The sequence below is a fragment of the Copadichromis virginalis genome, linkage group LG1 (assembly GCF_057382275.1).
Source record: "Copadichromis virginalis isolate Kocher_CV1m ecotype Utaka linkage group LG1, C_Virginalis_male_GT1.1, whole genome shotgun sequence".
NCBI lineage: Eukaryota > Metazoa > Chordata > Actinopteri > Cichliformes > Cichlidae > Copadichromis > Copadichromis virginalis.
In genome coordinates, this window is record NC_140618.1 from 32,552,961 (window position 1) to 32,625,049 (window position 72,089).

At 41.1% G+C, this 72,089-nt stretch overlaps 2 protein-coding genes across 3 annotated transcripts; one reads left to right on the plus strand and one right to left on the minus strand.

Moving 5' to 3' along the window:
• The first annotated feature begins 21,343 nt into the window (after window positions 1–21,343).
• Window positions 21,344–40,165, plus strand: lingo1b (leucine rich repeat and Ig domain containing 1b). Its single transcript, XM_085460141.1, has 2 exons — window positions 21,344–21,664; window positions 36,414–40,165. Exons 1-2 carry the CDS (start codon window positions 21,653–21,655, stop codon window positions 38,271–38,273), a joined length of 1,872 nt encoding a protein of 623 aa, XP_085316267.1. The 5' UTR covers window positions 21,344–21,652; the 3' UTR covers window positions 38,274–40,165.
• Window positions 40,166–44,137: 3,972 nt separating this feature from the next.
• Window positions 44,138–46,691, minus strand: LOC146719079 (uncharacterized). Of its 2 annotated transcripts, XM_085460152.1 has the most exons (5): window positions 46,496–46,691; window positions 46,014–46,079; window positions 45,724–45,891; window positions 45,392–45,487; window positions 44,138–44,943 (listed from the first exon to the last, which is right to left on the minus strand). In XM_085460152.1, the coding sequence occupies exons 2-5, from the start codon at window positions 46,023–46,025 to the stop codon at window positions 44,629–44,631; spliced, it is 591 nt and encodes a 196-aa protein (XP_085316278.1). In that variant the 5' UTR covers window positions 46,026–46,079; window positions 46,496–46,691; the 3' UTR covers window positions 44,138–44,628. The 2 variants fall into 2 exon arrangements, with proteins under 2 accessions (XP_085316278.1, XP_085316288.1); XM_085460162.1 differs by lacking the exon at window positions 46,014–46,079.
• Between the last annotated feature and the right edge of the window lie 25,398 nt (window positions 46,692–72,089).

A 72,089-nucleotide genomic window follows, 5' to 3' on the forward strand; every position in this document is an offset into this window, starting at 1 on the left:
ATGTTTTTGTCACTTTTTATGAAATCAAACTCAAAGTAAGTTCAGTACTTCCACGCGTTAAACACTGTGCGCTCATACTCTCACTCGTTATATTATCCGTTGTTGATCTGCACACAGCTGTTGCCAACGTCGCACTCGCTTACAGTTTTTCTCCATTGGTTTGGCTCATTTCTTGAAACAGAAATTACATTCTCAAAACTCTAAGATCATTTGGCAAAACACTCTTACAGCTTAGCACAACACTATAGCTCACCTGCAAAAGCTCATATCTCTTCCAAAACTGTTCACTCAGGCTTCAATCTAAATCCCTTTCGCATTTAAACAGTCAGTGTCTCCAAAATGGCAAAGATCCTTCTCAATAGCTTTGGCTCATTTCTGGACACAGATCGGACATTCCCATCATTCGTGATGCTTTTGTCAAAATAAACCTGGATGGTTGATCACAACAACATGATCCACCTGCAAAAGCTCATATCTCTCCTAAAACAGTTCACTCGTGTCAAAACGACATTTCTTTCTAATCTGAATAGTCAGTGCCCCCAAAATGCATCGTCCCCTTGGCATTGTGTGAGTGCTGCCATACAAAATGTTTAGATGTTTTGTCACTATGGCAGAGGACCAACAATATACAACAGAAAAGAGTAGCCTCCAAGGTTTGACATCACAGATTGCACTCACACTACCAAGGAAATTATAACCATTTTTTATTCACAGGCAAAGAAAGTTTCATACATATGTAAAAAAACCTGGGACATCCACTGTGGCCAGGTGGCCAATAATATTATGGCCACGTCTTCGGCCCTTGACCAGGTTGAAGCCAGCTTCATCCACGAACACCAGGATGTGAGGGGTCTCATGTCCTTCCAATGACATTATTCTCTAAAATAGAGTAAAGACCATAAAATCAGTCATACAGAAGAGTCATATACTACAGTTAGACAATTACATGTTCTCCCCCACAGGTTCAATATACTACAGGCCACTACTCCAGTGGTTCTAAACTAGTGATAGGCCTATTTGATAGAAAGGGGAGTGGGAAATACTGATGACTTACTGAGATGTTACAGTAAAACCTACAGTATTAGATAGATTTGATTGGGAGACAATAAAATAAGGATTGTAATGAGAATTGTATCATACAGTAAACTGCAGTTTTCTGTTGAAATTGTTGAAGTCAGATGAAGCAAATACTGATTCTGAAATCAGGTAAAGGAGGTATTGAAACCAAATAAGTGAACTGCTGCTTACTGTGATTACAGGTAAGGTTATAATGAGAGACAACCAGTAACTGACTTACATTTACATACTGGTAGTGCAGCTCCTTCACTCTGTCAGAGTTCCTCTCATATGGTACCCTGTAGATTTGTTTCATTGTCATCTGATGCTTCTTCAAAACCCGGTTTATTGTGGAGATGCTTAATGTGTTTATATTCTGGAATATATGATTGTCCTGAAGGATGGCATCGCGGATCTGTCTCAATGTGATGGCATTATTTGCGGCCTCTTCCCCCTATTCCTCCACCACGCATTCTCAGTCCTCCTCTTCTTCTTCTTCTTCCTCCTCTTCCTTGAGGAGGAACTTCCCCTTGTCCGTTTGCTTGGCCTTGTCTATCCATGTTCAGAGATCTGACTGGCTCTGGTCAAGCTCTATATATATGTGTTTGGCAGCACACAATCATGGAACACACCTGTGTGTGACACTACCCCTTCGTTAGTCTAGTTTCACCTGACTGTCAACGACTGTCATCAATTTATCAAATATTCAAAGAAATTCATATATGGTATTCATGGTATTATGTTCTTGACCAATTTTGACAATTGAACAGACAGTTGTGCGAGTACTTATACAATGAAATCATGCTGACATGTTTTGGAGGGAATGATCATTAGACTGAGAATCAACTAATCAGTTTAGATCTACAAGATCTATTCATTTGGAAAATGTGCTAAATGTGGGCTAACTGTAGGCTACGTGTACTTAATCATTTGCAAAGATGCACTGAGACAATTGAGACATGTACTAAGGCATTTGCCATTTGATAAAATGAATGAGAAATGCCATTCTGTTATGAACATTTGCCAAGAGGTTTGGAGGTTTGTCCATGTTATTTTGAGAATGTAATTTCTGTTTCAAGAAATGAGCCAAACCAATGGAGAAAAACTGTAAATCATTGTCATGGGACACTCTCGCAAAAAAAATCACGGTTTTAGTAACGCAGTAACACAGCGTGCTTAGGGGAAAGTAACAGTAATCTAATTACCTTTTTTTACTTTACTCGTTACTTAAAAAAGGTAATCGGATTACAGTAACGCCCATCTCTGCTTATAAATAACCAATAGAAACACAGGAAATGGGAGCCTCAGCGAAAACAAACAAGAGAGTAAGGAGACCATGAAAAGCCACTCACTTAGATGCAGGTTTCCTCTAGTACTTTAATTTAGAAAACTAACTACTAGAAACAAATAACGGAAACATAGTGCACGTTCTGATGGAGGTGAGGGAGGAAGACACAGAGACTAAGTTGCCTATTCCCAGCCTCCATGCTCTGCCTTCCCTGGGTTTATATTTAATTCAGTTAATTTCACTTTTATTTGTATGGCACCAAATCAACAAAACAAAAGGTAAGTCCAACATTAAGAAACAAAACAGAGAATCTGAAAACAATAAAATGAATTAGTGCCTGACCAGTGTCAGGCGCTTTTAGATAGTTTAGATCAGCTAAATTCTAATCTGACCTTTCTGTTGTTACCTTGCTGTAATTACATCCACAAAGGTGCCTCTTGAGTGCAGACCTTGCCAGTGATACTCATACAGTATCATGTCAAGACTATCAATAGTGTTCTTGACATTCAATGAATAGGTGACCTCGCTGAATGCCAAGTAATACAGGTTTTTAATAGTGGCAATTTGCAGTTTTTGACGATATTATTTCATCTAGCTATCTATTTATTTTTGAATAGCATTTTCCACACACAAATGATATGCTATTGCTGATGTCACAGGCAACAAAAGCTAAATGGTAAATGGGCTGGTTCTACTCCGCGAGACCAATGCAAAGCTTGAGGTCACAGATTGCTCTGAATGTTCACATAATAGGCAAACAATGAAAGGATTATTTTTTAAAGATCATGCTCACCATATGGTGCTAGTGCTGTTCATGGCTTCCTATCTTTTACAAGCAAGTGAAGCAGTGAAGTCTCTGTTAAAGTCCCTGTGTTTGGATACTTCAGATGTAAAGGCAAAGGAGACCATGTTACAGTGGGGCAAAAAAGTATTTAGGCAACCACCTATTGTGCAAGTTCTCCCACTTAAAAAGATGAGAGAGGCCTATAATTTTCATCATAGATATGCCTCAGTGATGAGGGACAGAATGAGAAGAAAAACGTCCAGAAAATGACATTGTCTGATTTTTAAAGAATTTATTTGCAAATTATGGTGGAAAATAAGTATTTGGTAACCTACAAACAAGCAAGATTTCTGGCTCTACTGTTTGAACTCATCACTATAAAAGACACCTGTCCACAACCTCAACCAAGCTGGGAAGACTGAATCTGCAATAGGTAAGCACCTTGGTGTGAAGAAATCAAGGTGGGAGAAATTATTAGAAAATGGAAGACATACAAGACCACTGATAATCTCCCTCAAATTCAGGCTCTATGCAAGATCTCACCCTGTGGGGTCAAAATGATCACAAGAACGGTGAGCAAAAACCCCAGAACAACATGGAGGGGCCTAGTGAATGACCTGCAGAGAGCTGGGACCAAAGTAACAAAGGCTGCCATTAGTAACACACTACGCCGCCAGGGACTCAAGTCCTGCAGTGCTAGACGTGTCCTCCTGCTTAAGCCAGTACATGTCCAGGCCCATCTCAAGTTTGCTAGAGAGCATTTGGATGATCCAGAAGAATATTGGGAGAATATCATATGATCAGATGAAAACAAAATAGAACTTTTTGATAAAAACTCTTCTTGTCGTGTTTGGAGGGGAAAGAATGCCATAAAACATCATGCTTTGGGGCTGTTTTTCTGCAAAGGGACCAGGATGACCGATCCGTGGAAAGGAAAGAATGAATGGGGCCATGTATCGTGAGATTTTGAGTGAAAACCTTCCATCAGCAAGGGCATTGAAGATTAAACGTGGCTGGGTCTTTCAGCATGACAATGGAGTGACACATCAGTGTCCAATGTATTGGTTTATGTGCAAGTATACCATCAACACTGACACAAATACAAGAAAAGACCCTTTGAATAGCACACTATGCGTGAAGGGGTTAAAAATCAGACAGTTTGATTTTCTGGATTTTGTTTTTTCTCTTTTTGTCTCTCATAGTTGAGGTATACCTATAATGAAAGGCCTCTCTCATCTTTTTAAGTGGGAAAACTTGCACAGTTGGTGGCTGACTAAATACTTTTTTGCCCCACTGTATGTGGATGCAGGTTGAGTGAAGAGTTTATTCTGTTTTAGTTGGTGGTGGCAGATTAGTGGACATGAAGACTGGAGTAGTGTCAGAGGGAGGCAGAAATGCAAATAGGAAGGACCCTGCTGATTGGCAGACTCAAACTCTGAACCTTCCTGCTATGAAAGAATGGGTCCTGACCACTGCACCACTGGGCCTCCCAGTTTAAAGAGCCTGAGGAATTTAATTGGAGATGGCTTTTAGGTATGTAGACTGTTTGCCAAGTAAGTGAAGATGGTAGCTGTGTCATACAAAACTACTATTTCTTCAAAAGAAGAAAAAGAAGTCCTTACATAGATGGCAGAGCTCCTTAAGTCAGTTTAGGATTACATGAAAACAGAAACAATAGAAGACAAAAGCTATGGCAGTTTTTCCAAGTTGTTTTAAGACTACCTAACAAAACGTGACCGCATACCAAGCAGAATTGCATATTAATTTGATACTTGTACTTGCTGTTTCTGGACACTATGCAAAGGTTTCAGAAATAAAAAAGTTTAAAAAGTTCATTGCTAAGTTTGAAAGATTACCACATTTCCTTAAGAGCTAACAAAAGTCATTTAACACAGCAGCACAAAATGGACATTTTATTGTGTACACCAGCGGTCCCCAACCCCCGGGCCTCGGTCCGTGAGTCGTTTGGTACCGGGCCGCGAGAGTTGAGGCTCAGGTGTGAAATGTATGGTTTTCAGGGTTTTTATCGGTTTTCAGCGTTATTTTGCTATCGCTTTTATCGTTAACTCGGTTTTCCTGGGTCTTTTTACGTGTGTTATGAATAACTCTTCTTATTTTCGGTACCGATACTAGTTTTATTTTGTTGTATTTATCCACGACACCTTAAAGGCCGGTCCGTGAAAATATTGTCGGGCATAAACCGGTCTGTGGCGCAAAAAAGGTTGGAGACCGCTGGTGTACACCAGCTCATGAAAACAAATATCTAATCATCCAATTGCATGGCAGCAACTTAGTGCATTAAGGCAGCGGTCCCCAACCTTTTTTGCGCCACGGACCGGTTTATGCCCGACAATATTTTCACGGACCGGCCTTTAAGGTGTCGCGGATAAATACAACAAAATAAAACTAGTACCGGTACCGAAAAAAAGAAGATTTATTCATAACACACGTGAAAAGACCCAGGAAAACCGAGTTAACGATAAAAACAATAAAAACGATAAAAACGATAACAAAATAACGCTGAAAACCGATAAAAACCTTGAAAACTATACATTTCACACCTGAGCCTCAACTCTCCCGGCCCGGTACCAAACGACTCACGGACTGGTACCGGTCCGAGGCCCGGGGGTTGGGGACCGCTGCATTAAGGCATGAAGGCATGGACTTACTTGCTGAAGGTCAGTTTAGAAGAAAGGTGATTTAAGTGACTTTGAATGTGGCATGTTTTTTGTGCCCGGTGGGCTGGTCTAAGTATTTCAGACACTGCTGATCTACTGGGATTTTCCCACATGGCCATTTCTAGGGCTTGCAGAGAATGGTCTGAAAAAAAAAGAAGAAAATATTCAGGGAGCGACAGTTTGCGGGAAAAAAAATGCCCTGTTGATGCCAGAGGCCAGAGGAGAATGGCCAGACTGCTTCAAGCTGATAGGAAGGATTAGAGTTCACACGGGCTCACCAAAATTGGACAATAAAACGTCATCTGATCTTATAAGACTCGACCTCTGCTGCGATATTCAGATGGTAGGGTCAGAATTTGGCATAAACAACATGAAAGCATGGATCCATCCTGCCATGTGTCAGCTGTTAAGGCTGGTGCTGGGCGTGTCATAGTGTGGGGATATCTTCATATCACACTGAGTGAGTATTGTTTCTGACATATATGAGTGGACAGCATTTATTTTTACGTTGTGACTAGTAATCTTTTTGTTTTTTACAACCTCTGTAATGAAGTGTTGTGATTCACCAGTTTGTAGAAATTTATAGAACATGAAGACATGAAAATATGGAACAACAAGGTAAACTTTCATAGCCCATCTTTGGGGGGAGTTGTACTATGACAACAGTAGCTAATGTTACCCAGCAGCCTAGTTTGTGCAGATGGATACTCTGAGCACAGCAGTTTTCTTTTCCTAAAGCTTTATGAAGTCTCCTTCATATCTTGACCTTGATGCTTTCCACTGATGTCAAAGAAAATGATTAGAAAAAGAAATAACAAAGTTGTTGGGGGGAGTTTTTTAGTGACTTTTTGACTGTAACCTTACACCACCTAAGTTAGCTTGTTGATTCACTCAGCATTCAAATGGTTTCCCGGCTCAGAGCGTAGGGGCACCTTCAAACCTGAAAACAATGAGCAGCATTTTTCTCTGTTTTCTGAATTGAAACAGTGTACACCAGTGTGCAACAGTATGCAGTTAGCTTAGAAGCAGGCTTTCACTTCTTTGGCAAGCTTTTCAGCAGTGTCATCCAATCCCCAGTAATGTGTACATAAATCTTGCAATATAGACCTGGATAACTCCTGGAAAAGAAGAAGACTTTAAAATAAATGGATATGAATTCCTTCATGTAGACAGGATCAACAAGAAAGGAGGTGGGGTGGCACTTTACATTGATAAAAACCTAAAGTACAAAAGAATGGGAAGAATGACAACTGTTATTGATGGAGTGATGGAATGTTTATCAGTGGAAATAATTATAGAAAAAAGGAAAAACCTAATTGTCAGTTGTATATATAGAACACCAGGATCTAAGATTGAGATATTTAAGGATAATATGGAGGACTTATTTACAAATATAAATCAGAAAAGAATGTTTATTTGTGGGGACTTTAATATTGACTTATTGAATCCAAATCATAATAAGAGTACAGAAGAATTTATTGATTCCATGTACAGCATAGGTTTATTTCCACTGATAACAAGACCGACCAGAATAACATCTCATTGTGCAACTCTATTAGATAATATATTTACAAATATAATAGAAGGAAAGATAAAAAGTGGGCTGTTAATCAATGATATAAGTGACCATTTACCAGTCTTTGCATCGTATAATTGCCATTATAAAGTGAACAACGATGGACATAAGATTATTTACAAAAGAATAAGAACAGAGAAGACCTTAAATTGTCTTAGAAACGAACTTTTAAAGCAAGATTGGAATATTGTATATGAACAAACAGAAGTTAATAAAGCTTACGAAGGATTTTTAAGAACATTTAACACATTACTTGATAAAAACTGCCCAGTAATTGAAATCAATAGGAAACACAACTATGCAGGAAGACCATGGATGACAAAAGGACTACAAAATGCCAGCAAAAAAAAGAATACCTTATATCGAGAATTCATAAAAAAGAGAACAATAGAAACTGAAATGAAGTATAAAACTTACAAAAATAAATTAACTAATATAATGAGATCCTGTAAAAGAGAGTATTACATTAAAAGGTTAGAACACAATAAAGATAACACAAGAGATATATGGAATGTATTAAACAAAATAATCAAAAATGAATCAAGGAATAATGATTACCCTGGGTACTTTATAGAAGGGACAAGAAGTATTAATAACATGGAGGAGATAGTAAATGGCTTTAATGAATTCTTCGTAAACATAGGGCCAAAACTGGCAGAAGAAATAAAGGTTGATGGAATAGAAAGGGACACTGGTGAAAATATTGAAAGGAATAGTAGCTCAATGTTTTTAAGAGCAGTGGAAGAGAAAGAGATTTATGACATGGTTAGAGGACTTAAGAACAAAACCAGTACAGACTGGAATGATATTGATATGGTAACGGTAAAGACAGTTATTGATGGTATCGTAAAACCATTAAAATATATATTCAACTTGTCGTTTCAAAAAGGAGTTTTTCCACAAAAAATGAAAGTTGCTAAAGTTATTCCCATTTACAAAACCGGTGAAAGACATAATTTTACAAACTATAGACCAGTGTCAATACTCTCCCAGTTCTCTAAGATACTGGAAAAACTCTTCATAAAAAGATTTGACAGTTTTGTGGAAAAATATGAATTAATGACAGATAGTCAGTATGGGTTCAGAAACAACAGATCAACAGCTTTGGCACTGATAGATTTAATGGAAAAGATAACGGAATGTATGGATAATAAGAGGTATGCGCTCGGAGTTTTCTTAGATCTAAAGAAGGCGTTTGATACTGTTAATCATGAAATTCTATTAAAAAAACTGGAAAAGTACGGGTTTAGGGGAGTGGTTTTGGAATGGTTAAAAAGCTATGTAGGGAATAGGCAACAATATGTACAAATAAATGAATATAAATCTAATTTGATGGATATAGCTTGTGGAGTACCTCAAGGTTCAGTACTGGGTCCAAAAATGTTTATTATGTACTTAAATGATATCTGCAGAGTATCGGAGATTTTAAAGTTTGTAATATTTGCAGATGACACAAATATACTGTGTGCAGGTGGGGAATTGCCACAGGTTTTGGAAATGATCACACAGGAATTAACGATATTAAAGAAGTGGTTTGATATAAATAAATTATCATTGAATCTCGATAAAACCAAATTTATGTTGTTTGGAAACCAAAAGAAAAACATCGAAGTAGAAATATGTGTTGACAATGTATATTTAGAAAGAGTAAATGAAATAAAATTTCTTGGGGTGATCATTGACCACAAGCTCTGTTGGAAGCCACACATTACTTATGTTCGGGGGAAATTGGCACGGGGCATTGCCGTCCTGGGAAAAGCAAAGCCTCAGAAAGCACTGCACATTTTATACTGTGCTTTACTACTGCCATATATGAGCTACTGTGTAGAGGTCTGGGGAAACACATACAAAAGTAACACACAAACAATAACTATAATACAGAAAAGGGCCATTAGATTAATAAATAATGTAGGGTACAGGGACCATACAAATGCACTCTTTGTCAAAATGCAAGCTATTAAATTCCAAGACTTGGTGAAGCTTAAAACAGCGCAAATAATGTATAAAGTCAGAAATAAATTGCTTCCCAAAGAAATCTGTAAATTGTTCATAGAAAGAGAAGGTGGGTATAACTTAAGAGGGAAATGGAATTTAAAAATACAAAGTGCTAGAACAACTTTAAGAACTATGTCAATCTCAATTGCAGGAGTTAAATTATGGAACAGTCTAACAGAAGAAATAAAAGACAGTCAAAACATAAAACAGTTTAAAGTAAAATATAAAAACCTAATTTTAAATAAGTATAAGAATGAAGAAAACGGGGTTAACCCAGGACGGTAATGTTGCTGGTAATGGTGTTGCGGTTCTTTTTTGGTTGTTTTTTTGTTTTTTTGTTTTGTTTTGGTTTGTTGTTTTTCCATAACTTGTGTATCTGCAAATATACACATTCTGTATTTTTCATATGAAAGAAACTATACTGTGGTGGGGCTTGCTAATTTCTTGTTTTTGATTTATGTATGTTATGTTTTGTTTTACTTCATATGTTTATATGTTTCATATGTTGTTTGTTTAATTTAAGACAAAAAAAATTTAAATGAATGAGAGGTAAAACTTGAGGGGGTAGGGACAAATAAGTAAATACTTCAGCCTACTCCTTTTCAAACAAATAATGGAATGATATTTTGTAATGATTGTGAAGGCACATGTTTGAAATGTTTGAAATAAAAATGAACTGAACTGAACTGAACTGAATATTTAAACGGCAGCGTGCACAGTGAATCAGCTGGCATCTGGGCAACACATGGCTAACATGACACAGTGTTCAATGCACCATGAACATACACATGCACAAAATACACGTAGTATGCAATTTCAATTGTCCTCACCTGCTTGATGAAACTAGATATAATGAAATTAATTAATAATTGCCCTTTGGGGATAAATAAAGTGTTTTTTAAATAATAATATATTGTATAGCAGTTTTCGAGACCCTCAAAGCACTTTACAATTCCACTATTCATTCACTCACTGGTGGAGGCAAGCAACAGTTGTAGCCACAGCTGACGTGGGGCAGACTGACAGAAGCGAGGCTGCCATATCGCACCATCGGCCCCTCTGGCCATCACGAGTAGGCGGTAGGTGAAGTGTTTTGCCCAAGGACACAATCACCAAGACAGACAGAGCTGGGGATCAAACCGGCAACCTTCCGGTTACAAGATGAGCTTCCCAACCCCCTGAACCACGGTCGCCCACGCGTATGAATTTGAAGTGTGAATATTACATTAACTGCTCCATAGTTATTTCATGTGTTATCACAAAGCAACTGCTGTTGACATTGTTGATTTTGGACATGATTTGGAGCGTATTCGAAGGAAAACAACTAGATGGTAGCCAAGATGCTTTGAGAACTGATACTGCACACTTAAAGATGTTTAGATTAAGGCCTCAGTTCCCCTGCAAAAATTCCTAACCTTACCTGTAAAAATGACAAACTGAGCATTTACCATACAGAAGGTGGCATTCCCAATCACCAATGTATTTCTGTTGATCTTTCCACAGTTTATCTAATCACAAAAAAACACTGTGCCGCTGCAGCACCTCATCTCCTCTATCTCGCGTAGACACCGACACATAGCTTCACACACTACAAACATCTCATCATCTGACTCTGTGTGAGAAGATAAAACAGCATCCGCTCTCTGGAGAGTCCCATGTCAGCGCAACAAATTTGTATGCACAGCAAACAGTGAAGAAGACTGTGCCAAATCAATACAAATTATGTGTTTAATAATGTTTCTGTGAGCAAAACACATTAAAATAAATATACACGCTCATTAACATGTTAAAATCAGCTATTGCTTTTAAGCCGTGTTATTTATTCAGTATACAATGAATGCCTGAGTGAATGTGAGTGTCAATGGTTGTCTGTCCCTGTGTGTTAGCCCTGCGACAGACTGGCGACCTGTCCAGGGTGTACCCCGCCTCTCGCCCTATGACAGCTGGGATAGGCTCCAGCGCCCCCCGCGACCCTGAAAAGGATAAGCGGAAGCGAATGGATGGATATATATATATTTTGTCAAGTTTCTACTAATATATCTGCCCTCTCCTGGACAGTGACCTCACACATTGTACCTGAAGTCCTCTAAGGTCCTTCTCCCAGTTTTGGGGTTAAATTCCATAATGTTCCTTTTAGTTTTGTCTCTCATATAAAGATATTATTTTTTCACATCTGTTCCTGTTGTTCCTTCACTCTACAGAGGTACTTCTTCCCTCAGGGCACTGGCATTATCACATCTATCTGACGTGCCCTTTTCTTATCCTTGTCAACAACTGTTAGCTGGTTAGCCAGCTGCTTGTCTTGAGGTCCCACAGGATCTTAATTCTCCTGCTGAACTACTTTCAATGGTGTCTTCCATTGGGACTTAGGGAGTTCTAACCCATATTCCACACAGATGTTCCTGTACGCTATCCCAGCAACTCAGTTATGCTTGTCAGTATATGTTGTCCCAGCTTGCATCTTGCATTTAAACATAGAACCCACTTGAAAAAATAGAAAAAATAGTGAACTGAGAGCATAATTTTACTAGAGAAAACTAATACTAGAGAAATACGCTGAAGCTGTACATTTTCTTTCATGTTAAGCAAGGTCACAGGAAATGGTGCATGACTGTCAAGCATGGATGGAAGACTCAGTTCACTGCTTACACAGTTGCAGACACACAATCACGCCTGTGCTCACTGGCATTCTCTCTAATTCCAAGGACAGGTGCTCTTCTTTCTTCGTACTGCCTCGCTGTAGAAAATGAAAAACAAAAAAAAACAAATCTTCAGCAGATATGTCATGCTCATGCAGCACACACATAGGCTGTTCTTAGACATGATCCCACTGTAGTCAGCACCATGCCAGAGGAATTTGGCCTGTTTTTGCTGTTCTGAGGGTTATTCACTGAACAAAAGTGCACGTGTCCTGGCATACATTTCTTAGCTGTTATTATATCAGCAGCTTTTGTTTTTGTCTCCGGCTGTGCAGCTGGTATGATTGTTTCAAATGATAGGACTAACAATGACAAAGTCATTGCTGGATAAAATGTGTGAGTAACGCCCTCTGAATATCTTGTTATTAATGCGTATGCTAAGTACTTTCAGCGTTGTATTCATGTAAATACAAACAATAATGAATGGTGGACAGTAAGGGTCTCGGTTTTAGGTTGGAGACAGCTGCAGATAAACGGACTTATTCATAGAAACAAGCATCTACATGCACAAGAAAACATAAATGAGACACAAAATTAGAAAAAGCTGTTCTGTAATTGTCATTACTGCTGTGATCCACAATGTGGTGCTCTTTCATAAGGTGAAGCAGCTCATTACTTCTCTCAGTAGGATCCCCTTGATTTATAAAGGCACTGGCATTGTAATTTTTAAATATATACTCAGTTGTTTTCACAGCTAATGTTAGTTGAAAACAATTTTCTCAGCTAATCATACCTGAAAAAGAAACCCTGCTTATCTCCCATGATTATGGATATTACTTGTGTACACAAACCATTCATGCCCATCATATTAACATATTAAGAGCAATATGTTTTGGGATGTGGGTCGTTATATATGTCGTTATATAAAAAGACAAATGTCTTTTGGTTTTCATTTTAGTCCTTGTAGATGACTCATTGATTGTACCACTAACTTAATGAGAGGCTGCTATAAATTAAATCAAGCTGTGGCCTGTGTGATTTACAGTACCTTGTTTAGTGAGTCACTGTGGATTTTGCTATGATAATGGTTTGCACTTTATCATAATGATTTGATAAACCATAAAGAAAAAGCAGAAGGATAATGGGAAATATTGTTCCTGTGGGAAGATTCACATCAGCTGTGTTACTTGGATGCTTTAACCTGGACGCTCTCTGCCGTGATGCTTTCACAATCCCCACCCAGCTATTTATTCTGATCATTAGTCCTCAGTATATATGTTCCCCGATCAAAAATGCAAGCTAATGATAAATTTACTCTCATGGCCTTTGTGGCAACGCTGTGACAACCCTCATCAAACAGAAATGTGTCACATCCACTGAGTTCAAAATGCATCCATCTATGCAGACAAACTGTCAGAGCTAAAAAATGTTCTGCTGATCTTATAAAGACAACAGAATGTTTAATGCGCGCAAACCTTAAGTGATAAAGCGGACTCTTTATTGATTGTCACTTTGTATTTGACTGTCTTGAGAAACGCTTAATTGAACACTGGGAAACATTAGCCTCCTTACTTCATGCATATGTGACTGCCAATCATCCGTCTTCCTTTTATAGTGGTGCATCGTTGCCATTCTTCACACATTCTTAGTCACCATCTGTCAAAAAATGAATAATTGAGCATAATATCTTCTGCTGTTTAACATTTGCTTTACTTGTAGACTGACATTCCTTCGAGGGGTTGTCCTTGTGGTTTTTTTTTATCTGTGCTTTGATACTATTAATGAACCACAATGAGAGGAGCTGCACTGGTGTTGTAAGCAGGTCAGATTTGTGTTCTGCAATGAGCGTTTATGCACTGATTGAACAGTTAGTCCTACTCCTACTCTGCAGCTCTGCACTCATATGTTGGCACATGTCTGTTAACGACATTTTATTCACCAGCATTTACTTAGCAACCTGACTTGTTCTGCTGGGAAAATGTGACTTTCAAATGTATGTCCACTAGCATCATCGCTATCAGCTGCTGATTTCAGCATGTCACTATTCCAGTTTTGTAGAAAATAAACATGAATGTGATGATGAGGAATAACCTAAAACAACAAGATTCTCACAAAAAGTGTCAGGTTTCCTCTTCTGTAATTTCTTATGGCATGTGTTTAAAGATAACGGTGACTTTAATTCCAAGAATTAAAAGTAGGTAAGTAAGTAAATAAAGGTAAGTAATTATTAAAAGTAATTAAAGACATGTAATTAATCCATATTCTAAACTGCCCTTTAAAAGAATATTGGTATCACTTTAAAAATAAGTGTTTTGCCACATCTAACTTATGCTGAAAGATTTTGTTGATGACTAAAAAGCTCTGCATTACAAAACTGACATGATTGATGTGGTAATGGTGCAGAGCTGCTTATTTACACACCATCAAACATGAAACAAGAGTAGCATTCATTCTCAGTCATGCACCTGACCACTTAGCAAGTGCTGGCACCGTGTCCACTCGCTTCTAACGTTTTCTGTAGGGTAAGAATGATAGACGTTTACGTCAGCAGGATAAAATATCACCTCGCTAACGATACAGTCAATTAGCTTATCAAAGGTTAATAATGAGTTAAGAATTACCCCAGATTTTTTTTGGCAAACGGTTGAAGGCTTTTAATGGTCACGATGATGAGGATGGGGAAGCTAAATATGCCAAACTCTGACTGGCTCTCATTAAAGCTTGGGAGAAAGTCTTTGATGTTTTCAGACTCAGTCACTTCAGTCAATATTAGAAGTAAATATCCCTCCTGCTGTTTCTATTGGATGCTTCTTGTATATTAATTTGTGCGCGCACACACACACACACACACACACACACACACACACACACACACACACACACACACACACAGATATATATATATATATATATATATATATATATATATATAGAACAGCACCACCAAGGCTGGAGACGGAGCAATACTGGAAGAGCATATGGGAGAAGGATGCAACCCATAACGGCAATGCTCAGTGGCTAGAGGATCTGAGGGCTGACCACAGCGACCTCCCTGAACAGGGTCCAGTAACCATCACAGTGGCAGATATCCAAGAAAGGGTCTCCAGTATGAAGAGTTGGACAGCACCAGGGCCCGACATGGTTCACGCCTACTGGCTGAAGAAGCTGACTGCACTCCACGAGCGTCTGGCAGCACAAATGAACCAGCTGCTAGTTAACGAGAGACACCCGGAATGGCTAACTGAAGGCCGGACGGTCCTGATCCCCAAGGACCCCAAGAAGGGACCGGTCCCCTCCAACTACCGACCAATAACCTGCCTCAGTACTACATGGAAGCTCCTGTCAGGCATCATATCGGCTAAGATGAACAGGCACATGGGTCAATACATGAGCGGGACACAGAAAGGAATTGGCAAGAATACCAGAGGCGCAAAACACCAGCTACTGGTAGACAGAACAATCAGCCGAGACTGCAAGACCAGACTGACCAACCTGTGCACTGCCTGGATTGATTACAAGAAGGCCTATGACTCAATGCCCCACAGCTGGATACTGGAATGCCTAGAATTGTACAAGATCAATGGGACCCTAAGAGCCTTCATCAGGAACTCAATGGGGATGTGGCATACAACACTAGAGGCCAACTCCAAGCCCATAGCACAAGTCACCATCAAGTGCGGGATCTACCAAGGAGATGCTCTGTCCACACTGCTGTTCTGCATAGGCCTGAACCCCCTCAGTGAGATCATTAACAAGACTGGCTACGGATACCGACTACAGAACGGAGCAGTTGTCAGCCACCTCCTGTACATGGATGACATCAAGCTGTATGCCAAGAGTGAACGAGACATCGATTCACTGATCCACACTACCAGGCTATACAGCAATGACATTGGAATGTCGTTCGGACTGGAGAAGTGTAGTCGGATGGTAACAAAGAGAGGGAAGGTAGTCAGAACTGAGGGGATTGAACTACCAGAAGGCAACATTGCAGACATAGAGGACAGTTACAAGTACTTGGGGATCCCACAGGCGAATGGGAACCATGAAGAGGCCGCTAGAAAAGCTGCAACCACCAAGTACCTGCAGAGGGTCAGGCAAGTCCTGAGGAGTCAGCTGAATGGTAAGAACAAGATCCGGGCCATCAACACGTACGCCCTGCCCGTGATCAGGTACCCTGCTGGGGTAATAGGCTGGCCAAAGGAGGAGATAGAAGCCACTGACATAAAGACAAGAAAGCTCCTTACCATGCATGGAGGGTTTCACCCCAAGTCCAGCACCCTGAGGCTGTACGCTAAGCGGAAGGAAGGGGGCCGGGGACTGGTGAGTGTCAGCACCACAGTCCAGGATGAGACAACGAACATCCAAGAATACATTAGGAAGATGGCCCCAACTGACCGAGTGCTCAGTGAATACCTCAGGCAGCAGAAACCCAAGAAAGAGGAGGGAGACGAGGAACCATCATGGAAGGACAGGCCCCTGCACGGTATGTACCACCGGCAGATAGAGGAGGTGGCTGATATCCAGAAATCCTACCAGTGGCTGGACAAAGCTGGACTGAAAGACAGCACAGAGGCACTAATCATGGCAGCACAAGAACAAGCTCTGAGCACAAGATCCATAGAGGCTGGGGTCTATCACACCAGGCAAGACCCCAGGTGCAGGCTGTGTAAAGATGCCCCAGAGACAATCCAGCACATAACAGCAGGGTGCAAGATGCTAGCAGGCAAGGCATACATGGAACGCCATAACCAAGTGGCCGGCATAGTGTACAGGAACATCTGTGCCGAGTATAACCTGGAAGTCCCGAGGTCAAAATGGGAGATGCCCCCAAGGGTGGTGGAGAATGACCGAGCTAAGATCCTGTGGGACTTCCAGATACAGACGGACAAAATGGTGGTGGCTAACCAACCGGACATAGTGGTGGTAGACAAACAGAAGAAGATGGCCGTAGTGATCGATGTAGCGGTTCCGAATGACAGCAATATCAGGAAGAAGGAACACGAGAAGCTGGAGAAATACCAAGGGCTCAGAGAAGAGCTCGAGAGGATGTGGAGGGTGAAGGTAACGGTGGTCCCCGTGGTAATCGGAGCACTAGGTGCGGTGACTCCCAAGCTAGGCGAGTGGCTCCAGCAGATCCCAGGAACAACATCGGAGATCTCTGTCCAGAAGAGCGCAGTCCTGGGAACAGCTAAGATACTGCGCAGGACCCTCAAGCTCCCAGGCCTCTGGTAGAGGACCCGAGCTTGAAGGATAAACCGCCCGCAGGGGCGTGCTGGGTGTTTTTTTTTTTATAAACACAGCTTTAAAGCTGCAAACAGAGGATGCCTGTTTCTTCTCTCAGGCCTCACATTTAACTTCTTGTTCACTGAGGCTCAGCGTTTAACTCATGGCCTACCGCTTTCTAATCATCATGACTGAACATGACATAAATGAGTCAGTGTGACTCTTAAGGCGTTCAGGCCTCCACATATGCGGCGCTGATTGCTAGCAGCAGAAGTCTCTTCACAGCTGACCACTCACGCTCTCTGAATAACTTGGTCCCTCGTTAGGATGTGATAGTTTTCCAGCAGAGGGAAACTTAGGGGCAAACTGCTGCATGCATTTGGAGACCTCGTTACGTAGGTCTAAAAATGCATCCGCACAGTCGTCATGATTTGGCATTAAATCCTCACTAATAAGTCTAATTGGAGAAAACTACCCTCAAACACTTTTAACACCAACCGACAGTTATTTTTTATTGCATTATGTCGTTGACTGGAGATGTAATAAAAATGTAGACTAAGTTATGTCACATTGACCTATTTCCAGTGATTGCTATAAATTTATAAACTACTTCAGCTCTTACAGGATGAAATTGGAAAAAAGAAATCCCCTCCTTCTTCATGTTGAAATGTGTTAACAAGATATTCCTCTTTTATGGCTGCTAAAAAAAGAGACTTTGTGATATTAATATCAATGCAAATAGCAGCCCGGATTCCCAAAATGTTCCGCCACCTAAGTGTTGATGCAATGAAACTTAGCTACTCCTCTTAAATGAAACATTAACAATAATCCCAGATTTTTTTAAGGCTTTGTGGTATGGCTCAAGAGGAGGCAGTTAACTTGTAATTGGATGAGAAGTAGAAAGAGCCTTCCAGGTTGTATTTTCACCGTGTTTTGTAGATTTACCCATTCAACCGATCATGCATGTGTAATGTACTGACAAGTACTCGTCTTCACACGTAGCATAGTGTTACAAACAAATTGACAACAAATTGCTGCAGATGTGTGGAACTAGTTTTAAATGCAACTCAAGAATAATGTCTCTCATAAGTATTTTATTAACAAACTGACAATAGTCTCTCTAAGAGCATGTTTATGCAAATATAGTAGCATGAAAGCACAGATTTCATAGTTTTATTCAGTGATTCCCTTATTTGCAAAAACACATTATATCATTTTCTTATTGCCGCTGTAGCTTTTATGGTAAAGTCAACTATTTAACATGCTCATGCATAAACCCCAGAGCCCACAAAGCCTTGGTGCATGTGTTTACAAGCTTACAGCACAGCGGTTTTGTGTTTCTACGCAGTATTCACACAGTTTGTGAATTAAATATGCAGGGTTAAAAAGCATCAGCTCATCACTTTGCAACAAGCCCTCAGAGACAGAGTCCTGCACTACTGTTGGTATTTTGGCCAAAATGTGAACTGTAGATCATCTAACACCTAGAAGAACACCTAAAGAAAAGAAGGTCAGTGACACTCATTACAAAAGTGAAAATCGCAAAACAGTGTGGGAAAGAAAATCCCGATCATCACACCGGTTTAAAAGCTAATCTTTGGACTCACTGCTCGCTGAAGGGTTATCCTAAAACAGCATCTGTCCAATCGGCAACCAAAGGCATAGCAGACCTGTACTTACACACATAGCAAACGGTGCTTCTTGTAGAAACAGCTTGAAAGGTGGTCTTTTTTCAGGTTTACCAAAAATAAAAGCACCAGAACAAAAGTGTACTATGGCAACACTGGTTGGTCCTCATAGTGCAGAAAAAGCTGTTTCTTTAGTAACACTGAAAGTGAAAGAATACTGTTCACAAGGTATCCAGGCTTCCAAGCTGCTGTTATGTTCATGGATGTTGACTTTTTGCCAGGAACCTGCAGCTTTGGCCTCAGTCTTTTAGCACAGCATTGTGCATACAGACATCCAACCATGTCAACACCCCAATTTTACTGGGTTAACAAATTCAGTTAGCTAAAGACCCTATTAAATTAAACAGCTAGCCGACTGTAGCAAATCAAGTCTACCATCAAGGCACTAAACATCCTGACAGTTATTGTCCTCCATTTGAAATAAAGAACCTATTTTTTTCTCTGCAAAAATATTAGTTTCAACTGTGCAATCTGCCACAGTTATCACTGTTAACTTAAGGTAACTTAAGGTAAAGCTTGAAAGATGTAGCAGTATTAAGGGTGGGGTTTAAGCAAATGGCCACTGGTTTATCCCTACCCTCCTTAGGGAACCGGCCAGTCTGCCAGGCAACACCACAGACAGACACTAATGCAACTGCAAGCTAAAGGAAAGCAATGGCAACATTTTTTCCTATGAAATTAATGTGCTGCCAACAGACGGTACTACAGCCAAGTAGCTTATACAGTAACTTTGTGTCCTGCACCCCTTTAGAAGGATATTGCATTTATACAGATATTAATTTGTGTAGCAGAATCCTCCACACACACATCTCTCTCTCTCTGTGTATATATATATATATATATATATATATATATATACACACACACACAATTATTTTATTGTCTCAGGAACACTACTGTCTCTCACTAATTATAGACTGTGAGCAACACAGTTCTTCTGCTAGGAGACAAGAATTCATAGCAGCATTGAATAGAAATGCAGATGTCATCAATCAGCTGTCCAATCTTTTTTTAAGTGGCCATAGTGGATGTCACACTGATCAAACTATAAAAAAAAATGAAATTCATTCACCCTCCCTCCATGTCTGGTGGCTCTTATCCCAGATGTCATCCAAATTTCTTCAGCACCACCTTTCATTTGGTTTTATTTCTTATGTGGGACATAAGTCATTTCTTTTAGATTAGCTGCTAGTTGGCAAAATGAGCCATAAATTTATTTTATGTTGTATTGGTGCGGAGTGCGTCGCCTTTTCCAACTGTCTAAATAATTCTCTCTCCCTTCCGTATGCTTTATTGTACGGCCGAGATGTACCACCGTTGGCTGTCTACAGCTCCGTGTACTGCTGTTTGTCTAACAGATTTAAAGCAAAAGGGAGGTTGAGGCTCTGTTTTGAATCCACCGGCTGGCTAGGGTGGTGTCCTTGTGTGTGCGTGGGCTCTCTTGGGTAATTTGCCTGCTTCCCACAGTCCAAAAACATGTTAGGGTTAACTGGTTGTTCTAAATCGGCCATAGGTGTGAATGTGAGTGCGAATCTCTGTGTTAGCACTTGCGACCTGTTCAGGATGTACAGTGACAGCTAGGATGGGCTCCAGCCTGACCCGAACAGAAAATTCAAGTATTTGAATGGAAACTATATCCTTTTCATACAGAATCAATGTATACAATAAATCATAAGTCTCCTTTTCTAACACTTACAGCATTTGTCACACGGTTCATTCAGTAGGAGCCCTTCATGTCCACCACCACTCCACTAAATCCTGAGCCTTCTAATCTCCCGTAAACACTCCCTGACTGTGGAGCCTCCTTGGCACTGCCAGCATGTGTGTGCCAGCTCCATATACCCATTAGCACCGTTAAGCCGCTGCTTCTTACCCCCAACTCTAAGTGCTCACAGCAAAGGTGAGTTTGTCTGATGATTACCTCACTTTGCATTGTGGGTGGCAATAATCCTCGACTTTGGCAAGGAATCCTGAAAACAGAAACTTATCCATCCCTATCCTCAAAAGTCTTAAGTTGCCTGTCATTACAGGAGAGATTTGCATATACTGCTAAAAATGAACTCCTATGTCCCTGTATTTTCCCCCTCCTCCCCTTCATAACCAAAGCCTTCCTTTCCCCCCTTATTTTCATCCATATTTTTAAATATATATATTAACACTTCTCCCTCTCCAGCCTCCTCTTCTGTCACTACTACTCTGAATTTCTGCCTCTCACGCACCACCCTGTAATTCAGTTAACCAGATCATTCCGATCGTTCCATAAATAGGAAAAGTACGGTAAACAAAAATCAAAAGGAGATGCTGCCAGTGCGATCAGAGAACATTTCTCTCCATTTCTTTTCAACTCCCCTCGCTGCCTGTGCTCTGAGCCTCTCATTCTCCCAGAGCACTGCAGCTCCTCCTTCCACCTCTCTCATCAGCTGCCCCTCCCTCTTCCTCTCTGTCTCTGCTAGGTGCAGCATGTATGTGAGCGTGTGTGAGCCAGCAGAGCTGCCTGTGTGTTTACATGTCAGCCTATCAGTGCTGCCGGATTTAGCGCATCTGGAGAGGACGGAGGCATTTTCTCAAATGCCCCTCAGACAAGGGATTCACATCTCGGCATATATCCCTCTTTGCCATTTGAATCTAGCCTGTCTTGAATCCTGCATCCCTGTCTCCATGCTTTTGGAGGCATTTTGAATTTCCTTGGCAACATGGAGCTGCCTGAATTAGAATTCTCTGCATGACAGTCCTGGTAAGTACTCTGTCTCTATGGTGGGCTTTGAGCACTGAGTCATTGGATCAGATTTATTATGGTGCAGTGGTGGGGCCAGAGGATCGCCAGGGAGCAAATTAATGTCAAGAATAAAACTGTGTATCATATGCAAATGTGGCAGGGGATATAAAGAATAAGAATTTTACTCTTAGGAGAACTCCAATTGTTATTTGTGCTTTGTCATTCAGATGGATTTCATTTTGCTGTTTTTCTGTTCAATCTGGGTTTGTACTGAGGGAACACACACACATATGGTGTGTGCTTATAACATCTCACTGTTCAATATGAAGCTCAGATATCTCCCATGGTGTGTGTATATGAATGTGTAGTGCACACTGAACACATTATACTCTGAGAGTTTGGATGGATCCATAAAAAAACAAAACCCCAAATCCAACTCATATATCCTGGCTTCCTGGCTCTTTAGAGCCCAAATAAAGGTGTGAATCTGAGCAATAGAGTGTGTGTTGTGCTCTGCTAGGTTGGTTTCTTGCTGCTTCCTAGTCTGCTCATTTGCATTCGTGTTCCTTCAAATGCCAATAAACTCATCCAGACTGACACTTACACATTCTCGGCAGCAGTTTGCTGTTGGCCATTTCCAGTGGCAAAAGAGGGATCCTATGCAGGTGCTTGATTTGCCACAGGTTACATTCAGCAGATGGATGGCGGGCAGTGTTGATGGAGAGGGTGGGCGTGGGATATGTGTGTGTGTGTGTGTGTGTGTGTGTGTGGGGGGGGGGGGGGTGACTTTGTTTGATTATTTATGCAGGTCAAATGAACGATCGCTCAGTTTTAATTTTTATTGCCTGTTATATTTGCATCTTCGTAATCATGGCTGCAACGCTTCAGCAGGCAGACAGCAATGGTATGGGTGGGGGGGGGGACTCTTCCTCTCTGTTCTCAACAGTGCTAACAACCTCTCCAAGCCACAGACCCCCGACAATCTCTGAGTGATGGGCTGATAGGCTCTGCTCTTCACGTCAACATTTTATGAGCTAGACAAAGCTTTTAATTGGGTCCCTGTAATCAGGTTAGAGTGGCTGATTTGACTCTCTACTTTTGAGGTTGGGGGTGGGGGTTGATATTTATGCTTGTCACTGTGTGCACGTCCGCAGCTTCAAAGTATTCAAGCCTAATTTGATGAAGTGAAATAAGCGAGGCACGTTTAGGACTGAGATGTCTGATTATAGCTGGTGAACAGCTGGGTGATTGAATCTGTCACTGCTATTGTTCACACAGTTATTCAGCAATCCACGCCACATATTGTCAGTATCAGCTTGTTTTGTTTGCCAGAGTATGTAACTCTGTGTGACTGTGCTGTGAAATACACAGATTGCGTATCATATACGTTTACATTCTATCTGTATAGCAACACTTTAGTATTGTCCTGGATTCCAGTGAAATTAACAGTGATTGACAAATTTGCACATTTCAGAACTTTTTTGTAATACCTCAGTGCCTAAATTGTGAAGCCCAGATATGAAACAGCTGTAACTGTTAACTCTGTAGGCACCTGCGTGTGTCAGACTTGCTATTCAAACCATCTGAGTAATGGCCCAGGCTTTAATGAGAGACTCAATATTTCAGCCATAAAAAAATGGTAACACGACAAACCAGTGGAAGCCAGTCGCACTGAAATAATGTGTGGTTCATTTCATATTAGATGCTAGCTAAGCATCCAAAGCAACAGTTAAAGCAGAAAACAATTAGCTGCTTCCTTCGCTTTAGGAGTCTAAAAAGATAAGGCACCAGAAAGACATTTCCAGACAGTTTCCTTACTAAGTGAAAAAAAAGCTTTTATTTACTAGGATGGTGAAAATGGAAGGACTATGACGTGACTAAGAAAACAATACGACTGCAGGCAAACCTCTTTGTAACTAAATAATAAGGATTTGATGGTTGCAAGGGATAATAATGTGACACCAATCCTCAAATCAGTAACTATTTTAAGCATTGTTTACAGTGTAGCTGCCATTAACAGGTTGTATTGATCAGATCAGTCATTTCATTTAGTTGTTCATATTAACTGTAAACTACATTCCTGTCTCTGAGCGTTAAAGGCAGCGACAGAGTACCTGACAGACGTATGCATGCATATGACTTAATAGGTGAAAAGACACATAGGCTCTGAGATGCTCGTCGCTCTATCACAGCCACAGGGAACTTGGACTTACTGAGCAGGGTACATTCAGTAGATATTTAAAATTATTGGTATGAGATCAAAAAATGTGGATAGAATTTTTGGATCTTCTTCTCAAACTTGCAATGTTACTCTGTGTATCAATACATGCACAGAATTGTTATAATTAAAACATGATGCATGCACAAAGAGGACTCTAAACTTGCTTTATGGTGACATCTCAATAAAAACACAATAAAGTGCTACCAAGAAACAATGCTTCTAAAATTCTCCAGCATTATCTCATTTACTTCTGGCAAAATAGCTGGCCGGATTCCTTTCAGGGGCGATGTTTTAGTGCGTGAATGAAGCACTACCACACTGGTCATGCAGAAGGGTGGATAGAGTAGATGGTGGAATCCAACACCTTGACTCCAGGGACCACGGTTTTGATTAGTTTTAGCCAACAAAGGCACTTTGGTTGCAGTGAAGTCAGAGGCAAACAAGCCAAAATAATCATTTAGACCTACAAGTTGGCATATTTTATTGGTAATATGTATAAATGTTTTCAGGGGAACATGTTACTGATCTGCAGCACCTCCTTAAAATTATGATCTCATACAAGTACACAGCTTCAAGGGAGAGATATCTTATGTTTGTTTGCGATCCACAACAAATACATGTGTAATGAGCATATTTTCTTCTTTTCCGACTATTTCTCCTTCCCAGGCAGCTACTGATATATTAGATTGGGCAGTACTGGCTACCCTTACAACCCCTAAAATTGCCTTAATAAAGACAAGAGCAGCACACATGCTACAATCTGCTCCATTCCAAACAAAATATAACCCAATAAGCACAATCAAAGAGACTCTGCTTTTTCACACTGCTTTGTTCCACGTTATCACATGTTTAATAATCTGCGATGTAGTCATGTGTATATAATCCTGAAAACAGCTATTTTTCTGACAGTAAGATCAAGAGCAGATCATCAAAGCTAAGCTGTTTGTTGTGTAGTGAATTTACAGTTTTCCCCATTTCAAATAAAATACTAAAGAAGCTGAGAAAACATATGTAGGATAAAGTTACAATTAAGCTATATTTGCAAGCACATTCAAAAGGGACCATTATGATTAAGTGAATGCCACAAATGGCCTCACACTTCGTGAATGGTTACATTTTTATTTAAAGCCTCTGTATGGTCACTGATGCCTCATTTCTTTCTGATCTTTGATACTGGGTTCAAACAAAAGCCTGTTTCACTACAGCTAAAATCAGGGCACTCCTCCACATAACAGTTCATTTGTGATGTCCCAGAAAACAGCCAGAAAACATCTAGGGTGTTACTATTAAAACATTTTCTAAAGCAAGATCCGTGGTGAATGAAGATGCTGCTGCATAATGAGCACCATCAGCTACACTGAAAACGAAATTGCAGAAGTGATTGGGGTGAAGACTGTCAGACTACGTGTTTATACAGTGTCTGCTGGATGGAGAGGTGACAGACAAAGGCAGATCTCTCACAGGATAGTCAAATTTGCGTTCTACAAATATATTCAGAAGGTCACCGTTCTGCTGCTCTGCAGCAGCCTTCTTCATTTAAATTTGATAATAACAGCTTTATGCAAAATATGAGCCAGTCAGGGGCCAGTAGGATGGAGAACGGAGGTTGTTTCATCTTCTTGCATATTGGCAGCCTCAAGCCCAAGTATAACATGGCTTACAACGATATGAAGTCGGAATTAATGGAATTGATCACAGAGAAAATCAGTTGTCTTTTTTCCTACATTGTAAACAGGACAGTGGATTACTGATCTATATTTCTGTAATCTTAGAATTGTAAGGACTAGGGCAGTGAACAGATAAGCCTCTGGAATCTTAAGGCACTCTAACTTCATATTTGTACTGTATCCACTTGCCCAAGTGATTTTGTGAGAAAATCTCTCAAAATCTCTCATTGTGCCTTCTATGATGGCCTATAAGAGGCTTGTCTGCTGTAAAATGCCTTTAGCATGGCACCTAGCCCTTTCTTTTCAGTTTCATCCCAAACATCTTATATTCCCAAATGGTGGGTAGGGGATAAAGGTTTGTGTAATTTCGAGCTCATGCTACTTGACTTTCAGGATGAATGGGTGTTAATGAAGAAAGAACCTCTTTTGTAGTACTACTGTTAGACTGCCGCTGAACCAAGAAACCCATCTGCATGGCAATACCATGTAATAGGTTAAGTATATTGTAGATTTCTTTCCTGGAAAGGATCTTTTTTTAAAGTCAGCCTTCGCTGTGGATCTCGCTGATTTTGCTATTAAGCCAGAAAAAGTCAAACAAGATGTGATTAGCTCTTAACGTTATTAAATAATCAGTTGTGAGACCAAAAATGAAATTAGCAATTAAAATAATGTGATAAAAAATATAAGGAAAATGTCTTTAAGTAGCAAATTAAATCTCTCTTAAATGACATTTTCCATATTAGCACAAAATCAAATGACACTGTAAAATGAGAACGAACAGCGCTGTATGCAGCTTTCATTCTCTTTCAGTTAATTGTATTGGTTCATCAGCCTGTCTGCCTGTGTCCCTCTGGCTCTCACTGGCCTGCCCATAAAGCTGTAGGCAGCTGTTCACAGCTCTAAAGCTTCTAGCACAGAAGTTCCCACACACTGATTTTAAGGTACCTGACCAGAGTATCATTTGGAGAGTAGAGTGCTAGGTAAAGCCAGTCAGACATATAGGTACCCAAAGACACTTATTAAAAAAGGGCAAGCCAACTCCAGAATGAAGGTACATAATGGACCATTTAGAAGTAAAGAATCCAGATGCATACAGAATGAGTAAGTAACCATGGGTCAGCCTTGGGCAATGTGGTATTGGCTCACATTACTCATAGGAACACCAAAGTACTTGAAGGCTCTTGAGCTATGACTTTTTGTTTTCAAGTCTACTTTCTGAATCCAATGGCTGCTTCAGACAGCAGCTGTATTTATAACTGACCGTAAACTAGCAATTCTGCAAAACAGTTTTTTTGTTTTGTTTTGTTTTGTTTTTCCAACAAAGCAAAATTCAAATCAACCCCTCTAGCAATTGCAGTGTTGGAAGTTAATATATTACATTTCCGCCTGTTCTCATGGACATGGAGAAATGAGCTGTTACGTTTTTTGGTGTGCATGATTTTGTAAACAATCCATTTCAAAAGGAAACATTTCGCGACAGGACCATCAACACAGCATCATGAGTCAACATGCCAACCAAAAATACAAAGTTTTACAAAATGTGACAATTGCTGTATTTTAAGCCCTATTTTATTCTAAAACTAACCAAATGGTAATTTTTGATGTCTAACACTAACAACATGTGAAATGTTTGATTTGAACTTGGATTGTCTAAAGTCAAGAAAACTTGCTCCTCTATCATCAGCCTTCAGCATGCAAATCCATATTTTTTCTTGTCTTGTAATCAGTACACACTGCATGACGGTGGACTCATGAAAAATCATTTTTAAGGACACAATATAATGTAGGAAAATCAATAGATTAAAGGAACTCACAAACTGCTGTGAGACTAGGGTGTACAATAACAGTTGATTACAATTCTGTGTATTTATGATTGCCATCCCGATCTCATGTTTTATGTCTTTAATCAGCTATTTCAAATGAAATTCTAAATCTATATCATGTGTTTCAGCCAAGTCATTTTTTCCATAACCGATCATGACCCAGTTATTTTTAGTTTTCCTATAAACAGCCCTGCTCCCTTCTTGTACACACTCTAGTGTAGGAGTTTAACATTTTGGGAAATGTCTAATGGTAATATTTAAAAGCAAAGTCTGTTGCAATATCAGTCAGATTAATGCAAACCTTGAGGTTAACAGAAACCAAGACAGTAAAATTTAAGCTTTTATTCACACATACCTCAAATAAAAGTCATGCTTGAATAAAAGCATGAAAAAAAGCTTTTATTCAAGCATGACTGACACCCACATGTTTCAGCAGGAGTCTTCTTCAGGGTGTGACATGTAGGTGGAGGTTCAGAACTGAGCGCTTTAGATTTCCCTTTTTGCACATACCTCCAAGCCTGGACTCCAAACAGTAGCTCCTAAATGAAAATAAACAGAACTGAACTCTAATCATTAGTGCTTGTTACACTGTGATGTGTCAAAATGTGGTGTGTGGGGGGCTCAATTCATGTAATTTCATGGGTTCAAATCGGCATTAAGCCGAAAGTGGTTTTATATAAAAATTACCTGACTTGATTCATTATCAAGAAAATACTGGTACCAGTAGACAAAATAGTCTTTATCCGTGGGTGTTTAGCATAAAGAAAGGGTCCACTGAATAGGGTTCACTAAGATCAAAAGTGATAAGGTTAGTCTCGTCCACTGACCACACAGGAGATGACAGAGGCCTTATAGATGATTACTTCCAGACCTGCAGTGTAGTGGATGAACATTTGCAACAATGCAATTTATGCAAACTTGCTGCTGGCCATAACCCTTGGGGTGCCTTTGAGCATAGTGGTGGTCCTGATGAGGTGCTTCAAGGGGCATCCCTTGAAGCAGTAAAGCATACATGATCAAAAGCACCACGCATCAAAGTGAGCACTGTTAAAAGACTGCATGAATTATTGGTTTATTGTGCTGCAAATGGAAAGGTAAATGTTTGCTTTTAGTTTTAGGCTCTCATACTATGTCTGATTTGAGCCAAGTGATGACACAAACAGGATTTAGAAGTGCGCATGTATTAAATATATATTTATTGGCTTGCGACCACCACTACAAGCCACGGTCTGGATAAATTCTGTGTTGGTCAGAGTGTAGTAAAGGTACCCCACAATAGACAGAGTTGGATGGAAAGCCTAGACATCGTTATTTTCTGTTCTATTAGGCACAGTTGCCGGTAGAGAACATGCTGCTGTGATCGCTTTATGTCCCTTGCCATCTTTAAGGCCATTAATCTATAGTGTCACCTGTCAAACTGAAAATTACGGTATTCGTCATGAATGCTTAAGTGTCAGTCCCTGCTCGAATTTGCTGGAGAAACACATTTAGGTTTTAGACTAGTATCAAGGACCCAGAATATCCAAAATTCCACGAAAGTACTCCACGAAACCAGTTGGCTGAGAAAAAGTTCCAGGTGTTACTGTCATGGATTTTGCAGTTGTTTGAGTTCTTATTACTTGTTATGATGGATTATGGGGTAGATCTGGAGTGTAGGTCCCTTTGGAACTTTAAAGTATCACTACAAGGACTTTTTGTCTCGGGTTTAGCAAGCCGTGGGTGATTTACTGTGCATTACAAAGACATAAAATTGGCTCAGGTTAATACATACTCTAAATACACTTTACTTTTTGCATGAACCGTTGCCTGGAAAAGTTTTGTGCATTTTGATGTCATGCTCAGTGATCACTTTAATTACCTAAACTCCTCCTGGGACAGTCTTTTACCAAAATTTAGCACAGGGGTGAACGTCTTCATTGAAGCAACTTCCGAGGCAAAAATGCCTTTCTGCATGAAAATCTGAGACCGAGAGTACACTTCTGTCAAATATAGAAAGCTCGAGTTTGCTGACCTAGGTGTGTTTCTGCATGTCAACAAGGGTAGTTCCCATGCACTGAACTATTTTGTCGTTCTTTAAGCATTTTTTCCTGGCATGGTGGATAATCAGGCTATGCAGTTTCTTTTTAGGTTTGCAGGGAGTGTTACCTTTGACTTTCTGTGGGGGATTTGTTTTCACAGGATATCTCGTATCTGACTCCTTCTGGAGGATGCTGATTATTTGGCAACATTTACTCTAAAATACTTTTGAGATGTTTATGCTCACCCAGCAAGTATTTCTTCTAATATTATTGCTGGTCAATGAATATCATGTCAGGCTCAGTGCTATCAGCGTATGCTTCCATTTAAACATTCCCATGCTAATCATGAATCACTGAACTTTGGGCTATGTGTAAACTGATTAATTACAATTAATTGTAATTCATTTTGATTTTGTTATTCAATTAATGACAGAAGAACCTTTGGTCTCGATAATTAAAGTATGCAACAGAACACAGAAGGTATCACAAACTGAACTGCAGGTGAAGTTCACAATCGTAAAATACGTCTCTGGATAGTCTAAAAGACATGTCTGCTTTTATCTCCCACAAACACTTCACTTCCACGTAGCCCATAAGCTTATCTTATTTATTTGATTTTTGGTGTCTAAATGTTTGCTTTCAATTTATTGTCAGTTGAACACAAACGCGCCAGTGGAGGCAATCTTTATTTCTTAATCCTATGTGTTTATTTTATTGCTTCTGAGCTGTAGCTTTTTCCTTTTATTCTTGCTGTTCTTTAAACAATTGCAGAATAGCAAAAGTTGTTTGGGATATGTTTGCCACTAAACAAGTTATATATAAAAAGGATGCTAATAAGCAGATTGTTCACAGCAGTAATAAGCAGAATCAAAGCTACAGGTCACCCAACAGTAAAACACTGTTAAGAACACGCACTGAAAAATGAGAGCTGAACAAGATAAATTATGTTTAATTTTAAAATAAACAAAAGTCTTTATTTGGCTTAACTAAATACAGTTTTACATGAGTATGGTTTGAATAAAAGTATATCAAACTTTCACAGAAGAGGACATTAACTCTAATTTAATCACAGTTTCAAACACTTCTACAAAAATGGATCAATAAACAGCACTTCTCTGCTATGTTGAAAATATAGACACGTCATCCGTGTCCATAATGCAGGTGCATCAATAAGTGCAAAAAGCAAAATCATCTATTATATTAAGGAATATAGTCTACAAACTCAAGCTGGTGATTCAAGATGGCAGAAAAAAAAGAAAGAAACTCGAGCAGTCCAAGACTGCAAACAGATCTTTCTTATAAGCGTATCCTTATGGATAAGTTAAGATAGCAGCGAGCTAGAGATAGCTAACCACCACCAAACCTGCATCCAGGTTAGTTAGAGATATTTTGTTGAGAATATACATACACAGACACACACACTCAGAGCCACTATCCAGGATGAAACGACAAAAATCCATGAGTACATCAGTAAGATGGCAACAACTGATCATGTGCTTAGTATCTCAGGCAGCAGAAACCTGAGAAAGAAGAGGAGCAAAAAGAGGAACCATCATGCAAGGAGAGGCCCCTACACAGCATGTACCAGTGGCAGATAGAAGAAGTGGCTGTTGTTAAAAATCCTACCAATAACACTGTCAGTCTGCCCCAGGGCAGCTGTGGCTACAACTGTAGCCTCCACCAGTGTGTGAATGTGAGAGCGACTGAATAGTGGAATTGTAAAGCGCTTTGAGGGCCCCGAAAAGCACTATATAAATGCAATCCATTATTATTATCATTATTATTAATAATACCAAAGTTAAAATGAAAGACATCAGAGAGGCACCGATTATGCATCCCAATATGGCAAAATGTCTCTCTAAAATGTGAAATGTACACAAATGCAGAAGTTGCAGTAAGCTGAAGTAACAACTGAGGGAGATATTTTATTTCAAGCCAACATAAGATATTTTGGGATAGCGTTTGAACAGACATTACTAACACATTTACATGTATATACATATTAGCCAACCAGCTTAATCGTTTCTGGCGATTAAGGACACTGGAATGTACTGTCTTTGTGGCTGTAAATATATTATCTCCCCCGATATCATATTCTGCATTCGTGTCCGTTTCACATTTTTAAGAGGCAAACTGTGAAATGGACATGGTGGACTGGCATGTCCATTACATAGTTTGCCGTGATACTGGGACAGAAGCATCATGGAAGCACAGAAACAAGCTCTAGGCACAAGAACGATAGCGGCTGTGGTCTACCACACCAACCTAATCTCAGGTGTAGGCTGTGCAAAAATGATCCTGAGACTATCCAGCATAAAACAGCAGGGTTTAAGGTGCTAGCAGGCCGGGCATAGATGGAACACCATGACCAAGTGGTTGGCATAGTATACAGGAAGATCTGTGCCGAGTATGCCCTGGAAGTCCTAGGCCTCCTAGGGTGGTTGAGCATGATCGAGCTAAGAGTTTGTGGGACGTCCAAATAGAGACAAACTGACCGGACATAGTAGTGCTGAACAAGCAGAGGAAGAAGGCTGTAGTGATAGATGCAGCTCCAGAAGAGTGCAGTCCTAGGAACAGCAAAGACACTCCACAGGATCCTCAAGCTCTCGTTGAAGACCCAAGCTTATATACTTAAGGATTAGAAACATGGAAACAAACTAGCAAATCTAGCCAAATACATTGATGCTACAACTGACAGTATTTTACCCACCTCTAAAGAAGAAAAAAAGTAGAACAGGTTTAATAACCGTTCTATTTAAAACACTGAAGCATCCTTTCAATGTAAATACTACAACAGACCTTCTAACATTATGCCACACAATAGGTACTTAACAATAACTAAAAACAGCTAAAGGGCATGTATGCACTGATGCATATAGGTCATTTGTCTGTATGCTACTTGGAGACATTCAGTGACCCATTAGCAGTGCACACATTTCTCTCAGTTTTCCCTATATCAAACCACACAGCACCACAAGAGAGGAGATGCAGCGATTCAAGGCAACAAGAGACTAATGGTGAGCCCAGACATGCTTTTGAGAGAAGACTGTGACAGGGTGAGAGGTCCGCAGAGAAAAATGCAAGCAGTCATAAAAGGGCAGAAGAGAAAAGGCTTGTCCACTCATATTCTCCTCCTACACAATGCTTTCAAAAAAAGAATGGAAATAATCAGGATCACGACAAAGACTATGTGAAATAGTAGATCAAGCGATAAAATTCTCTCAAAGGAGAGAGCATTTTTTTAAAGCTCACGCTAACATGTAAAGACTATAAACTACAAACAAGGATTGCAGATGAGAGTTTATTTCCCAGCTTTTGTTTCCAGAGTTCCAGCTCAAGGTCAAAACAAGGTGGTGATACAGTGAGTAGATATGGACTGTAAGGCCAGATTACACAGATAGTACCCTTGCCCTTACTACACGCTGAATCATAAATTATGCATGATACTCTGGTTAAAAAGTAAGAAAAAAAAAACACGGCTGCATTCAAGCTTGCTTGTTTTCGATCAGCAGCGACATCGGCATACCTCATCTTCATTCATATTCTCGACAAGATTAAACTCATATTTGGAGCCAAACAGATAATCGCGTTATGTCTTGATAATATTTCACTACAATCTGAGGTTTAGAAATTGACACAGTGGATCAAAGTTAAACATGTGCTTACATTATAAATGGGATTTGGGGGTTTAAATGCAGTGCACTGTAGCTTGTCCATATTAAAACATATTTTGCCAACGTTTTGTAAGAGGCTACGTGCAGTCAATTTGTAAATGCAAGTAATAAGTGTCCATTCTGTCTAGAGATTAACCTATTTTCATTTCATTTATTTATTTATTACTTACAGCTGTTACCAATATCAGTTTTTAGTAATTAAGACTAATAACTGATGTTTTTGCTGCAAAATATTACAGTCTTGTCAAAATGTTGAATAACAGAAAGCCCAAATTAATTCATTTTGACTTTATAGCAGAAACGAGACTAATAATGATTACTTCAGCTGGATATGTGCATGCTGTGCTAACCTGAAGATGTGTCACTTTCAGCAAATTGCCACTCCTTATGTCCTTTTGTCTGTGCTTTTCTATGTTTTCTTCAAATATTTAGTCAGTTTATCAGCGATTTTAGCTGTGAATGATCATGTATGTTTAAAGCTTGCAAAATTCACATGATGGAACATGTAATGGAAGCGGTTATGTTAATTGATTTGTTCCGTGTCTCTTCCTAAATGACTAAACTATGGCAGAAGAAACGTGAGACTTCCAGTATAGAAGGCTTATCTCTTCTTATCTAGTGGAAACATTTGTTTTTCTTCTTGATCATTTACTGTTCTGACGCTTGTATTGCTCATTAACCACCATGTTTTAAAACAGCGGTCCCCAACCGTTTTTGCCCTACGGGCTGGTTTATGTCTGACAATATTTTCACGGACCAGCCTTTAAGGTGTCGCAGATAAATACAACAAAATAAAATCAGTACTGGTACCAAAATAAGGAAGATTTATTCATAACACATGGGAAGAGACCAAGGGAAACTGAGTTGACGATAAAAGATAATAATGATAAAAACTGATAAAAACCCTGACAACCATAACTTTCACACCCGAGCCTTAACTCTCATGGCCCGGTACCAAACGACTCATGGAGCCGGGCGATCGTGGCTCAAGAGTTGGGAGTTCGCTTGTAATCGTAAGGTTGCTGGTTCGAGCCCCGGCTTGGACAGTCTCGGTCGTTGTGTCCTTGGGCAAGACACTTCATCCGTTGCCTACTGGTGGTGGTCAGAGGGCCCGGTGACGCCAGTGTCTGGCAGCTTCGCCTCTGTCAGTGCGCCCCAGGGTGGCTGTGGCTACAATGTAGCTTGCCATCACCAGTGTGTGAATGGGTGGATGACTGGTTGTGTATGGAGCTTTGGGACTAGTAAAGCGCTATACAAATACAGGCCATTTACCATTTACAGGTCTGTGGCCCGGGGGTTGGGGACCGCTGTTTTAAACTAATTGTTGCACTGTTTTTGGCTAATAATTCTAGAAAAGCATGTTTATCTAAGGGATATCTTGTGCTAGCGTAGCAGCTAGCATAAGCATAGCATATAATATTCCATTATCTGCTTGTGTAGCCCACAAAAATAACAGAATTCCAGTGTGTTGTGCTTCTTGTTCAGTTTGTTTTAGATACCACCTAGAAAAAAACACACAAAAATAATACCACTCTTCATTCAATACTGCAACAACTCAAGTCTAAAAGCACAGATAACATCGTGCATATCTTTGTCATATCAGTGATCAAAATAACAGTATTTGATGCCCTGAGATGAGAATGCACTGCTATACCTGACATCTGCATCGCTATACTTGATGGCTACGTACATTTGTGAAGCCTACCTTCACTCGCTCTAGTCTGTGCTCTTTGCCCTTAGCCATCTGTAGTGAAAGGCTATTATTTGGGATTCGTAACCAATCAAACAGAACACAGAGTGGTGACTGCAGAAAGAGGCGACTGCACGAAAGCCACTTTAAACGAATTCCCTTTATCAAGAATAGTTTTTTAACAGCATAATAGTGGGAAAAAAATATGAATATCAGATCTGATAATTGGATGACCTCTATTTCTGACAGCATGTTTTTTCCCTCTTTTTTTTCTTTCTTTTTTTACAAATCCCCATACATGCTGGACTGGCGCCCATAGCGTCTGACATAAGCAGCCAGCAGAATGAACAATTCTGGAGGAAGTGAAAATGGAGGCTGCAATTATTTTCCCATTGGAACTACTCAGACCACAATCCAAGCCGCCTCAGATCCATGATTTTAATTAAATAAGAGGTGCAATTTGTATTGCTACGCTGAAAAAAGAGCTTCAATAAAAAGTTGAATTTTTTTTTTTTTTTAAACTGTTACTGCCTGTTAAGCTAGTCGGGCAGGTCCCAAAATTCACTGCACAGAAAATCTGAAGCATTTTCATATTACATTGTTCTGTGGTAAGAACAGGATCTGGAACGCTTATTCATCTTCCACATCTTATGACAACATGATGAATATTAAGACACAGACTATTAACCTCTCATAATGAACTATCATACTTTTGAGAAGGAAAAAACCTCACAAAGATATTTCTCTTTAATCATTTGATAATCATGTGAAATTTTATTTCCTACTTCAAATGTATTAGAGTATACTACTACTTTAGGCACTTAGATGCTTTTTCTTCCCCATTCAAATATAAGGGATTAATTATCAACCAAAACAGAGGTGAGGCCACCAATGAAATGAAATGACAAAATCACTTTGAATGAGGCTCTTTGAAGATTGTATCCCACAGATAGAGCTGTGACTTAAATTGTGTGACTGATGTGAGAAGTAGAGCTTGAAAGTTTTACCAAGTTAAAGTGCCCCTGAGTCAAAATCAAATAAGGGTTTAAAGTCCTCTCACAATCCTCCTCTCTCTATCTATCACCACTTGGCAGCAATCTCTGTTTTATATCACTTCAAGGTCAACAGCTTAGCAACAGCATGGGATGTTTGGGGGAGCCATTTAAAGATGTACCACAGCATTTTTGTCTGATTTAAAAAAAAAATGTGTCTATGTGGAGAGACAACGTGTCACTAATATTTGCAGTAATTGTCTTCGGCGCACTCTGAAGACAGAAGCACAGCAGGATTGTTACACTGTGTGACCAAGCCCTTTTATTGATTGGATAATTCCATTACTTGTGAGGAAAGTCACTATAATGAAATTATACGCAAGGAAAAGGGGGTAGGCGGCTTATATCTTTGTGAAGCTGTGCAGATAAAATCATACAAGTGAAACTGTGATTTCCACTGACTTTGCAAAAAGGAGACAAAATATGCCCCACATAGTGTGAATGGGATTTCAACACTTCCTTTTCTATATAGGAAAACATTTCAGTGTTACTGTGCTTTCTTTATTTTTAATGAAAAGTTGATAATTACTATAAGACAAATGTAAACTTATGCAAATACACATACCTTTTAATTCCTAAAATCCATCCCCCCCCCCCCCCCCCCCCTCCCATGTTTCTACAGGTAAGCAGTAGGATGGTGTTTGGAGAGGCAGGAGGGCACAGCTACTTGGTGGCGTGCTGGCAGCCCATCCTGTTCCTGATGCTGGGCACCGTCCTTTCTGGCTCCACCACTGGTTGCCCTTCCAGATGTGACTGCAACGCTCAGGAGCGTTCAGTCGTGTGCCATCGACGGAGACTAGCAAGTCTTCCTGAGGGCATCCCCACTGAAACAAAGCTGTTAGACCTCAGCAAGAACCGCCTGAAGACCCTGGGGCCTGAGGAGTTCATTAATTATCCTCAGCTGGAGGAACTGCAACTTAACGAAAACGCAATTTCTTCTATTGAGCCTGGGGCTTTTGGCAACCTCATGAACCTTCGGACGCTCGGTTTGCGCAACAATGAGCTAAAGCTTATTCAGCTTGGGGTGTTCACAGGCCTGAACAACCTCACCCAGCTGGATATAAGTGAGAACAAAATTGTCATTCTGCTCGATTATATGTTCCAGGAGTTGTACAACCTGAGGGCTTTGGAAGTTGGTGACAATGACCTGGTTTTTATCTCACCCCGATCATTTCATGGACTCAGCAACCTTGAAAGTCTCAATATTGAGGGATACAATCTGGCCTCAGTGCCCACTGATGCCCTTAGCCATTTGCATAACCTGTTGTCACTTCGATTACGCTATCTCAACGTCACTGTCATAAGGGATTACTCCTTTAAGAGGCTATATCGACTAAGAGTACTGGAGATATCTCACATGCCTTCTCTGGATACCATGACCCCAAAATGCTTGTTCGGACTCAATCTCACTTCACTATCCATCACAAATTGTAATCTTACCGTCATCCCCTACCAAGCTATCAGTCACCTGAGATATCTTCGTTTTCTCAATCTGTCTTTCAATCCCATTCGCACTGTGGAAGGGAACCAGCTGTTCAATCTACAGAAGCTCCAGGCTTTTCATTTGGCTGGTGGAAAATTAGTTGCCATTGAGCCCTACTCCTTCAAAGGCCTCAACCACCTCCGTGTACTCAATGTATCCAGCAATGCCTTGAGCACTCTGGAGGAGTCTGTTTTTCACTCAGTTGGAAACCTGGAGACACTGGCATTGTATGACAACCCACTGGCCTGCGACTGTCGTTTGCTCTGGGTCTTCCGTCGGCGATGGAGGCTAAACTTCAACAGGCAACAGCCCATGTGTGCTTCACCAGAGGTTGTGCAAGGAAAAGAGTTTAAGGATTTTCCAGACATACTCCCTCCTGACTACTTCAACTGCAAAAAATCAAAGATCGAGGATTACAAGGTTCAAGAAAGCCACGTAGACGAAGGAACTACAGTTAATTTTGCTTGCCAGGCCGAGGGTGATCCAGTTCCTGTGATAATGTGGCTGTCCCCGAAAAAGGAATACATCACTACCAAAACGATGAGGTCAAGACTTTCTGTCTCTAATGACGGTACTTTGGAGGTGCGTTACGCCCAAATCCAGGACAATGGCACTTACACGTGCATTGCAAGCAATGCGGCAGGCAACGACACCAAAGCTGCTCACCTTTTTGTGCATAGCTACTCCCCGAATTGGCCCCACCAACCAAACAAGACATTTGCCTTCATTTCCAACCAGCCTAGTGATGAAGGTGCTAATGTGACCCGGGCCACAGTTCCATTTCCATTTGATGTAAAGACACTTATTATTGCAACCACCATGGGATTTATCTCTTTCCTTGGAGTGGTCCTCTTCTGTCTTGTAATATTGTTCCTCTGGAGTAGAGGGAAAGACAATACAAAGTCAAGTATAGAGGCTGAATATGTGCCACGTAAAGAGGAAACAGAGGAGGCCAGCCCAACTGAGGCACCGGTGCAGTTCAACATGAAAATCATGTGAACCTCAAAAGGACATCATGTAAGCTTACAAACTGCAGTCGAGATGCATACTATACTTGCTTCAAATATGTACTCTCTTTATGAGCGATAGAAATTGCACAGCAGAAACGCATCTTGACTATATACCCTAGACTTTTTTCTTTTTTTTTACTTCAGGGACTGAATCTTTCAAAACAAAAAACGTGTTGAATTTGAAATATTCTAATTTCTGTAAATTTGTATTGGCAATACGCAATCAGTATGTTAACATGCACTCATTAATTTTGTGTGTCTAACAAAATTGAGGCAATATTTTAAACAAAGCACATGGACTACAGTTTACAAGATAGAGGGATTACTATCTGGAAGGATTGGGAGATTAGCCTGCAGGTCCTTCTATCAGCAGAAAAAGGACTTGTTGTTAGCATCTTGCTCCTGTTTGTTGATTTCTGCTTTCATGGATAAACAAAGCACAGTAACCCATTATTAGAGCCCAGGTTCTCCTTCTTACAGGGCAAAGTTGAAAGCTGCTTCCTTTTGTCCCATCACTAGCAGCTGACAAGTAAGACGTGGATATTTTTAATTTTAGAGATCCAGAAAAAACAGAAGAAATTGAGAATAGTTAACACTGCTAAATTTGACAGATAAAGAAGCAAGTCATTTTTACACACAGTAAGTATTAAAAAAATCAGAAGGTCATATCAGGACAAAGACGTTGTAGTTTTACCAGAAAGCACATTTTTATATCCTGTTTCTGTGAAATTTAAACATCATTAAGAATCAGTTGGCAGGTTAGAGACAGAGGAAGTAAGTGTTCTTCACCACCTGCTGTGTGTCAGTGAGCTGTGGCCTTTTAACTATTTTCCAAAATCATTAATTTGTGTTTTGAAGTTTTCCCTGTGTTCTCTGCTATGTTTTTCCTTTTAGAAGCCATGTCTAAACACTTCAAATGCTAGGCTGCGTCGCAATGAATTGTCACAGACAAGTCATTTTTGTGAACTGGCTCATTTTTACTGTGTCAGAAAGTTTCAATACCTGGTGTGTTTCCTTTACCAGGTGATAGTCAAATTAGAAGTGTGCATGTTAACACACTGAATAAGAAAAATAAGCCACAGTTTGTGCTCCTTTCAGCCAATAAAAGGAAGTTTGTCATTAAATGTATTGACTTGTTGCGGTATACATATTTTTTCCTGTATTTTATTCTTCCTTGTACATTACGCTATGGCACAATATGAATGCTTTTGATGGCTGGGTTTTGAACATATTAAAATCTAAAGAGCAGATTAAATAACCAGTTTTTAATTTAACTAAACTGAAAAAGAAGGGTATTTGACGACTGTCTTCACATTACTCTAATAACAATTTATCATCAAATGTTAAAAAGTTTATTGGTTTACATATTTGGCAGCTTAAGAGTCATGAACATTTGATCCAAGTCCTGAGATTTTATTGTCACCTTAGATATGAAAAGCGGTGGCATTATTAATTTGTTGCCTTAAGTACCCATTTTCCAGCATGCAGCTGAACAATATTCAGTATTCTGGTACAAAATGGAGCTTTATGCCTCATAAGGATTTTACATTGTCTAATTACGTTCACAGTTGACGTCTGCTCTGAAGATAATGTGTTCATTAACTCTTAATATACTTGACTGAACAAATGGACAGATGGAAATTCTATTAAAATAAAGAACATTTTATACTATGGAGTGTTTATTTTATCCTCATGTACTATGAATGAATTCAAATGAGTTATATCCTATGCTACAAACAATCTTTACAGAGTCTCTGTAGGAGGCACACAGTAGAGCACTTTTAGATAATAGTATATGTAATTGTGCACTGCTAATTTAAAGGCATGCCACAGCAAGATCATGTTTAAAATGGGATACCCTATTAAATTTCTGTCATCCCAGCTCACTCTCTTCAAGCAGACTTTTGCCTTTTTGAACTTCATGCTAAGGTTTACTGTTAGCATGACTATGCGGCAAAGTTCCAAGTCATACGATGCACAGCTACACGAAGCGCACTGAAGAAGTTTACTTTGATCAAAAGTCGCAATTCTAAATGTTAAGCCGGTCATATTTTTTTCTTTGCATAATTTTTGATGATTGATAGTCATCACAACAGATGCCCAAAACAGAAATTTATATGAGTGTCAGTTTGACAGAACAATAAAAAACTCAAAACCTGAAAACATCAAGTTTTGTCCGATCTGATCAAAATGACAACCACTTCAAAGTCCACGAGCATCTTTTGTTTGCTTGTGGAGGGGTTAGTAAAAAAATACAGTGGTTTAAATTGATAATGACATGAAATAAAAATTCCACTCATGTGATGCATCTTCAAAAATTTAAAGAGGGTATGTGCTTTATTCATTTATGATCATAATGATATCCAGGCAGATGGAAAAAGTTCAGACAAAGGTGCTAAAGGTTACTGAGTAGAGTGATACTTTCTGAAGAACTGAGAGTGGTAACAAACTGAACTCTAACTTTCATGGTTAAAAAATACAGATTACGCTTTGCCTTTGTAATGCTGATGAGGATAAAGAAGACTAAGGTTAAAATGAGGCTTTGGCAACACAACCATCAGCCCTGCTTGTTCCCTGTAGTGGCAGTGCTTTCCTTTTATGACATCTATGCATGTCACTGCAGCAGTTCCAGGGCAGTCGGGATTAAAATACTTAATAAGAAAGCATCTCAATAACTTCTCCTTCCATTACCACTTCTGTAAGGAGGGATTACGCTTGAAATAAAAGTGCAGCATTTCCTGCAGGCGCATATTTAAATGGTAAATGGCCTGTATTTATATAGCGCTTTACTAGTCCCTAAGGACCCCAAAGCGCTTTACATATCCAGTCATCCACCCATTCACACACACATTCACACACTGGTGATGGCAAGCTACATTGTAGCCACAGCCACCCTGGGGCGCACTGACAGAGGCGAGGCTGCCGGACACTGGCGCCACCGGGCCCTCTGACCACCACCAGTAGGCAACGGGTGAAGTGTCTTGCCCAAGGACACAACGACCGAGACTGTCCGAGCCCCGATATTTAAGATGATAATTCTTGTTGATAATCGTTGCCATTCGCACAGCAGTGCATATCATTAATGGGAACGTTACAGTGCTTTAAAAGCTTGTTATGAGATAAAAAATTAACATATATTTTTATGCTGCATCTGTGCAACAGATAATAAGCATTTGACTTGCTTCACGAAACTCAGCAATACCTGTTCGCTATAAGGCAGCAATACTCATAAAAGCAGAAAGGAATTTCAAGGACGCACAAAGCATCCCAAGATACAATAGCTTTGTTGAATTCCTCTTGATCTCAGCAGAACCCCCCCCCCCCCCCCCCCCCAAAAAAAAAAGAAAAACCTCACTGTTCAACACCAGTTTAAAATAGTGTGTCTGTGATGGAGCCCATTTTCTTCATTTCTGATGGGCTGACACCAAAATTGGCCATCTACTATGATTGATGAAGATTTTATTCCACTTTCACAGTCTATTGCAGCTGCACTAGGAACATGACAGCTACTGGAAGCTGTCCAGTAGCTGGTTTGAAAGAGCGTTTAAAGGACAGAATTTTATTTATACCTCAATTTCAAGCAAGAGAAACTTGCAGGCCCGACTTTATAGAATTACAACTCCACTGTGGCTTATAAAGAGACAAGTAGTAAACAGGCAGACATTGCTGGACCAAGTAATCACTGAAACTTAAAATCGACTCACAAATTGTGGAGAAGCAGAGAAAAATGGATGATATGGCTGAGTAAACTGTGAATGAATGATTTAAAGAAAACAGTATTAGGGATGCACCAATCCAGTTCACTACACAAAGTTTTTCCAGTACTGACTGAAATAGCTGCAGCAGGTGGATATAGTCAATGTTATTCTATGCTTATTCTATAAACTGTCAGCGGGGCACTCCTACACTTGATAGAAGCAAAGCTAATATAGCAAGAAGAGAGCAAACAGAAAAGGGTCAACAAAGTGGAGGTATATATCGTGCTTGTTATGTCAAAAAGTTCTGCTTGCTTGCTTGCAATTGTTTGTTAAATTATCGCAACACAAGTGCAAATAGAGGACCAAGCTAGCTGAGAATGATGGGAAAACGGTCTGCTATCTCTCTCGCTCATTGCTGCTTCTCTGTTACTCTCTCACTTTTGAATTTTAGGTTTATCACATGCTGGGAAGCTTTCATTGCACCTGCAGCAACATAATAAGTTGCTCCTCCATCATCTCAATTAACATAATCTACACTTCAGCTGTCGATCATCTGCTGTGCTCCTGGTGTGTGGGGAGGGATATAAATAGGGAAAAAAAAACAGGGTGAAACAGAGAGCAGAGGAAGAGAAGAGGGAGCCTAGCAACTCTCAATGACAGCAAAACAACAAGAAAATCTTTTTTAATAAAAAGTTATTAGTTTACTATTTGAAGCCAGTGTTTAAGTCAAGCCTGATGTGACCTCACACACTAAACGACAGTCATTTCCTCCTCACGGTGATGAATACAGCTAATTAATTTAATACTGGTATTGAATTGGTACTTTGTGTGGTCGTGGTATAAGAATGTGCCGTACTCTGGAAAACAGGTCTAGTGAAATCTCAGAGTTTGTTATCCCTCGGATGAGGGGAAACTCAGAGTCAGTTATCTTAACAGAATGTGACCCTAACCTGGTGTCTCTCAGGTTTTCTTCAGCTAACTCTGACTCAGACTAACTCTGAAAATGTAAAGTTTGGATCTAAATCACCTAAATTATTCTTATTCTTTTTTTCTTTTGGCATCTGAACATCACGGCATACATACTGTCACACACATGTTCCTTGGTCCACTGGATTAAAATGCCATCTCTGCTTTTCATTTACCTCTTGCAATGGTCAATCAAGATATTGGAGCTCCATTCGTTCACACATAACTCTGGGTGAATGTACTCAGAGCTGACTGAACCAACTCTGATCAGCCTTTCTAAATCAAAAAACCCAGTGTGTCTCTGTTATTCCATTCAGAGTTTAAAATCAGCATCAAGTTTGATGAACTCACTTTCTATAACAGGGCTCTGGACTCTAAAAACTGCATGACTGAATGTCAGTTTATCATCAGTAATGTGCAACTTATGTGTATTTATTTTATAATCTTAATAAGTCATCCATATCTGAAGTAAACTCTAGATTAAAATCTAATCATTCTCAACCAACCCGATGTAAAAGTTTAGCGTTATGAAACCCTGTTTCTGGAGAAGTGTTGTGCTCATCGATGAAGGCTGCAGTTATGTAAAAGAAAAAAAAATGTCCCCATTGCTTGTAGGAGAGGAGATTAAGATTAATAACATATTCAACAAAATAACCTAAGGGGAGAAAAGTAAAGCCACTTCACACTGCACTGTAAACCCGAATAAGTTACCAGAACTCAAAAAAATTGAGGCAATCGATTGCCTCAATTTTTTTGAGTTGATCAACTCAAAAGTCAAATTTTTCCAGAACATAAAAGTTTGGATTACATGGTACTTGTATCTTTTGAGAACGGTCAACTCAAATATTTGCAGTTAATATGACTTAAAGTTTCAAGTTTACAAATTCAAAGGAATAAGTTCACAGAACTTATAAAAAATAAGTACACAACCACAACATTTTTATGTTAACAAAACTCAAATGTTTATTAGTTTGTGTTGTCATTATTTTAAGTACACGTTAGTCAAATATGTTGACTACTTGATACTTAAAAACATGTGACCCAAAACTTAAAATTTTTGAGGCAATTGATTGCCTCAATTACACTGAGTATCGGTAACTTAATATGCAAAAGTCATAAACATCTGCCATTGAACAGTATCTTGCCTGCTCCCTTTTAGCACTATGTTGAAATTAAATACATTCAAAAAAAAAATTAAATAAATTAAAAATAATTAACAAAAACATTTATAAATTAAAATAAGTAGACCAAAAATTGTTTAGTCAGGAAAACTGTCAGAGTACGGTAATGAAAAATAATGCCAAATAATAATAAATAATATCAAAATGTGCTTTTGGCTCTCTGGCTAATATCTGAATAAGGCAACAGGGCAGCAACTTGAGTGAATTACAATGCTATTTGTTTTACATTAACCAGTATCAAACAGTGAAATTTAGGTCATCTTGCGCAGCCCACAATGTTTTAGAAATAGTATTACGAAAAACATTAAAACATACAAAACATTAGTGTTGTTTGCATTATGTTAATGAGAACAAAGGCACGTTGTATAGTTTGGACCTATTGGCTGAACACCTGTAGAGTAATGCAATAACGTTTTGAGGCATTATTTAGATAAAAGGAGAGAACTTTGAACTAGCCTTTTATAATGCTTCACCCTGCATCCTTCTTTCAGATGAGTTCCTACATAACCAAGTCATTCTTGAGGGTCTGTAACCTGGGTGACAGTTTACCACTTTCTAGACCAAGTAAAATCTTTTGAGTAAATTCTAAAGTGTTGGTCAGGGCTTTGGGGTAGCTGAGGTGAAGTGAATAGATCAGTCCAAACATTACCAGGAAGGCTTCACCAAATCTGGGGAGACTGAACACGGCATCACTTTCAATGACGACAGAGATTTTCACAGGTTGGTAGTGAACTGGACTTGTCGTGTCATGGTCACTGATGACAGTGAAGAGGGCCACTTCAACACCATCAAGCTCCAACTCATCAGATTCGTCCTGAATTAATGAAAAAGAGATACTAATCACAATCTAACCCAAGAAATACAACAGACGACATATAATTTCTCATTTTACCAACTCCCATTGAGATTCAATACCTCTTTCACAAGGGAGACCTGAGTCTCGCTGTAAGAGGTGAAAAACAGAAGATCCATGTTCTGCACACATAAATCAGCTAATTCACCAGAGAATCAAGTGGTGTGAGATAGACTGAAACTAAGCTAAAGGAAATACAAAGGAAAATGTTTTACTAAACATCTTATCACTTTCAACAAAACACCAATTCAGTTCATTCATAGTGAGGAGACAGAAAAGACCATACATGGAAACCGTATGGGTAGACTAAACAAAGGTAAGTCCAAACAGTGCATCAAAATACATGTTTGTACTTTGATGCACTGTTTATATACACAGTAGTATCTGTTAGATACTTAAGGATACTCACAGTGCAGGTTCTGAAAAATCCAGAGACATCCTCACGCAGATAGACAGGAAGGGCGTGGAGAACGGTAGTGCGCTTGGTGTGGATATCATGGATTTCCTATTTCCAGATTAAAAACAATTGTATATACTGGTGAGTTTACTGAACAACAACAACAACAACAGTCAAATCAGAACATATGTCCACAAATAACCTGTTCACATCTTTAATACAGTCAGACAAATAGCAAACACAAAGTGGAGTAATAGCAAAATTCAAAAAGCTCATTTAAATCATTGAACCTGTCCAATGTTCCACTGGTTCAACCTATGAAATGTGTAACAATCTATTATTACCTGGTAATTGTGAATTCTTAGACTTTCAGCCAGGGCATCTGCTGTCTTCCCAGTTTTTGATGCCTTCTGTCTGAATAAGGTCATCAGTCGAGGAAGATGGCGGTCAAGTTCAGCGTAGAATGTATTGGGCAGGTTCTGATTTGTAATCCGCTGAAACTCTGCATACAACTACAGCAGAAGGACAATACAGTTCAATTTGAAGAATCTCGCACACCTTTATAAAGCAGCAAAAAGCTGCCACATGAGTAAGAATTACAATTTTCATTTTAAAGAGAGCTGATCCATATTACCTCAGACTCCATTTTTAGAGCAGGCCAGAGGTCCAAGAGCTCCTTCACTCCTTCACAACCCTAACCCTGCACATATAGTTTAAAATATAGCGTTTCTAACAAGCAAAAGGCTTGAAAGCACTCTCACTGCAGACAGGTATCTCCGCTGTGTAACTGCAGGGACAACGGGCTTGTTTGGACCCAACTATTCTGAGTCATGAGAGGGGGTTTAAAAATTTAGAGAGATTAAAACACTTTGTTTCATACTAGGCGACCGGGCGCCACCTCTAGAACAAGTAGTATCTAACTTTTTAAACAGCCTGCGACCCTCATTACAACAACTTAATGCTAGCTCTGCAAGTGCAAAGTTTCCTTCGGGGAGAGCAGCAAAGCACATAAAAAACACGGACCCGATATTTCTGCTATTCTTTTTGACATGCACCCAAAATACAACTAAATATTCGTATTTTAACAATAAACTAATATCAACATTGAAAACTTACTGTAAGTTCAGTGATGCTAGTTGCTGCCGTTAGGTCCAACTTTCTCCAGTCGTCCGTGTTGCCTCTTTGGTGCTGTTCCCGCCCATATACCTTTACTTCTTCTGTGTTTCGTATTAATGCTCATTAGCGCCGCCTTCCGCTTCGGAGGGTGAATCAGAGATTAACTCGGAATAAAAATTGATTCCTGCAGCTGCTCAACACTTACGGAAAAAATTGAAAATATATATGTAGGATACATTAGTAAAACAATGAATATTAAAATAAATACATTTTGTCTTCCACTAATGCATTTAAGACAATTAGATTTTACCTATTTGGTGAAACACTTTGAGATTTTATTGTATTTTAGCATGTGCTACATAAATTAAGTTTATTATTAAATCCTACCTACTTGAAACAACAAAAATAACAGGACTTTACCATTCTTATATGTCCTAACTTAACTGTGTTACGTTGTGCTTAAGTTATGATTTTAAGTGATGCTTACTTAATATAGAAATAGTTCAATTCAATCAAATATTATTAGTTTCATTTACTCAAAAAGAAGAACATGTTACACGAACTTGACATATTTAAGTTAACAGAACTTTTTAAAGACTTTGAGTATACACTATTTAATCTATTTAATTACTTTGAACATTCGGGTTTACAGTGTGAATAAAAAAGGAAAAATGTACACAGTCACTGACAAAACATTTTAAATTTGACAGGTAAGAAGGGAGTTAAACCTGACGGGTGGTTATGAGCCTCCTAAAAACAAACTGCATTTAAAATAAACCTAAAATCAAGTCATGGTTATAAGGGATCTTTAATTTGTCATTCCTGTATCATTTAATAGTAATACTAATGTCCATTCAGCCTTGTGTCTAATTTCTGTATACAGTTACAATGAGCCATGACATAGTCATTACCTGCCAAATGTTCTGGATAACTCGTCCGAAAATCACAGCAAGTCACGTGGGAACGAGACAGGTGGAAGAACACATGGATACACAGAACAAAGCAAAACGTTCACTGGAACTTAGTAAAAGCTGGACAAAGGATAAAGGAAAGAGAAAACTACGCACACGCTGAGGGCTGATAGGGAACTAGACAGCTGGGGAGTGACCATAGCTAAAAACTATTACCACTGTTCCCTGTAAGCTGCACGCGTGCACACTTGCACACAACTGACATGTTCTCCACACACAGAAAGTCTGCGCTGCGTAAAAAAAAAAAAATCCAACCTGAATTGAAAATAAAATAAACACATAACAATTCATTATGTGCTATTTTGCAATGTGAGTCAGTGAGTGACCGGCGACTGGCTGCTCCAGCCAATGATGCGATTCGCATATGTATTAATGCAGCTAATCGACGTCATTGACAGGCTATGACAGCATCCTTATTCGCCGCAACCGGTGTTTTAGCTAGCAAAATAGTGTGGCCGATTAGGAGTGAAAAATAAGGTGAAATGTAAGTTCTTAATCCGATTTATGCTCATCGAGTGTCATTTATTTACAATTTTCATTGATCATTAAATACTGTCACTAGTTTGAGTAGTAGAGATGCAAATAATCATGTCATTATATACTGTATTTTGCAGAAAAGTGTTACAGGACTCTCTCCCAGACCACAGTAGTGCAAAGCCAGAGCTTCGCACACTGGCTCATACTCATAATACAAGTTTCAAAACTGGAGTTTATAGTTGGCTTGGTTTGGTTGGTAATTCATGTTTTGCCATAGTTAAAATTAAATATTTAGACTTCCAATAATGACCTACACAGATTTGTCATTTTTACTTTTTACTTAACTAAAAGTATTCTAACAGAAATTTAAATGCTGTAATTTGATTCTTTTGATAAACCATGTAACTTGGATAGATGCGATGCAGCGCTCACATCTGATGTTGCTCACAGTGGTCCAATCATAATAAATGCAAAACTCAGTATACTAGAACAACAATGGAAACATAAACCAAAATGCAGTCTCAAAAAGTAACAACTTATTACTTGGAAAGCCATTAGGAAAAAAGTAATTGAATCAGAATCCAAAACTTCAAGCACAAGGCGAAAAAATCCAATCAGAAACCCTAATATATTTAACAACAACCCTACACTCAAATACACAAAACCCACAAAACCATGAAAAAGTGTGTATGTGTTGACGAGAAGAGCATTGGCTAGTAACAAAATATCTATTTCAAATAATTTGATATAGAGATTATTTCCAAAATAATGTGTAGCCACATATTGATGGCAAGATATTGTTAAAATATTGCGAGCACAATGAGCTGACTGCATTATTGACCATATTGTACCTTTTGCTTGATAAATGTTTAGCGACCACAGGTCTAGCCAACATAATTGGACAAATAAATTACTGATCAATTAAAACTGAGCAGAGACAATTTACTCTGCACACGATAAAATGATGTCTCTTTACAACAAATCTGAAGCAAAGGTTATCTGAGGAGAATTTACATCCCTCACACAGGCTGACTTAATAGCACAAAGATATCTCATTGGTTAATATTGTATACAGGGGTTGGCTGCACAGCTGGAATCCCAAGCTGCTTTGGAACCACAGAGCATGCATCCTGATAAACAACATCAGGAATTCAACTATTTGTCTGGAAACTTTTGCAACTTCTGAGATGTTTATAAATAAAGTAATAGTATGGTTTCTGCGCAGCCTACCAAAAATGTGCCAAATTCTGTACTGTGAAAAAGTCTTGAGCTAACCCTCATGTCTTTGTATTTTATCAGGAAATTTGAACATAGATGTGTCAGTTTGTTGAAATGTGCAAAGACACGTGGAATTACACAAGGAAAAAACCGTTTTTACAATCGTAACAATCCTTTGAATATTGACTGCCTTTTGTTTTATTTTCTGTCAAAATGATCTCACACTCCCTCAATAATGTTGAGGTCCGGGCTCTGAGGAGGCCAATACATGACTCTAAGTGTTCAACTGTATGTTTTTCTTCTCAGGTAATCAAATGCTTTCCAGACAAAATCAAAATGATGATATGTACTGATGGTACTTTCTGAATTGATAACTCCATCAGTTCTGACAAGATCCTAACACCACTGTCTGAAATGACGCCCCAAACCAAACTGTGACATAGCCTCCACCATGTTTTACAGATGGCTGTAGTCACACACTGTTATGCTGTTTTATCTTGATGATGATTTGAAGCAAAAAAAAATGTGATTCTTATTTTCTAAAATCTGCTGGCACTGATTTTCAGTCGAGTTTTTTTGTATAATTTGGCATACCCCAGTCTTTTCTCCTTGTTTTCAATCATTAAGAATGGTCTTTTGGCAGCCACCCTTCCACTGGGATCATTTCTGATGAGGCATCCCCAAACACCAGACGGATCAACTGAAGAGCCACACGCATCATTCAGGTCTTGTGTCATTTCTGGATCTTTTCCTATTTCTTAAGCAAATGACCTTCAGCTAAGGTTTGTCTGCTGTAGATTGTTGTTGGCCCTGACACTTATTTCATCCTATACTTCACTAGTATGCTAAAATGTTTTAATGACCCACCACACACCATGCTGAGATATGATATATTCAATTTCCAGCTAATACTCTTTGGAAATTACCTTGTTGGTGCAAAAAATACTATTTTTGCATGTCAAACTGTGTTAACTGTTAGAATTTTTCAAGTGTCCTAAGAAAAACTGGAAAAAGCAGCCAAAAGAATGTCCAAAGAAAGAAAAGGCCCAGAGGAATGTTGCCCAACATCAGTTTTAAAGATAAAGAAGAAAGTCTGGCTCCTTGCAAGCAAAATATAAGGAAATTAGGGGTGCCTCAAGGCTGTTACACAGTACTGTATGTGTATTTAATTATGCTAGTTCACAGTCCTTTAACTGTCTACTAAGAGTGTATTTAGAATGTATTGTTCATTTTACCTTACACAAAATAACAAAGGTAGGCTGTTGTGAGCCTTGAATGTTTAAGATGTACTTAGAGTGCGGTTGCTTTTTGTGGTCAATGCACTTTATTATATTCTCCACTCAAATATGCTCTTACTTCATCTAAGCACCCAGTGTGCTTAAAATGGCATCTACATTACCATATAGATAATATAATTTGAGACTTTGCCATCAGCCTGTGAATGCAGTGTGACAGCTTTGGATGGAATCCCATCTCAGCCAAAGGCATTTCGTTTTAATACAGAGGTGAATATATAACGCTCTTCTTTATTGGTGAAAGAAACAAAACCCATGCCAAAGCAGCATTAACCAGGTCAAATTATTATATATTTTTTTTCAGGAAGACTGAATATTTTAAAATGCACATTTTTTAAGGTTGAGGTTTTTCCACAGCTTTGCGTTTGCTTAAAAGCCAAGAAGTCCCCAAGCAAAAATCTGTGGCATATAAGACACCAAGGAATAAAAATTTGATCTGAGAGAAGCAGAGTGTGTGTGGGAGTTTGAGGAGGTTGGGCTGCATGTGGACTAATCTGTTATGACATAGGAATGGCCGACTCCGGTTACTTTCGTTTCACACCTCTTTCTGGTTTTAAAGCATAATATTTTGGCATAGGAGCAACATTTTTTAAGCAGTATGTTTTGTTTTCTGTATTTACTGACATAAACACGGCTGAAGCACTTTCCCACACAAGATAAATAAATACATAAATAAACTGATATATGAGTGCATGCTACTTATGGCACTACAGAGCCCACTGATGTGCCTTTGTTTATCTTCCGTTCACTTTATTAAATATGCTTTCTACTCATTAACTGACTGTCCTCTTGATGCATAGAGTCATAATGTGGCATTCATTTTTGCCATTTAGTGTCAGGTTGGTAAGATGCCCATATTTCATTCATCGCTAAAGAATGGTTTAAGTGTTTTCTTTTGAACTCGGCATTTAATATGAGCAGGATATTTTTAATAAGTAATGTTGAAATATGAGACATATTGGTCATTGTTGTTTCATCTAATCATTCATGGGGTATGTGCTATAGAAAATAACATGGTATATAGTCAATGCAATGTCAAAAAAGCTAGAAGTGAACAGTGACATGTTTTTCAATGCTCAGATAAGAAACTAGCAGTTCAGGGTGACAGGGGACATGTTCTCTATTCAGTTGTGTTTTAATGCTTATTTGAAGATAAACACTGTAAAATTATAGTATTATAGTAATAACAGGAATCAATGTGTATCAGGATTCATAACAGAAAAAAATGTTAAAAATTATTGGATTGTTGCCATGTTAATCTTTGTGTGTGTGTGTGTACAGATCAAAATCTAATTAAAATTCAACTGCGGTAGAAGGTGGCCTTATAACTGTGTTTGACATTTCTGTAGGGCACTGATATTTTAAAGTTTTTTCGATTTCCAAACACATTTTTAGTTAAATCAGTTGCTCAATGAGACTGAAATAATCCTGTTTTGGTCTCTATGTAACAAATGTGTTTACAATTCAATTTATTTCTTCTTCACACTGTGGAAATTATGTCACTATGACAAAACCTGCCTTTCTGTTAAGCAATTAAACCATGAGATATCTTGTGCATAACATGAATCATATATATCTATCTATATATGGGAGTGAGACAAAACATTATTTTGAGCATGCAGTTTACTTAAAACAACGCTTAAACTGAAATAGGCTGTTTTACACCTGCTCAAAATGTTTGTATTTTCTGCCATTTTTCAAGTGGTCTTAAACTTTTGAATTCAACCTGATCACATATATAACTTTGTCTGGCACTAATTACTCCTAACATTCTTGCTGCTCACCAAGTAATTCTTTTATAATGAGCTTCCAGTCCAAGATCCACAGCCCTGTACGTGCAAATATGTTTTTCCAAAGTGTATCCAAGGTTGATGGGCTTCACTAGTGTGACTTAAGTCAAGTCAATAGCTGCTGAGGAATACTTTGGTATACAGAGGAGTTCAAATCAATGACTGTAAAGTGCCCGGGTACTGTGGAGGTTTCTTTTTGTTTAGGGAGGAACATATTTGTTGAATTATCATTGGACAACATATAGGCCAGTAATGATTGTGGATTTAAGCTTTCATTATTTAATATTGGGAACCTGACATTTATCTACTTATGTGTATTTTTATCTAAACAATTAGCAATGAGGGCTGTTGATCAGTTCAACAACAGTGCAGATCTTTTTTCTTTTGTCATGTAAGTTCTTCCTAAACGGGACACTCAAAGAACATTTTAAGTTAATTTTGCAGCAAGTCGACCAGGCTGGAGTTGACAGACTGCCTCTGTCTGTGTGACCATATTCCCAAAATCACAGTGATAGAATTCATTAATCATTAGCAGCCTGCAGGCATCTGACCCACACCCAATATGCCTACTGCGAAGCCTGTTAAACTGAGCCAGTCAGCTAGTGCTTTCACACATCAGTGCCGAGATTACTGGGTTACACAAATATAGATGTGCCAAAAGGAATAAAATGGTGTTATTAGGTTTTCAGGTTTGCTCATGTTGAACATCTTTTTTTCTCAGACTCACGGTTGCAGACCAATCCCTCACTTCCCCTTTGGCACATGGTGATGTGTGGCACAATTCGTAATATGAGTGGCCCATCTCAGAGCAACAGAGCAAGGTCCGTTAGGGAGCAAACCATTTTTAATGGAACTAAAATGCCCTCAAGCAGGCTTTATAATTGAACAATTGGAGAATGATATAAATGATAACACTTAATAAAAGGAGAAACAGTTCTTTCCATGTAAATACTATGTATATCTTTTAAGAGATGTTTGTTTGTGCACACATATATCATTTGACATTCCAGTTCCCTGTGTAAAAGGTTTAACAAAATCAAGAGTTATTACAGTGCAGGTAGATGCATACCTGCTTTTTGTTGCTATGATACTGAACTGTAGACACTGAGGAGACTGTCTTGCAAAAACATCTCTGGAGTTTTCAAACTAACTAAGTAACGTGTGTGTGTGTGTGTGTGTGTGTGTGTGTGTGTGTGTGTGTGTGTGTGTGTGTGTGTGTGTGGCATGAACAATGAGTTTAAAACTGTTACAGGATTGCAAGTTGTGGTTCCCAAACAAGATCAAAAACACTACTCTGGTACTGGGCAATTTTGGTTTTATTGCTTTAACGGCGCTGCCAGGATATGATAGGGTTATTGATCAATCCCTGTGAGTCAAAAATGGCTTCACTCAAAATCTCAGCTAGTGAAATATGTGTCTAAAAAAGTCTGTAGCACTCTACAAAATGGTATCACATATAATCCTAAACCCAACAGTCATTCCTCATCATGAATAGTGAGCAGCATTGCAGGGTGTTAATAAATGTAAAGGATGTTTCATAATGTAAATATGTAAATGTTCAAGATCACAGGGAAGCTGGAGCGCATCTTTGTAGCATAAGCCTGCATGCTACCTAACCTACATTTATCTGGATTATGAGAGAAAATCAGAGCTACTAAAGAAAACAACACAAAGACTGACAGTTTAGCATTCAGTACTGCGAGGACCACGAGCTTCTGATAAGGAATGATTTAGTGAGAGCTACTTGCTTATATATGTTTACATAACTGACACTACCAGATTTTTAGCACTGAGACAAAAACACATTTTTTTATATAGTATGCTTGGGGATCATGGTATTACCTTACTTCCATACTTTAAAATTTTTGTAGGGCATTGCTGAAAAAGCCCATTTTGATAAAAACAAATAAACATATAGGAATTGTTCAAGCCAAGAAGGATAGTGGGCAGGCTTTGCAAACCTGAAAAATACAAGTGCCATACAAAAGAACTGATCAATAACAGATTAGTAATCAAACCGGCAAACTGATTTTCTCACACATGTATAAGAAGAAAGTTATTCTTCTTAAGGAGTGAAAGCTTTTTCAAAATATGACTTTGATCATTGTCCGGTTGCTACAAATTAATAATGATATTCATTGTCGTTATGTATATTTTTTTGTGCAGTTGGAGGACTGAAGTCAGTGACACCCACCTGTAAGATAAACTTGTAGATTCCACCAACTTTATGAATAGTTCATAATCATCTGTCTGCCTCTGGCTGTCTCTCCGTCCGTGATTTTATTTCTTTATAATTTTTTGCCATCAAACAAAGGTTTGCTTCCATCTACTATCTTTTTTTTTGTATGTCATCAACAACTCAATGCAAAAAAAAAAGTTCTGTTCAGTTTAGACAGGTTTGTCAATAAGCCCTGTACTTTTGCACTTGTAGTGTAGGTAACCTTGACTCTTAGCACTGATAAAGCTCAGCCCTAGGGGTGTAGATATATGTCACTACTGATAATGGCCATAGTACTTGAACATTACACAGTCATACAATGTTACACGTTACTCTTTGTATGATTTCTGTTTTTGTACATCAACATGGTCTCTCCACTTATTGTATTGTGTTTCGATTGTATTTCATTTGCCAAAAAACAGACAAAACACATAAAAAACCAAATATTTTTACCTCTGTTTTAAATGATCTAAAGGTGTTAGTGGTTTTTTTGGTCACAAAAATCATAACATGTAACAAAATTTTATATAGTGACACCCTTAACAACATATTGTCATGGTACTGGGTCTATTTCAGACTTGATTATATTATTTGATTATTGTTGTTCATAGTTTTGGTTTTCTTTAGGGATTGTAGTCCTTCCTCCCTTAGTAGTTATCTTAGCCTGTGTTTAGTCTCTGTTCTCATGTTTACTCTATGCTTTTCCTGTATCCCATGTTTCATGTCTAGTCACCCGTGTCGCTATGTTCCCAATGTCTCCCCAGTTACTGTGTTAAGCTTAGGTGTCCTGAGTCTGAGTTTCGGTCTGTGTGTTTCCTGTTTTATTTTGTTAGTCTTTGTCCAACATCAGTGTATCTAGTTTTGCTTTCCCTTGTCTCATTATGTCTGATTAGTCCCAGCTGGGTTCCTCCAGTTCCCCATCCTCTCATGATCCTTCCTGTGTATTTTAGTCCCCAGTCTTCCCCACACTTTTTGCCACGTCGTACCCTCTCCATGCTGTGTGTTGTCTCTGTGCTCCCTGTATCCTAGTAGTTTTCGTTTCCAACTTTGCTAATTTCCTAGCGTTAATTCTTAGTTTCCAGTTTTTCACAAGTTTCAGCAATAAAGTTGCCGTTTTAAGTTACGTTTACATGTTCGAGTCCTGCATTTTGGTCCTTTCTCCTGCCTGTCACACAGCAAATCATGATACATATATGGTTACCCTACAGAACTGGGAGTTAATTATTGACCTCTAATATTGTTTCAGTCTGTCCCCAACTATTTATTCCTTTGGTGTCATGGTCCTGTGGCCATGACTCAGTGACTTTGTGTTTATGTTCTTTATTGTTATTACTTTCATTATTCGTGGCTGTTTGGGGATGGTTTGTGTTTGGGATTTTAGATACTGGGTTCTGGGTTTGTGCTCCCTCTATTGGTCCCTGGTGTTAGTGTTCCCCTGTCTCGTCAGGTTAATCAGGTCCAGCTGTTTCCCCCACCTGTGTGTGATTTCCCAGTGTCTCTCTGTGTACTTATAGTGTGTGTTTTCCTCTGCTCCTCGTCGCGTCGTCTGTGTTCATACCCTGTGAAATTCCCTGCGTGCTCTCCCTGCTGTTCTCCCTTCATGTTCAGGTTTGCCACTCCTTTGTGTAGTTTCGCCCAGTTTAGTTCATCCTTAGTTCTGTTTTGCCATCTCCACTTTATGTTTGGTATTATCAATAAATCGCCTTCACATCTGAGTAAGTGCTGCATTTGAGTCCTCCTTTCCACTCTTCACACAGCCGCTGCCCCGGACCGTGACAGTACGACGCGACCACAAGATGGACCCAGCAGCGCTTAATCCATCCAGGGAGCTACGGGAGAATCTCATCGATGCCACACAGGAGCTCATCGACCTGTGGCTGGAAAACCCGGGTGGCACGTTCCAGCGCGCTATAGAGAGGCGGCTACAGCGTCTGGTGACCGGTCTCCCATGGCTTCTGGGCTCGCTTTGTTCGTGGGAGCGGGAGTTTCTCCTTTTGGACCTTGGACTTCACCCCCCGTCTGCATTCACTTTCGAGCAGCCCGATGCGGTGAGTGAGCGGGAGGCATTGGCTTCCCCAGATTCCTGGACTTTGTTTTCTGGGGCTATTCAGAGCGGGATGGGAGACTGTACGGGTCGCTTACCTACTTTCGTGGTAACGGATCCTTCCCAAGTGGGCGTGTACAAACCCTCTGGAAAACCGACAGACTCTGTCTCTGCCGCTCCCTCCGAGCCAGGACTGTATCGCCATTCTCCGGCTCAGTTCTGTGTCCAGCCACAAGCTTCCAGGTCTGCAGCTCAACCGTTAGCCTCCCTACGGACACAATTACCTGTTCCGCCACCGCTCCAGTTAGCCACTCAGTCACCACCACCGCTAGCATCGCCGCAACCCATAGTTCAGTTAATGGCTGAGTCACAATTTTCACACTGCTTTTCCACCACTGTTTCTGAGCAGGGAGACAAACTGTTTCACAACGGACCTATTCCTCAAAAGCTGGCAACATTAGAGACTGTTGCTCACTCCGGGGCTTCCCCAGAGGCTGGGTTACTGCCCTCAGCTTACTCTGGACCCCTGGAGGCCAAGATGCCAGCTGTGAACTGCACCGGGCTGTCAGAGGCCCACGTGCCTACTGGTTTTGTTTCATGTGTGCCAGAGGCCCACGTGCCTACTGGTTTTGTTTCATGTGTGCCAGAGGCCCACGTGCCTGCTGGTTTTGTTTCATGTGTGCCAGAGGCCCACGTGCCTGCTGGTTTTGTTTCATGTGTGCCAGAGGCCCACGTGCCTACTGGTTTTGTTTCATGTGTGCCAGAGGCCCACGTGCCTACTGGTTTTGTTTTGTGTGTGCCGGGGTCCCCGGTGCCCGCTGGTTCTGCGGCTGTTTTCGCTGGGGGGCCCGAGGAGCCCGTCCAGCCTCCTGCTTCGCTCGCTGGGGGGCCCGAGGAGCCCGTCCGGCCTCCTGCTTCGCCTGCTGGGGGGCCCGAGGAGCTCGTCCAGCCTCCTGCTTCGCCTGCTGGGGGCCCGAGAAGCCCGTCCAGCCTCATGCCACACCGACTGCCACGTCGGCTGGGGGGCCCGAGGAGCCCGTCCGGCCTCATGCCACACCGGCTGCCACGTCGGCTGGGGGGCCCGAGGAGCCTGTCCGGCCTCCTGTGGCTGCTTCTCCACCTGTGGCTGCTTCTACACCTGTGGCTGCAGTGCCGCCTCCTGCAGTACCACCACCGGCAGTGCTACCACCTGCTACAGCCACACCTCAGCCTGAGGACGCATCCTCGCCTGGCCCGGCTTCATCCTCGCCTGGCCCGGCTTCAGCTTCATCCTCGCCTGGTCCGGCTTCATCCTCGCCTGGCCCGGCTTCAGCTTCGCCTGGTCCAGCTTCATCCTCAGCTTCAGCCTCGCCTGGTCCAGCTTCATCCTCACCTGGCCCAGCTTCAGCTTCAGCGTCAGCTTCGCCTGGTCCAGATTCATCCTCACCTGGCCCCGCTTCAGCTCCAGCGTCAGCCTCGCCTGGTCCAGTTTCAGCGTCAGCTTCAGCCTTGCCTGGTCCGGTTTCAGCGTCAGCTTCAGCCTCGCCTGGTCCGGTTTCAGCGTCAGCTTCAGCCTCGCCTGGTCTGGCTTCAGCTTCTGCTTCAGACTCGCCCGGTCTGGCTTCAGCTTCTGCTTCATCCTCGCCCGGCCCGGCTTCAGCTTCTGCTTCATCCTCGCCCGGCCCAGCTTCACCCTCGTCTGGTCCAGCCTTCGTGCCCGCATCCTCGTCTGGTCCAGCCTTCGTGCCCGCATCATCGCCTGCAGCAGCGTCTTCCGCATCATCGCCTGCAGCAGCGTCTTCATCATCTTCGCCTGCTGCAGCCCTGGCTTCCGTGCCTTCAGCCTCGCCTGGCCCGGCCTCGTTTGGGTCTGGAGCTAAACGGCCGTTTTCTAGACCGCTGGCTAGGCTACTGGCCGGGCGCCGTCGCCTGACTGGCCGCCGTTGCCTTCCGCACGGCCGACCCCCGGACCGCCATCGCCTGAGTGGCCGCCGTTGCCTTCCGCACGGCCGGCCCCCGGACCCTCTTCGCCTGCGTGGCCGCCGTTGCCTTCCGCACGGCCGGCCCCCGGACCCTCTTCGCCTGCGTGGCCGCCGTTGCCTTCCGCACGGCCGGCCCCCGGATCGCCGTTGCCTTCTGCACGGCCGGCCTCCTGGACCTTTTGCGCGCCACCACGGCCTTCTTCGTGGCCGGCCTCCTGAACTGTCCCATCCTGGCCTCCTGTGTTATCGGGCCCCAGGCCGGCCACCTGAACTGTGTTTCGGACTCTGCTCCCCTGTGAGTTTTGTGTACCTTTTTTTGGGACTCTGGGGCCTCCATCTTTGGTCATGGCCCGGTCCCTCCGTCCTGGGCCCCCTGCCGCCCGCCCGGATCTGGTGGTGTGTTTCTGTGGCTGTTCTTTATTGTTATTACTTTCATTATTATTCGTGGCTGTTTTGGGATGGTTTGTGTTTGGGATTTTAGATACTGGGTTCTGGGTTTGTGCTCCCTCTATTGGTCCCTGGTGTTAGTGTTCCCCTGTCTCGTCAGGTTAATCAGGTCCAGCTGTTTCCCCCACCTGTGTGTGATTTCCCAGTGTCTCTCTGTGTACTTATAGTGTGTGTTTTCCTCTGCTCCTCGTCGCATCGTCTGTGTTCATACCCTGTGAAATCCCCTGCGTGCTCTCCCTGCTGTTCTCCCTTCATGTTCAGGTTTGCCACTCCTTTGTGTAGTTTCGCCCAGTTTAGTTCATCCTTAGTTCTGTTTTGCCATCTCCACTTTATGTTTGGTATTATCAATAAATCGCCTTCACATCTGAGTAAGTGCTGCATTTGAGTCCTCCTTTCCACTCTTCACACGGCCGCTGCCAAACAGTCTTTCCAGGTGTGACGTTAGACATACTCAAAGCAAGTAGTAATACAAATTGCAAAATAAACAGGAAATGCAATGTTTACTATAGAGTTCAACAGCTTGCATAGCCAGGTACTTGAATCGAGGTTTGTAGTTAGATAGGATGCATTAAGAATTAAAAGCCCTGAATAGTTTTTTCCCAGTGACTTCAACAACAGATGGTGGGGAATATGGAATCACCTTGACATGACAGGTTTTTTTTGGACTGAAAACATCTGTCAAACGGCCCAACAGTGATCCTCTCTTAAACGAAACAATTTGAGGAACAGCCTACTAAGCTTGAAATTAAAATAATAAATCTCGCTTTTAAATAGGGCAAGGCTGCCTTGGAAAGTTAACAGCAACTTCTGACTACGAGTCCCTGGGTATTTTATTAAAGGTTTGGCAGGAAGCAGGAAGCTAATGGACCAAATTCATTGAATTAATGGTTTATCCCTAACCCCCAAAATTTCTAGATTGTGCCTGGCTCTTTTAGAAAGCTGGAACTGCCAGGCAAGATATGCCGTTGAGAGCAGAAAGACAGTGTGATAAATTTGCACTCATGACAAAGGAAATACTCAGCAGTATATCTATTACAGTTTCACAAGACTCTTTGCTACCAAGATTATTGACTGCCAAATTTTCATACTTAAAAATGGAAATTCACCGTTTATATATTATCAGTAGATAAGGAATGGAAAAAAAGATTCTCGTCACCAACATTTTTATCAGTGCACATATGCAAGTACTATTCAAATCTGTTATTTGACTGTGTTGAAGGGGGATTTGGCTGGTGAGAAACCTTATGATCTGTGACGGACTGGACACCTGCTTAGGACCTACCATGCCTTTTGCCATATGACAGTTGAGACAGACTAAATCGGAAAAGCGATTAAGAAAATGGATGGATGGATTGATGGATGGATAGGAAACCTGGGATCTGTAGCAGTGCAGTAGAGGGAAATGACTCATTTAGACATACGTCACAAAAAACTGTGCTGCTTGCTCTGAGGTTTACTGGTCTTTGTGGATTTCTCTAACAGCCTTCTGCAATATATAGGCAGATGTTTCATGAGCTATCATGGCTGATTTCCAACATCCATTCAGTATAAATGTAGTATAGCAATAACAGCAGGTGATACTAAAGTGCATCATAAGTCTGCCCTGCATCACTCCAGCAGTTTGCTACTGTAAACATTTTCATAGTACTTCAAATTATCCTGTTGTTGTTCAAACTGTCAAGTAGCCTAGATAGATAGATAGATAGATAGATAGATAGATTTAAACAGTTGAAGTGACAAATGTTTCGCTCGCCACCTTATATAGCATACAGCCCCAACTTTACCAACATCTTCACACATAGATCATTAAGGTAATGAGAAGAATAAAAGGGACGTGACTAAATAGACAGGTAGAACCATATATTGCTTTCTAATTATTTTCTAGTTCTCAGTGGCTTCAGCTAACAGGAATGAGATGCTTTAGCACACAAAAAAAAAACCCTCACTTTATTACAGCTGCCTATAAGATTTAATTATTCATTGGTTTATGTTGCCAGAATGTCTTTGCAAAGCTTGCTTATTTGTCAAAAATGTCACCAACTCTAAATTGCTTTAATGCCCTCACAATATTTTGCCACTTGGAGGATTTCTTTCATTGAGCTTTTAGTGCACTTGGAGGGAAATATCAATTTTTACCACAAAGTCACTTCTTTGAAAGTTACAGAAGATAACACACTAAAAATGTCTGCAGCAAATTTCTTCCAGTTCATGTTCATGTTTCATTTCCAAAACAATGCTTCACAGCAAGAAGGTCCTGGGTTAAAATCCCACCTGGGGCCTGAGTTTGCATTTTTCAGTTCTCTCTCTTGCTTTTACAGTCCAATTTAGAAACACCAATTAGATTAAATGGCAAGTCTAATCTGACCGTAGGTGGGGATGAGAGTAATTCATAATTCTGTATTGAATATATCAGAAGAAAATGGATGTTGGATGATGGAAAATGGAGCTATATTCACACTGTCTCTACTTCTTGACAGAAAATGCCAAAGTGCTACATGAAGATAATGATTATCAGACATCTAACAATACATGTAAATTGATATTTTACATGATGTCTTGGTCAACACCTTTTTATGGTCTGTATGTTGTCCTAATGCCTTTTTACATCCCTTGGACAGCTTTGTAAATTGCCTTGTTAACAGGTACTATGCATTTAAAGCCGCGTTGCACTAAGCGATCTAAAACCAATGCAACAATAATCTCGGCTTGTTTGTTTGTGTTTTGTTTGTTTAAACCACTCACGGTAGTGAGTAGACTTATTAACAACTTCTCATTTACACATCCAGTTTCAGAGCAGCACTTATTCATTTACAGTTCTACAGCTAGGTGAATATAATCTTCTCTCTCTCTCTCTTACGCTATGTTTTTGGTCTCCACTGTTTCCCCAGGGAAATCTCGGTCTCTTTAGCTGCTAAATGCTCCACTATGTTCACCAGCTCATCACCGCCTGCATCTGTCTGCTTCTTGGTGCTGAGTAAGTGCTGTGCAGTGGGGGGTTTTTAAGCTTTGTTGCCAAAAAAACAGCTGCTTGAAAACAATACAATTAAAGGAGGGAGAGTCAAAAAATAGAGAAGCAGGCTGGACACCTCAGTGGTAAGCTAAAACTTACTGTGAAGACTAGGGAGGACATCTTTTATTAATTTATGCCGTGGTGACACATTGTTAGCTTTAGTTTTACCATAAAATTTTAAGTATTTCTCTTTTTTTGTAAATGGTTATGAAAATAAACATTCAGTTTAAAATTATACAGTTGTACTCTGATTATGATGACAGTTCTGCAGTGGAAATGTGCAATGCCTTACCATTTTCATGTCTTTATGTTAACAATTTCTTAATTAGAACACTAGCTGAGTTACTGATTATTGATATGATGATGTTATTGTTTGTTACGGTGGGGTTTTGCACAGTGTGAAATTAAGACGCGTGAGATATGTGCTTCTGTTTTCTCAAAAAAACAGCAACAAAGAAACAAGAACAGCAAAACATTGCTAGCAGTGAGAAACAGTATAATCACTACTACAAAGAAGCTGTCACCATGTCATTGTAGTCCCTTCTTCCTACTTTGAGATTTGCCAGTCAAAGACTTTAATAACCGTAGCATCAACTGACAACAAAATAAAAGAAATGAAGCTATATTATTTAGTAATATCACAATCCAGAGTATTAGACAGATACTGGAAAACAAAAGTCTTGGAGGAACTGGAGGAAAGTCCTGAAAATATTTTCTGCCTTACTAGTAAAACATGAAATAAGGTCAAACAAATTTTGTAAGGTTATCCTGTTAACAGGTGCTGTGCCATCACCCTTATTTACATAAGAGTAGGTGTGCGAAAACAATGCCATTATAATCAAATGACAAAAAGAAAGAAAAGAAAAGAAAAAAGAAGAAGTTAAGTTAACCAAACTAAATTAAACTTCAAGAGAAAAGAGGAAAAAAAATGCTGCAACCTCACAGCAAGCTGCCACATCCCTTCTCCTTCTATACAATGGGTGCTTTTCATTATGCTGACATGTCTCCTCACTTCCCACACTCATATCTCTTCCTCATGTCTTAGCTGCTCCCTGTGAGGATGTGAGGGATCCATTAAAAAGACAAAAGGAGAAATCCCTGGATTGTCTTCAGTTTTATGTATAGATCACTGTTAAATGTTCTGATTATTTAGGGCATTAATTTAATTCTTGTTAATTCTGAGTGTGTTAATTGTATAAAAAAGAACACAAAATAAAAAATATAACTGCTGCTTGTTGTGATGCTGTGATTAATACATTTTCCAAAATATTAAACACGCAATGTATCTACTATAATAAATAAAATGGGATTATAATGCATGCCACCATTGAACTGCATTCGCTTATACTTTCTGTGCCTTCCTATTCAAAACACTATAAACCATTAAGCCGTGTCATATATATTGAGTTGTTTATGTGTTGTACATTAGATACATGGGTGCTTCCTCACATAAGCTACTCCAGAAGCCTCCTCTCCTCTTGCAACTTGTCTGCTCGAGCATGTTTATGGGATTGGAAGAGCGTCCATGATGCCGGAGGGGGAACGATTTCTGGGTCATGCGAGGAAAGAGGATGCGAGGCAGCAAAAGTCATGAAAAGCGCTCAATCACTGACCTTACACCTCCTTGGCCTCACCTGGTTGGCCTTATCACCTGCACAGGCCTCATTTAGAAAACAGTGCATAGGATCCATACTTATAAAGTAGGGGTGCATATGCGCACCTGCGGGCAATGTTCCCTTTTAAATCCAAATGAGTATGTGTGGCTCAGCCTCAGACTTTGCCCTTTAAACACACACATTCAACTGTAAGCGTTCAATACAAAGCACTTCATGAATGTTGATGAACAGACGTGAGTCTGATGGTCAGTGGTTCTTTAAAATGTAATGTGCAGAAGTCTTGACCCACCTCTCGTTTCTTTAGATTTTCCCTTTTCTTTCTTTTTTCTTCTCAGCAGGAATTCTGACGATCTTTTTCTTCATCACTCATTTGTGACTATTTTAAGAACAGTGTCTTTCTTTCTTTGTTAAGCCATTTAACACTGACCTATGAATCATTCGAAGTATAAAAGAGGCACCTAACAAGGGATGAACCAGTGCTGTGTCATAACAACACAGTGACAGAAAACTTGGCAAAGAACCCATTTCAAATCGTTGCTTTAGCCACATGTTTGCGAGAAAAGCAATGCACTGGAAATCAGTGGCAACAGATCTGATGGAGTGATAAAGACAAATTAGAATGTTTTTCTTTCAAATGATTATCAGTATGCATAGAGGAGATTGAGAGAGAGGCCTTCTATTAAACACAGTGAAGGCTCGGTTGTGGTTTAGGATCAGTAATGTTGGGCATTTTGTCAAAATTGAGGGAATTATCATAGCAAAAAAGTACTTAGAGATTTGGATGCAATGACAATGCAGTGAAGGTATGTCTGGACAGATAAAATCTCAGTGGAACACCATCAGTCATGCATGGGTTTTCAGAGGCCTGCATGACTTCATGCATTAGCATTACGCATTAATATTACTGAAGCGGTGTGGGATCATTTTGACAGAAAATTGAATAAAAGGCAGCCAACATCCAGAGAAGAGCTTTGAAAATTCTTCAAGATGTCTGGAAAACTATTCCTGAAGACTACTTAAAGAAAATAAAGAAACTGGAGAAGGCAGATTGTGAGTAGAAGTCTGCTTGTTCTGCATGCCTGACAATACAGCTGCATTTAAACCATGATTCTTGGAGATATTAGAGGTTTATGAAAACTATTTGTGTATTACTCTTTAATATAATGCCCAAAATATTGTTCGGGATGATTATTGTATCCTTCCTAATGTGCTTTCTTTACTTTTACAATCAGGGAAAAGTAAGTCACACTGTGCTGAATCTTGATACAATTTTAATATTTCAGCTGTGAGTCAGTAACATACAGCCCAGCCCTTTCATCTGTGCTTCAGGCAGCAGAGAATGTGATGGTGGCAGCAGTGATGAAATGCTGAGCAGAACTGGATTTCAGATTTTAGTGAATAAAAGCTTCTAAATATTCTATTATATGTTTAATTATCATTAAGCCTATAATAATATATTATTATATATAATTAAATGTGAATATATATATAGAGATAAATTTGATCTGTATAGTCTGGTTTAAATTATCCACCTCACCATCTGTGTTGGCAGAGCTTTGTCACAGTTTTGCACCTTCTCCTGTCAAGTTTCTTTATTAAATCCCAACTTTTGTGTGGGAAGTGGCCTTTGCATCTTTTCTGTGTGCACAACAACAATAAATTAGGCTCCTGGTAAAGGAGGGACATAAATCACAAAGAGTGTGAATAAATGACAAATGTATTACCTGGTTTCTTCTGATTTATTGTAGAAATATGTGCATATTTACGTCAAAATGAGAGAATAAAAAGTGCCAGCCATAGTCTCTGAGGTGGAAGAAAATTCCACTGGTATAGCTACTGCAAAACTGTTGATGTGCAAAAGACACTTAAAATTGTCAACTATTTGAAAAAGGCTGCAAAGGGATTCTGAGATTGCAGAAATTAGATATCACTTATGTTCCATGGGTTAAGAGATTAAGCAGAGCATATTTACCAGACAGTCACAAAGGTTAGAAAGAAATAGACACAGTTAATGTGTACTAGGTACTTTTAGAGCTGCAGACACTTATGGACACCTTTAACAAAAGAAGCCCAGAGCAACAAAGACATACCTGCAGAATCAATGCGTAATTGTTCTTTCCAGCTTGAACTGAGCTCTCGGGATAGATTTGTTTTCAGGGGAGGAAGATCTGTTATCCCCGACACATTCCTGGAAGACATCCTTCAACGTATATATTCTTCACATCTGAGCGATGGTGAATGCACCTATTGGCAAGGAACGAATGTAACACACACAGACATTTATTGCAAAAATGTGACACTGCTTGCTGTCAAGATTGCAAAGAGGCCATGGGCTAAAATAGCACATAACTGCTCAGATCTGATAACTTTGGACTATTATTCCAATTTTTGTGAAATATCACCTCTCAAATATGAGGTACTGCTTTGTGAGACAAGGATTCCAGATATTGTGATTTGTGCTCAAGATCCCAAAGTCTTTCAATAAGATAAAAAAAATTGGAGCTAGAAATGACAAATTACATCCTCGCTCGCTGGGATACCTGCAAAGCATGCCGAAGTGCAATGAGATGTAAACAACTAATGATGACAGGAAATTCGTTGGGCCAGATCTTTACCTACTGATTTTGCATCATCTTATTAATCTCACCTGGAGTCTGAAAAGTCCTGCACAAACACTACTGACATTCTTCAAGATCCACATTTAACAGGCACTTCTGCAAGACTGGTAATCAACCAGACAAAGTAATATAACCATACTGTAAAGAACACGGACACTAAACCAAGGGGATATGATGTCAGTTGAGCCTCTGGAAACACATGCAACTTGGATGAAGGCCAGTGTGATTAAACCTGCTGTCTGGGGACATTCTTAGAAATAAGTGTTGTGCTCTCAGAGGGGTCCTTAATCCAAGGCCAGTCACACAAACACAAAGTGTGGAAAGTCACGAACCGCATGAAACCAGTGTCAAAAAGCTGCACTGGTGACCGGAAGCTTTATACAACACATTGAAATGATTAATTCAGAGACACAAATACCTTAAGAAGCCTGTATGTGCCAGGCAATGTTTGAATAAAATCAGTTCAGAAAACAAAAAGAAGAAAAATGTTGAATTGTAAATACAATTATTTCTTGTTATGTAGAAAATTCCCTGAAATTTATTCAAGGTACTGATCGTGAATGTATTGTATTGTATGTATTGTATGCCCTGATTTCTGACACTGTATCTACACACACACACACACATATATATATATATATATATATATATATATATATATATATATATATATATATGTGTGTGTGTGTGTGTGTGTGTGTGTGTAGGTATGTGTGTAGAAACTGCCAAGCAAAGACTCACAGCCTTGGCCAGCCGCTTGAGGAGGTACACCAGAGAGATAGAAGGCAGGAGAATAAACCAGCTGTTCTCCACAGAACCAGCAAAGGTGTACTCTCAGTGGCAAGAGAACAGCACCACCAAGGCTGGAGACGGAGCAATACTGGAAGAGCATATGGGAGAAGGACGCAACCCATAACGGCAATGCTCAGTGGCTAGTGGATCTGAGGGCAGACCACAGCGACCTCCCTGAACAGGGTCCAGTAACCATCACAGTGGCAGATATCCAAGAAAGGGTCTCCAGTATGAAGAGTTGGACAGCACCAGGGCCCGACATGGTTCACGCCTACTGGCTAAAGAAGCTGACTGCACTCCACGAGCGTCTGGCAGCACAAATGAACCAGCTGCTAGTTAATGAGAGACACCCGGAATGGCTAACCGAAGGTCGGACGGTCCTGATCCCCAAGGACCCCAAGAAGGGACCGGTCCCCTCCAACTACCGACCAATAACCTGCCTCAGTACTACATGGAAGCTCCTGTCAGGCATCATATCGGCTAAGATGAACAGGCACATGGGTCAATACATGAGCGGGACACAGAAAGGAATTGGCAAGAATACCAGAGGCGCAAAACACCAGCTACTGGTAGACAGAACAGTCAGCCGAGACTGCAAGACCAGACTGACCAACCTGTGCACTGCCTGGATTGATTACAAGAAGGCCTATGACTCAATGCCCCACAGCTGGATACTGGAATGCCTAGAATTGTACAAGATCAATGGGACCCTGAGAGCCTTCATCAGGAACTCAATGGGGATGTGACGTACAACACTAGAGGCCAACTCCAAGCCCATAGCACAAGTCACCATCAAGTGCGGGATCTACCAAGGAGATGCTCTGTCCCCACTGCTGTTCTGCATAGGCCTGAACCCCCTCAGTGAGATCATTAACAAGGCTGGCTACGGATACCGACTACGGAACGGAGCAGTTGTCAGCCACCTCCTGTACATGGATGACATCAAGCTGTATACCAAGAGAGAACGAGACATCGATTCACTGATCCACACTACCAGGCTATACAGCAATGACATTGGAATGTCGTTCGGACTGGAGAAGTGTAGTCGGATGGTAACAAAGAGAGGGAAGGTAGTCAGAACTGAGGGGATTGAACTACCAGAAGGCAACATTGCAGACATAGAGGACAGTTACAAGTACCTGGGGATCCCGCTGGCGAATGGGAACCATGAAGAGGCCGCTAGAAAAGCTGCAACCACCAAGTACCTGCAGAGGGTCAGGCAAGTCCTGAGGAGTCAGCTGAATGGTAAGAACAAGATCCGGGCCATCAACACGTACGCCCTGCCCGTGATCAGGTACCCTGCTGGGGTAATGGGCTGGCCAAAGGAGGAGATAGAAGCCACTGACATAAAGACAAGAAAGCTCCTACCATGCATGGAGGGTTTCACCCCAAGTCCAGCACCCCGAGGCTGTACGCTAAGCGGAAGGAAGGGGGCCGGGGACTGGTGAGTGTCAGCACCACAGTCCAGGATGAGACAACGAACATCCAAGAATACATTGGGAAGATGGCCCCAACTGACCGAGTGCTCAGTGAATACCTCAGGCAGCAGAAACCCAAGAAAGAGGAGGGAGACGAGGAACCATCATGGAGGGACAGGCCCCTGCACGGTATGTACCACCGGCAGATAGAGGAGGTGGCTGATATCCAGAAATCCTACCAGTGGCTGGACAAAGCTGGACTGAAAGACAGCACAGAGGCACTAATCATGGCAGCACAAGAACAAGCTCTGAGCACAAGATCCATAGAGGCTGGGGTCTATCACACCAGGCAAGACCCCAGGTGCAGGCTGTGTAAAGATGCCCCAGAGACAATCCAGCACATAACAGCAGGGTGCAAGATGCTAGCAGGCAAGGCATACATGGAACGCCATAACCAAGTGGCCGGCATAGTGTACAGGAACATCTGTGCCGAGTATAATCTGGAAGTCCATCCATCCATCCTCATCCGCTTTGTCCGGGGCCGGGTCGCGGGGGCAGCAGCCTAAGCAAAGAGGCCCAGACCTCCCTCTCCCCAGCCACCTCCTCCAGCTTATCCGGGGGAATACCAAGGCGTTCCCAGGCCAGCCGAGAGATATAATCTCTCCAGCGTGTCCTGGGTCTGCCCCGGGGCCTCCTCCCGGTGGGACATGCCTGGAACACCTCACCCAGGAGGCGCCCAGGGGGCATCCTTGTCAGATGCCCGAACCACCTCAGCTGGCTCCTTTCGATGTGGAGCAGCAGCTGCTCTACTCTGAGCCCCTCCCGGATGGCCGAACTTCTCACCCTATCTCTAAGGGAGAGGCCAGCCACCCTTCGGAGGAAGCTCATTTCTGCCGCTCGTTCTTTCGGTCACTACCCACAGCTCGTGGCCATAGGTGAGGGTAGGGACGTAGATCGACCAGTAAATTGAGAGCTTCGCTTTTACACTCAGCTCCCTCTTCACCACGACGGACCGGTGCAGCGTCCGCATTACTGCAGCTGCAGCCCCAATCCGTCTGTCGATCTCCGGCTCCCTTCTCCCATCACTCGCGAACAAGACCCCGAGATACTTGAACTCCTCCACTTGGGGCAGGAACTCATCCCCGACCCGGAGTGGGCACTCCACCCTTTTCCGGCTGAGAACGATGGCTTCAAATTTGGAGGTGCTGATCCTCATTCCCGCTGCTTCACACTCGGCTGCGAACCGTTCCAGTGCGAGCTGGAGGCCCTCACCCGATGAAGCCAACAGAACCACATCATCTGCAAAAATCAGAGATGAGATTCTGAGGCCACCAAAGCGAAAGCCCTCCGCCACTTGGCTGCGCCTAGAAATCCTGTCCATAAAAATTATGAACAGAACCGGAGACAAAGGGCAGCCCTGGCGGAGCCCATCACCCACCGGGAACGAGTCCGACTTATTGCCGGCAATGCGAACCAAGCTCTTGCAACGGTTGTATAGGGATCGAATGGCCCGTAGCAATGGGCCAGACACCCCATATTCCCGCAACACCTCCCACAGGACACCCCGAGGGACACGGTCGAATGCCTTCTCCAAGTCCACAAAACACATGTAGACTGGTTGGGCAAACTCCCATGCACCTTCAAGTATCCTGGAGAGGATAAAGAGCTGGTCCAGTGTTCCGCGACCAGGACGAAAACCGCATTGCTCCTCCTGTATCCGAGGTTCGACTAACGGACGAACTCTCCTTTCCAGCACCCTGGCATAGACTTTCCCAGGGAGGCTGAGGAGTGTGATCCCCCTGTAGTTGGAACACACCCTCCGGTCCCCTTTCTTAAAGATGGGGACCACCACCCCGGTCTGCCAGTCCACAGCTACTGCCCCTGATCTCCACGCAACATTGCAGAGGCGTGTCAACCAGGACAGCCCTACAACGTCCAGAGCCTTCAGGAACTCGGGGCGGATCTCATCAACACCAGGGGCTCTGCCACCAAGGAGTTGTTTAACTGCCTCAGTGACCTCGCCCCCGGAAATTGGCGGGTCATTCCCCTCATCCCCAGACTCTGCTTCCTCCTCGGAAGACGTGTCAGTGGGATTAAGGAGGTCCTCGAAGTATTCCTTCCACCGCCTGACAATTTTCTCAGTCGACGTCAGCAGCGCTCCGCCAGCACTATACACAGTGCAGGTAGAGCACCGCTTTCCCCTCCTGAGACGTCTGACGGTTTGCCAGAATCTCTTCGAGGCAGTCCAAAAGTCTTTTTCCATCGCCTCTCCGAACTCCTCCCACACCCGAGTTTTTGCTTCAGCCACTGCCCGAGCCGCATTCCGCTTGGCCTGTCCATACCTGTCGGCTGCCTCCGGAGTCCCACAGGCTAACCAAGCCCGATAGGACTCCTTCTTCAGCCTAGTGGCTCCCTTCACCTCTGGTGTCCACCATTTGGTTCGGGGATTACCACCACGGCAGGCACCAACCACCTTTCGGCCGCAGCTCAATGCAGCAGCTTCGGCAATGGAGACGCTGAACATGGTCCATTCGGACTCAATGTCCCCAGTCTCCCTCGGAATGCTGTTGAAGCTCTGCCGGAGGTGTGCGTTGAAGATCTCGCGGACTGGGGCCTCTGCTAGACGTTCCCAGCACACCCTCACTACGCGTTTAGGTGCACCAGGTCTGTCCAGCGTCTTCCCCTGCCACCTGATCCAACTCACCACCAGGTGGTGATCAGTTGACAGCTCAGCCCCTCTCTTTACCCGAGTGTCCAGAACATATGGTCGCAGGTCTGCTGATACGATTACAAAATCGATCATCGACCTACGGCCTAGAGCGTCCTGGTGCCACGTGCACTTATGGACACTCTTATGTTCGAACAGGGTGTTCGTTATGGCCAAACTGTGATTAGCACAGAAGTCCAATAACAGAGCACCGCTCGGGTTCAGATCAGGGAGGCCGTTCCTCCCAATCACGCCCCTCCAGGTCTCGCTGTCGTTACCCACGTGAGCATTGAAGTCTCCCAGCAGGGCAACAGAGTCTCCAGGTGGAGCACCCTCCAGCACCCCCCCCCCCCCCCCCCCAGGGACTCTAAGAAGGCTGGGTACTCTGAACTGCCACTCGGCGCATAGGTGCAGATGACAGTCAGGACCCGTTCCCCGACCCTAAGGCGCAGGGAACAAACCCTCTCGTCCACCGGGAAAAACCCCAACGTACCGGCAGCAAGCCGAGGGGATATTAGGATACCCACCCCAGCCCGCCGCCTCTCACCAAGGGCAACTCCAGACTGAGACAGAGTCCAGCCCCTCTTCAGGAGACTGGTTCCAGAGCCCAAGCCATGTGTAGAGGTGAGCCCGACTATATCTAGCCGGTACCTCTCAACCTCACGCACTAACTCAGGCTCCTTCCCCACCAGAGAGGTGACATTCCATGTCCCTATTGCCAGTCTTGGCAGCCGGGGGTCAGTCCGCCAGGGCCTCCGCTCCTGGCCGCCACCCGGCACACAATGCACCCGACCCCTATGGCGCCTCCTGCGGGTGGTGGGCCTGCGGGAGGATGGGCCCATGTCTCCTCTTCGGGCTGTGCCCGGCCGGGCCCCATGGACTAAGGCCCGGCCACCAGACGCTCGCCCTCGGGCACCCTCCCCGGGCCTAGCTCCAGGGCGAGGCCCCGGTAACCCTATCCCGGGCAGGGTAAACTGTTCCCTCGGTTTCCTTTTCATAAGGGTCTTATGAA

Coding starts and splice junctions, on each gene's coding strand:
- LOC146719079 (XM_085460152.1), bottom strand. Junction 45,488..45,723: donor TAAGAATTCACAATTACCAG/GTAATAATAGAT, acceptor ATCTGGAAATAG/GAAATCCATGATATCCACAC. Junction 44,944..45,391: donor GATTTTTCAGAACCTGCACT/GTGAGTATCCTT, acceptor TCATTAATTCAG/GACGAATCTGATGAGTTGGA.